The sequence below is a fragment of the Salvia miltiorrhiza genome, chromosome 2 (assembly GCF_028751815.1).
Source record: "Salvia miltiorrhiza cultivar Shanhuang (shh) chromosome 2, IMPLAD_Smil_shh, whole genome shotgun sequence".
NCBI classification, from domain to species: Eukaryota; Viridiplantae; Streptophyta; class Magnoliopsida; order Lamiales; family Lamiaceae; genus Salvia; species Salvia miltiorrhiza.
Window position 1 is genome coordinate 55,579,716 of NC_080388.1, and position 57,887 is coordinate 55,637,602.

Below are 57,887 nucleotides of genomic sequence, written 5' to 3' on the forward strand. Positions count from 1 at the left end.
ACTTATATATGAGATGAGCTAGGGTTGATCAAGTTGGACACAATGCTCTTAGGTGGTTTCAATTCGGGTGTAGTTTGTTGTTTCCTTCATATTCAATCTTATTGTTTTTGGTGATTTTGAGTTTACTTTGAATTGCTTGAGAAATACTAATGTTTTTTGCTTGATCTCTAATTGTTTTGGTAACTGACCATATCTTGATTTCCTTCTCCAAAATCCAAATGTAGATTAACAAAGATCATCTTATTGAAATCTGCATCTCTATGCATTTGATTCTTCTCGACTCCGAACTTCTTTGCTTACATCACTTGTTGGTATATGATATCACTTGATGGTGATGTTGATGAACTTGATACCATTTGATGATGAATTGATATGCTTTATAGCTCGGTAGCTATGTTGCATAGGTACGGGGGTGCGGATGCGGGGACGATACGATACGAGTACGGGGATACGGGTTTTTAAAAATTATAGGGTGCGATTCGGCAATAATACATTTAATTATTAAAATTTTATGATATTTAATGCTTATAAAATATATACAATTTAAATTTTCTTAAATTAATTATATGTAATTTACATTTTATTTTACCCAAAAGTTAAGCATTTTCAATTATATAAGTTAATTGAGCAACAATATAACAATTCAAATATTAGAGCACCCGCATCGCGGGTGCTCGAGTGAGTACTCGAACTCACTCGAGGAGATGAGTGGCTTCGAGGAGTGCAATGCGGGGGGAGGTCCTCGAGGAGTACCCGAGTTATCGGGTATCCTCGAGTGATTTTCTTTTTTTTTTTTTCTTTTTTTTTTAATTTTCTTCTTCTCTTTAAAAATTTCTCTCTCCTCTTTAAAAACTAAAAAAATCAAGTAGGCTATCAAGGAACCCCAATGCAGCACTACCTACTCAATAACACAACCACTATCAAATAGGCTATCAAGTAGGCTATCAAGGAACCCCCAATGCGGATGCTCTTATTAGTCCAATTTATAAGTCATAATTGAAAATAAAATTATCAAAATAACCTTGTGTAGGCCTTTCGTGTACGAGATACGTGAATTTCACCTATGGAATTTGCGAATCCGATTTATTTTTATAAATTGTTTTAAAAGATACGCCACGTGGCGAATCGGGTGTGAATCCGACGAGAATCCGAGAGAATCGCACCCTAAAAGAATCCGATTCGCCGTACATGCTAATTTTTGAAGAATTCGTGCATTATAGCTCGGTAGTGATACTTATCTCTTATATCAAGAATTAACCTAATCTATTGAAGTTCATAGCATAAGTGGGCCAAGCTGGGCCAGCCCGAGCTTAGGCTCGCTAGGGTTGAGGCCAAGTCTGCCCATGCACATGACTAGAGTGAAATGGGTTGGATCGGACTTTTTGGCATAAATTTGAGTTCAGGCCAGGCCCTTTTTTTTTAATGGGTCAGGTCACGTTGGGCTTCCAATAGCTAACATGCGATTTTTTAGTAATTTCATTTCAATTCAAACAATGTACTTATATTATGTAATTTCATTTATCAATGATTACTTAATTTTGTATTATAAGATTTGCGATGCATGTAATTTGTAAACTAAGCTTGTGTCATTTTTTCCTTATAACTTATAAGTTAAGCTTCGAGTTTGGAATTGGGCAGTGGACTTTAGTTTCCACTTGATCCTTAATCTATATATATATATATATACAAAGAGAAAAAAATTGGGTTAATGACATGTAGCAAATTTCGTACCCACAGAGATTAATTCCTAATGAATATTACTCTAACTATTATTCTCTATTTGAATGACAAAAAATAAAGGTTGTTTTGAATAATTAAAATAAATAAAAATAGAAATAAAATACACACAAGCAGAAAAGAGAAAACTATGAAGAATAAATATCTCAGAGCTATGGTTTCAACAAATTCAGGAAATTAGGTAAATTCAATTCAATAATCAATCATAAATTCTTTTTAAGACAATCTCAAAATTAGTCTATACTCGCTTTCGTGGCATACAAACCGTGGATTACATGCAAGACTATCGTTCCCGGATCACACTTAAACATATAACTCCTAAAAGTTCCAATGATTAAAGTCCCCACACAAGTCACAAGTTCCTTCAACTAATATTGACAAATATGTGTCGTGTTCTTAGCTTAGGCAATAATAATCATCTCATGATATCGAATTAATGGCAATAATCATGCAAAATTGGTGGTCATTCAATAAAGCAAACAATAAGCACAAGAACACAAAAAGGATAAAACAAGTCTTGATTTATTGAATTAAATAAAGTCAGAAAACCATCATCTATTTACTATAAAAATGCTAGGATAAAAGTATACTAGCCACACATAGACATATGAGCTAGCATTGAAAAATCAAGAGTAGAATAAATCACCCAACAATAAAAACTCATAAAAATTGTGATAAATCTTCAGTTTTTGCTTCCAATATTCAAGTATGTCGTATCTTCAAGTTATCCAAGTGTAAATATGAGCAAATGTCTCTTCAATTGTTTCTTGGGAGTATTTTATATGCCATATGTCTTAACATGTAGGTTACAACTGTGTAGGATCGAAAAATAGGTGGAAAGCTCAAAAAGTGCACGAAAATTGCAGCTTGAGGTGCGGCCGCGCGACCAGCCCACGTTCGGCGCCGAATTGCCCATGGTCAGGATCGCGGGGTGCTCTCAACGTTGCACAATAATTTTGTTTTGGCCCATTCTTTCTCGTCTGATGTCCGATTTTTGATCCGTTAGCGCTCACGAACTCGTATTGAGATGAACATTCAACTTCCATTAAGATTATTTTGCCAAAATAAGCTTCAATATTCTTTAAAATTCGCTCAAACAAAAAGAAAGTAATAAATTCTCGACAATAAACTAATATACGCTCAAATAAACTATCAAACACACAAAATCCTCACAACTAAGCATCAAATATAACACACACCAAGAGACAAAAATGCATGTTTATAAAAAAATCACCAATTTTGGGCATATTCTAATGTTAACTTCTAACAAAGATTATGGCTGTAAAATCACAAACTTTAGACATATTCTATATTTAACCTCTAAAAATGATTATGTGTATAAATATTTTAACTTTTAATTATTTTTTATTTCAACTACGGAAACAGTATCAGGCCACATACATATATTTAATTAGGGTACATTCTACATGATTGTAATGAGGGTAGATTTAATTTATTCATTTTTTAAGTATGAAACAACATCGTTTAATATTTATTAGCCACATCAGCTAGTTATAAGTAGGGTGTAATCGAGCTGAGCCGAGCCGAGCCGAATAGTATCTTGCTCAAACTTTGGCTTGTTTAGCTAATCGAGTTGCTTGCTTAATTATCGATCGAGCTTTAATGAAGTCGAATACAATGCAGAGCCTAATTGAGCTTTTTAAATTTAAATTTTTATTTTAAATTTTAGTTATTTTCCTAATACATAAGTTATTTTTCAAATATATAAGTTATTTTATTCACAACAATGTAATATATTTACTATTTTCTTGTAAATAAATTATGTTAATTAGATACTTGATCCAAATATTACTAATTTTATAGTATAAAATATAAGACATTTAATTAATAATCTTATATTTTTAAGATAAATCACTTAACGAGCTTGTTCACGAGCTAACGAGTCGAATATCGTCATGCTCAAGCTTGACTCATTTAGCTAAACGAGCTGCTCATTAAATTACCGATCGAGCTTTTATCGAATCGAACGTTGAATAGCTCATGAGAGTAGCTTGGCTTGTTTACAGCCCTAGTTATAAGTCACGTAAGATTAAAATGTCACATATGTGGCCAAATACTCTACCCAAGCTAAAATTAGAAACAAAGATGGATGCGCGAGAATTGGCAGTGCACAATTCACTACTCGAGGTAGTCATAGGCCCAGCACTGGGCGTAGGTTTAACAAAATGCCCAATTGGAGCGCGCTTCGATTGAGTGCTCAGCCCTAACCCGCCCAACAAGAGAATTAGTAACATTAGAGTCAAGATTATAATAGTCATAATTAGATATACATGCATGAGTGAAAATGAATTTTCAATAAAAGACAAAAGGGTATGCTCTTAGAAATTCTACTTGTTGATATTAGACGAAGAAAGATGATATCTTTTTCTTAAGATTCAGTGAAACTATGGATTAATTCATGTTGGCTGTCAAAGATTTTAAATCTTAGACAATCAAAGTTATTGTTCTAATTCAAAATCTCTTTTGCTATCAAAGAGTGATAACTAGGACTAATCAATTCGAACAACCACTTGTTGATATCAACATATCCCTTGTTCTTAAATAAATATCCGTGAAGCTATTGAAGTAGAAGCGAAAAAAGGTAAGTGATCTTTTTAATCACTACTCTAATATCAGTAGTTGATCCTGAAAGGAATCTCGTCAAGTGAGTGAACAAACATACAACTTTTCATTCAACATACATTTATATTAAGTTCAAACTTAGTCAATGGGAAGTTGGCCATACCTAAGTATGCTCCTTGGACTTGAGCATCTGCATATTCAATTTGTTAACAGAGTATGTGACTTGGCAAAGTCTTATGCGAAATTGTGTGACCTCATTTTATTAATACTCATGATTTGTTTTCACCGATCTAGTTAAAATCATTAATTTCTGTGCTCGTGTGGTCGAGTGCATGTTGTTACAGTGACCAAATCAGATAAAGTTAAGTAAACAAGTTGAAAATGGAGTGGGCTGAAAAATAAACACTTCAATCGACGATGATGTCGGTGCCACAGTAATGATCGAATGAGTCGGATACGGAAAGTGGAAGAGAATGGTATGAGGTATTCAGTTTGCTTTCTTTGTTCGTGTTGCATACTTCATAAACGCAACAACTTTGCTTTAATTTTATAATCAGTCTAGATTTGATTAATTTCGAGTTGGACTTAATATAAGAAAAAATTGGGACTTGCATCTACATAAATATGCCCCCAGTTGGGAGACAATTGTCCTATATCTACTTGGACCATGTCTTTCAGGTCACTAATTCAAAATGAGGTCCACTTGAATATAGTGTCAAGTGCACTGTTTTGTCTGAATTCTCAACTTAGAATTACACTGGACCTAGACCCTCTTCGACGATGACGACTAATATTTCCTCAAACATTACTACTCTAGTTAAGGGAGGCTTCCAAATAGGATCGACTGAACCTGTACAATGAAGATCATGTAGATGGCTAGCTTCACTCGTCTAAGCTAGGATTTCAAATTTAATCTCTTTTGTTATAGAAGATTAGATCTTTGTTGACATTAACAACAAGCTCGGAGATCTGGGTTCATGTTTTCGAGTAGAGTCATAACTAACAATCAACCTCTTCTAGTCATCTCTCTTATTAAAAAATAACACGCACAAATAATCACAATAATAATAATAAAATAAAATACACAAGAATTATTTATCAAATTCATTACAATGTGTAGCTACATCTGAGGATGACATCTAATCAAAATTTTCACTATGATATTTTAACCACAAAACATGATTAATCTTAAATTTTTAGCTCGTCAAACATGGTCTAATTAGGCTGGAAATTATTTGCACGCACTCATCAATACATCTTTTTAATAGAAAGTTGATATTCGTTGTGTGCGTCTTGATTTAACAGCAATGCAATTAATATTTGAAGTTAAATGTGTTGATTAAATTCAAATTCATGATTATACAATTTTTTAAAATATAGTAGTATGTTTTTTTATAAAAAAGTGTTAATATTCGAATGAATAAATATTTGGCATGCCAATGAATGTTTCAAAGATTCGTTAACAGATGAAAGGATTATGTCGGAGATCTGTGACAGGTTGGTCCAAATCATAATCCGCCCGGACCCAGTCAAAGGTTTTTATTTTTCCGTCTCATTAGTGCCACGTAAATCCATATTTAGCGGAAGCATTCGAAAAGTGTTTGTTTGTCTTTTCGTTAATTAGCTCTTTATTATTTCTTCAAATTCGTGAAGTCCAATTCAAAGCTCAAGAAAATTTGAAGATAATAGAGCAAACACAAACACATCATGTGTTAGAAGGTTCTTGATCTATAATGATAAGCATTCATTGATTTATTCGTTAATTTTAAAGTAAGTCTATGACGGTCAGATGTGATCCACTAAGGCTATGTTTATTAGCAACCATCCAACCACCTTTAATATTTAATTAATTTATCTCTCTTTCACATCACTAATATTCATTTCAATACAACCACCTCTATTTTTGTTCATTTATCAATGACCACCACAATCATACAACCACCCAACCACAACATAATTTTATAATATTTTATTATTATTTTTAATCATAATAATTTTAATAATATTAAATATAAATTAAAATGAAAAAAAACAAACTAATAAAAATTAAAATTACGACAAACTAAAAATATAATAATTTGAAGGTGTGTTGAAATATAGCAAGAGTGGTCTCTATTTAAAGAGAACGAAAAAATATAAATTTTGGTATAATTTTTTATTTTTTTAATATTTTATATAAAAGATATAATATTTTTTTATCAATTATCTAAATAAAATCTACTGAACTTATTATATATTAACAAGTGTCACCACCTCAATGGATGAGATAAGAGGAGAGAGAGAGACCGAGAGTGGTCGGTTTTTTGAAGTGGTCCACCACTTCTATTCTCTCTATTTTCAATTGTTATTTTTTTTTCATAGTAATGAGGTGACGGCGACCTGGTCTCATGAATTGAGACCGATAAAGATGGTCTAAACGATCTTCATATCTAAATCTATCAATTTCATTAAATTTGGCACCCATTACCTAAAATCTACATAGGAGTTACGATTTGGTTGACAAGTATGAATATAATGCACTAATTACGAAAAAAGTAGTCTGATTTTGGTAATATATACATGCATATAAGCATTCTATATTTGAGGAAGCCTAATGTTTTTTGGTTGCAATGAGTATGTAATTTCAATTTGTCTTCGAGAATTTTATCATAGTTTGTGTTATTCATCCCATCATATTAAATAATTACTCGTCGTGTGTTACTACAAACTTGATATTATAACTAAATTCACAAATTCTAATTCTATGTTTAATTAGCCGTAAGGAGCACTTTTGACTATAACGAGAAATGATAGTACTTATAAAGTTACAGAAAAACCAACATCACTTTGTTCTTTTATTCATTTATGTTAAATTATAGATAAAATGAACAGATCATGCTTTAATTGTTATTTAATTGGTAAATAGTATGTAGCATATAATTCATTTGACTATAAATAACATACTTTAGTTGTTGAACAACTGAGCTTCTGGAAATACTTGATTCACGGGCATCTGATGCTTTACCAAAGTAATTTAATAATTAATGTTGGACATTAAAATTCCCGTCCAAAAGGAAAACGACATTAGAGACAGCCATGTTTTATTTATTCCATCACCCTCGAATTGTGCCATTTTGTATGAGAATTTTGTCTGAGCTTAATTGATTATCTTGTGTGAGTTCTTCATCCTTGTCACTTTTAGTCAATTATGTTTATCTCATGGATGATTTTTATAATAATCGACGCGCTTATTCCTGTTGCAAAGCAATTAACTTAAATTCCAAAACATTCCCTCAAACCTAGATTCCCTTAAACCTTAGAAACCCACCCTTCACCACCATGAAATTGCTCTTACCTCTCATTTTCCTTCCTCTATGCATCATGGCTCAGCAGAACTATTCAGGGGCTGCCATTTACCGGTGCAACCGCAACGAAGCAACAACGCCGTTTGAGTACCTCTACGCATGCAACGGCCAACGCTCCTCTTGCAGGGCTTTCCTGATCTTCACAGCCAAGTCTCCATATGCTACAGCTGCTGCCATTGCGAACCTGAGCTCGTCGGACCAAGCTGAAGTTTCACGAATCAACAACGTCACGACATTCAAAGTCCTCCCAGAAGGACAAGAGGTCATCATCCCAGTTGAGTGCTCGTGTTCAGGTCAAAAATATCAAGCCACCACCACTTACCGGATCCGATCCTACGAGACCTACTTCATAATTGCAGACAAGACCTTCAAGGGATTGTCCACCTGCGACGCGCTTAAGCATGCAAATACATACCAGGATACGAGTTTGTTACCTGGGCAAGTATTGCGAGTTCCACTCAGGTGTGCATGTCCAACAGCAGAACAAGCTGATGCCGGGACAAAACTTTTGCTGACTTACCCGGTCGGCCATGGTGATACTCTTCTTGGCTTAAGCAAAAGATTCAATGTAAGTGTAGTGAGTATATATGAGGCCAACCGTTTACTGGATGAGTTTGCCAAGATCCAGCCTTTCACAACCATCCTCATCCCTTTGCCAAGTGAACCGTCACATTCCCAAGCTATAAGCCGGAGGTATAATGCGACTACTTCACCACCTATGCCTCCTCCCGTTGCTCTGAATAGCCGATCAAACAGGGCTCCTTTGATTGTTGGCATTGCTGCAGGATCTTTTTTTCTGCTAATATTGCTGCTTCTAGTCCTTTTGTTTCTATCTCATAAGAAAAGAGCACAGGTTGTAGAGGGTAGAGGAGGAAATGCAACTTCTCCACAAGACTTGATTCTTGAAATTGCAAGATTTGATCGAGCCCTCAAAGCATACAAATTCTCAGAAATAAGGAAGGCTACAAGAAATTTCAGGTCCAGGAGCAGGATCAAAGACCACGAGTACCGGGGAACTTTCAAAAGAGAAGTTTTGGCTGTTAAAAAGAGTAGTGCGAATGCAGAGCACGAGGTAAAGATGCTGTATAAGATAAATCACTTCAATATAGTAAGACTTTGTGGCTTCTGCCAAGATAAAGATGACTTGTACCTCGTGTACGAGTACATGGCAAATGGCTCCCTTCGGGAATGGCTGAGCAGAAGAGGACCCCAGCATATGAAGAGCTGGAACCAACGCATTCGTATTGCACTTGATGTTGCCAATGGACTTCTCTATCTCCACAACTTCGCAAACCCAGCTTACGTGCACAATGATGTAACAAGCAGCAATGTTCTTCTTGACGGCAACCTGCGAGCAAAAATTGCAAATTTCAGTCTTGCAAGAGAAGCAAACTGCAGTGATACAAAAAGGGTCATGGGGACTAAAGGATACATGGCACCTGAGTGTCTTGATGCCGGTCCAGTCACTTCCAAGGTCGATGTATACGCCTTTGGAGTAGTACTGCTGGAGCTGATAACGGATGAACTCCCAGTTTTTGAGCAGGATGGCAGAGGAAGGCTTCTTTCAACAACAATAACTGCTCTTATGGAGACATCGAATGCAGAAACCGACCTATGCCGTTTTGTTGCCTCTGGTCTCACTGAAAATGGTGGGACAAAATATGCCATCCAGGTGGTGAAGCTAAGCTTAAGCTGTTTGATACAAGACCCTTCAGATCGACCAGACATGGTCGAGGTTGTCTCGATTCTTCTGAAAATGCAATCTATTATACATAAGCCACTCTAAGGAGTTAGCAATAAGAGGCATTTGTTCATCCTCTGTCATATATAAACTAGCCAGCAAAATAATACATAGAAAGAAACAATTGAGTCCCCTCCAATGATGTTCATTAATAATCACTCATCACTCCTACATACATGGTTTCAGACAGTTAAGCCAGAACTTCAGAGTTTTGGTCACTGAGAAGCCACACCGTCACAGCAAAAAGAAAAATGAATATGAATTTCGATGTACTTGTAGTAAATGTAAGGACTTTAAGATATACAAGGTTTAAGAATGACACTCTAACCTATTCCAAAAACTTCTGTACTGACATGTATGTCCTACGGGAAGGCCTTACAGCTAAAACATGGAAAGGCCAAGCAATAATTTCACAGGGAAAAAACGAAAGAAAGATGAATATTTTTTCCATGTTAGGGACCAAACTCAGTAAGGAAAGTTTCCAGTCTCTCGCATATGATCCAGGGTCCTCTGTAAGCCATATTTGAGCACTGCCTGGTTACCAGCTCTAAAGCCATTTCCGTATATCACAGATGAATCTGTTGCAATCTGATGTTTAAAGAACACACTGAGTTTCTTCTCGAATGGAGATCTTGCTCCCTGGCTTGATGAGGAAGATGATGATGTTGATGCGTTATTACTATCAGGCATGGATAAAATCTGGGACTCCAACCACATACTAGCAAGGACCTGACAGATACCTTCTTCAACATCTTGTCTGAGAGTTCGATAGCCTTACACAAAACAAAGACATTATTAAACTTGATAGCTTGTTGTATTCCTCTAACGACTCCGTAACTCCTTTCAAGTTACCAAGTAAACACTTTCTAGAAAAACTATGAGATAAAAGTGAATTAAGAGGTGAGAGAAAGCACCATTAAGTCGCAGCCAGGCATGCATCATCTCATGAGCCAATATTGATCCAGTGAGTAACCTGAACACATTTTGAAGTTCAAATACAAATATCACATTCAAAAACTAGAACAGATCGGTGGTGGCTCAAAATCCAAAATAATCAAAACCTTGGGAGGCCATATAAAATAAGGATAGCTGTTACTTCACAATGGCGTGTTAATTTATAAGGCTCAGTAAGCATGCGGTTTCCTCCTGTCCTTGGGCGTCTCAGTACCTGGGGATCCATATCCAGAAGAAGCAATTATAACTAAACCTAAAGCATATAGATTACAAAGTTGCATCTTCCACAAGGGAAAATAAAAAATTAAATATGGTAATAGAAGAACTTACAGTGCTGACTGTCTGTTCCTCAGAAAGACAGAGACCTCGAGTTTCAGGCATGTGATGATGCCCCTGGCAAGAGAAGAGAGAATACTGAGATAACTAAGCATGGTAACAAAATTAGTATCTTCCATAGTTGAACCAGAAACATTACTTACATGCCTCTCCCCATCCATTGCTTCATTTAGTGCCTGCCTTTCAACCAAAAGCAATGGCACTTGTTGTGTCACTCTCATATTTAATCCTTCGTAAAACTCTAGTATATCAAGAAAAAGAGGCTGGCACTCATCAGTATCCATTATTGCAGAGTCCAGGCACTCCAAGCAGAGTTTTCGACCATCATTAAGGGGAGCAAATTTAGCATCCCATGACTTGAAATCAAGGAAACATTGGATAATCAGACAAAACTCTTCAAGCCCCATCAACAAATGAAGGTTATGGAAGATTGGAGCTTTGCTCCAGCATACCTCCATTCGCTCACAACTACAACATCGAGTAGTCCCATCAAGCTCATGACTCGGACAGTATTTTTGGGACCAAAAAGGATGTGCCCTATATTCAATAAGACCAGTTGCATTTGTAGGAATCTGTCGACAGAAACATCAGCTAAGCATTCTCAAACAAAGAAAATGTAGAAACATATATTTTCAATCACAGATTGATGGATAAGGATGATACTGAGTGCCTGAAAATCTGTTCAATCTATTATTTTTTGTTATTCAATCACAAAGAACACTTTCTTTTATCAAACTTGCAATAAGTATTCGGTAACTGAATAACAAAAAATAATAAATTGAACAGATAGAATCAATATCAGCCCCAACCCCCCCCCCCCCCCCTCTCCGGACAGGAAATGCTTTTTTAAGATTCAATTCCAAGAAGGAGATCCTAAGAGACTTACCTCCTAAAGGAATTCCTAACTATGTAGTACTCTACCACCGCACAATCTGCCAAAGTTCTAACTTTGCTTACTTCCGCATTCATACCAAATTGTGCTAATGTCATTTGTCAATTGTCAATGTTAATCTTTATGCTTGACATACTACTAAAAGACTCTCAAAGTCTTTAGATAACGAACCCTGTAAATTATTATCTCTTCAAATAAGAAGTTATGTTTTTTTTTAGCTATATGTCAGAAGAAATGATTTATCCTTTCCTTTCTATTGCTGGTTTGACTCTTTTTTGTTTCTCATGTTAAACAATTTCCACATCCATTTACATCTTTTGAGCCACCAGATGTCTCAATCCCTGGAAATACACTGAATAAGGAACAAAACTTTAGCCTTCCAATGAAACAAGGATCAAAAGATCTTTTGCAGGATAAATTTTAGAGACAACAAACTAATGGGACACTTACAAAGTGGTTGCAGATATCGCATTTCGGATGATAAGACTCCTTATAGCAAGCTTTGTGATATGGGTAGCTCCCGGACATGGAAAACTGCAGCAATCAAATGGAGCTTTAAAATGTAGAGCTATTTAAATTAACCTAAATCCAGAAAACACTACCCTGAACAACAACCCTCCAATAAAAAAGTCAAACTAACTACAAAATCACTCCCTCCCAGTGTTATCCAAATTAGTAAATACCGCTCCTTAAAATGGACTCGTGAATTCACAAGGAATGGGAGGATCTTAATATCAGCCTTTAATCAATATAAATCACATCCAGCACAGTATAATCTTCACTCAAAAGCTTTTTACCAGAAAAGGCAACAGCACAAGATTTGTGTATCATCATTTTGATCATGTTCAAGTGCAGCATCTAGAATGATCCTCTTTTTGATTTCTACCAGTGGACTATATCTTTTACTAGCTAGTTATGTAAGACAAAGGAGCTATCTAAGGTTTAAACTAGCATATCAGTTACTATTATTGAGAATGTGAGAATAACAATGTTGAGTTTTAGAAAGAGCTACAGCACAGAGCAGATCTTCATAATAAGCAACAACAATAACCCTTTAAAATGGCATTTAGAAATTGACATGCAGGTTACCATGATAATAAGTTTGTGAAGGCAGACCAGATGAAGATATACCAAGTTAATATATCAATATTGACAGCAGAAAAGTCTTTAGGGTCACCACATTCAAGCCTTTTACTTAAGACTTAGAAACGAATGATAATATCTATTTTTTTCTTTCAATGGAGGATTGCACTGTGCTTGATCCATCTTGACAATAAGTCTGGGGAAGGTTAGAGTAAAAATTATTGTGCTATACAAGAAAAATGCCGGGACAAACATACCTGAAAATTTTCAGATATGTAGTTAAGACTTATACATAAAGCATATGGGAACAATAGCATGAATGCCAGGACAAGATAATATTTCATAAGTTTGTACACAAGAGTAAAAAGTTTGTACCTCATAATCAGATATTGGTTGGCTGCATCCATTGCATCTAAAACATTCAGGATGCCAAACAGCACTCATGCAACTCAAAAATCTTCCATGGCCAATCTCTGTGTTGCATCCAGCACAAATCCTACCACAGCAGATGCAAATAAGATTATTAACCACAACCTTTTCAACTTGGGTAATTTTCATATCTGTAGTCATGGCTCTCATGGAATGGTTCAACAGGATCTGATCAGAAAATAGGGAAATTTTGTATATTTTGTAGTGCATAAATGCATTTAAATGGAATGATGTGTATTCTCGGGAAATGGAAAATTATGTCTACACAGGAATGGTCAATTTCAAAGAAATACCTAGGATAAATGACAAAATGCATAAAAAGATATACAATAAATCACAGTTAATCTATATGCAAACTGTTATTGAGAAAAGAAAAGAAAAAACTAACAAAATGCATGTGTCCTCGACTCCTTGTGATTCAAAAAATGATCGAGATGATTAGCAACACCAGAAAATAGAAACACAATGGAATATTGATAGGATTAAGCTCTGCAAAATGTTGAAGTACTGGAAAGTCAAAGTCAATAATGAAGATCAAAACATTTTTGCCTCTTGAAAGATATCATCAGTGGAACTCGTTTATATAGTAGACTAGTAGTATGAAAAGATTTTTTACCTGAGACTTATAGAATAAGGAAAAGATATAGGTTGGTAAAGGCTATCATTTCCATGTCCACTTCCATGTCCATTTCCATGTCCATGTCCTTGCCCGTACCCACTTCCATGTCCATATCCATTTCCCATGCCATTGTCATTTGGGGTCCCTGGCTGTGCTGGAGACTCGACATTCAAGCTCTCCTGGATAGCCCTAGCAAGTAGTTCATCTTCTTCCAATTGCGGTTCACTATCTATCCATCCAGAAATTTACTTAAATAAACTGGTACAAATAAATGGTATAATGAGAAAACTTTATAGTAAGGAAAAAGCTAATGCACATGCCAAGACTGAGATGCAAACTGCAATTAGGTATTATGTACACATATATTTTTTACTAACAACACCCAATAGAGAAGTCAATTGTGAGTAACAGGAAACATGAAGCATTAATACAATTAACTACATACCAGGCCAAGAAAGTGAAATTCTCTAAAGACAATTAAATACAATCAAAAAGATGTGTCATAGTACAACTAAAGATTATTGATTGTACACAATCAGAGGTAGGAGTTCCAGAGATGGGGTTCCAGGCCTAATAGTTATGTAAAAGGTATAATGCAATAGCACATCTATGATCGGTGTAAGAGATAAAATATAGTCAATGCACTCACCAATAGAGAAGCCAATTGTGAGTAACAGGAAACATGAAGCACCAATACAATTAACTACATACCAGGCCAAGAAAGTGAAATTCTCTAAAGACAATTAAATACAATCAAAAAGTTGTGTCATAGTACAACTAAAGATTATTGATTGTACACAATCAGAGGTAGGTGTTCCAGAGATGGGGTTCCAGACCTAATAGTTATGTAAAAGGTATAATGCAATAGCACATCTATGATCGGTGTAAGAGATAAAATATAGTCAAAGCACTCACCAATGATAGTAGTTCCTCTTTGATCTTCTTCTGAAAGCGATAAAGCAATTGCACGGTCTATGTCTTCCATCTCTGACCATGAGTCCTACACCATTTTTCCTTTATAAATAAGTTTCCTCTAAGAGAATTAATGTGTAAGAGAATGAAATGATTTGTTTTTTCTTTTTCTTTTTGTAGACGTAATTCATGCCACCACCAAGGACAAATTAGTATTCTCAAAAGATATAAGTGATTGGTGACAAAACACTTAAACTTGCAGCCTGATTAAATTGGGACATACGTGTTCTGTGAAATAAAATTTCAAATCGCTCAGCACACAAATTGGTGCATATCCTTAAGGTGAACAGCATTGCAGTTGAACTAGAGACTTTGAGATTATATGCTCAGGTATGACGCCCTAATTCAGTTAGTTTAGACAACCTAACTCCTTTTGTTGGTGCATAATTGAACTATAGAGCATATCAAAGCATGAATAATGCCCAAAAAAATGGAGACATGACATTCTCATACATGATAGCTGACAAACATATTCCAGGTCTTTCTAAAAAGTATAGATAACTTGAGAATCAACAGTCAATAAATACCGGAAAGGCAAAAGAAAGAAAATCTGGAAACATCAAACATCTAATGAAATTATAAGCTTCATGTAAAAGTGATAGAAAGAGTATGTAATATTGTTTACCCATGAAGTAGATGGATTATTATCCACTGGTTCAGCTCCATATCTCCAATCACACTGCCCCTCTGAAACTTTATGCTCTGAACCTTTGAAAATTTTGCTAAACCAGCCCATTAGGTTAAATGCAATGTCCACATAGTCAACAACACCTTAACCTGCCACCAAAACAATTGGATAAAGTTATAGAATAATACAAAGCAATGAAATATGCCACCAGGAAGCACAGAAGGAAGAGAGGGCATATACAAACATAGAAGAAAGAAATACTACTATCAATGCTGGCTATTACAATTCTGACTGGACCCTCTACTTAATTGTTTGCTTTCCATTTAAGAATAATGAACTTCCTTGTCAGCATCATCGTAGCCCATTATCACAACTTGGGGGTTGGTCGCACTAATGTTTGCTCTCCATGTTACCTCATCTTTATACATAATCACTTAACCCAGGATAGCTTGTATGAATTTAATTTTTAGGGAACTTCTCTTTACTACACTTAAATCTTCATTGCGGGAAAAAAAAATCCTGCAACCTAGCAAAAGATTTCTTCTGGACTTGGTAATAATTTACTGAAATATAAATACTTATATATGTATACATATATCTGATGATGGGGGGGAGGGGGGTGATTCTGTTGCTATGGCTGGTTTTATGAGCTTTAACACGATATAAATTTATAGGACAAAATGACAAATGCTGAGCCCATTCTCTTCTAGAATATCATTTGGTATTGTTATACATCTAAAAGAGATACATTTGCAGGAGCAAACAATTTCTATAACCCATGTTAAGCAGCCAGATTTAAGAAATATAATTTACAGGCAAGAAAACCCAAATAAAAATTGAGGAAAACAGAGAAAGCTGCGAAGCTTTGATGAAACAATATTTCCCCAGAAATCATTATTCTAGGTGCCCAAATGCTTTAAGTAGCAAAGTTAGAATCCCTATAAACCAGTAACAAATTTACTTCTAATTTGCAGCTAAAATGTGTGCAGCAATAAATCCAAAGCAAATGATCCCTCCATTTTTTGTAATTCATAACTTAAAACAATCAGGGAAGCCATGTACCAGGAATGCATGTACAATGAAATTAGAAATTGGAGCAGTGGCTTACCTCAATACAATAGACTACAAAATCTGCAGGAATGGCGGAAGTAAAATGCCTCAGATCAAAAATGGGGGAATAGAAGTATTTGCAAAAAGCAACAACGTAATGAAGAACAGCTTAAAGATGCCGAAAGAAACTTTTCAATGTTTTATATCCAAGAAAAGAAGAATCTTTCGACACTAATAAGAAACCCGACTTAAATGTATTTCTTGTCCTCAATCTCCGGCAATACGTTGAGTTTTCAACAAAATTGCTGAACAAAATGATGAATGCCCAGAAATTTCTATTGTTCGGGCAGCCCACCAAGATACAAAAAACAAAATCTTTGGGGAAAATTATTAAATAGTGTGATCACATGAAAGAATTGTTCCATGATTTTTGAAGTCAAAATGGACGAAAATGTTCTGACTAAAATAGGCTAAATTAAAACCCCAAAAACAACGTTTGACTAAGAAATATCAAACGCAGTTGGAATGGTTGGAAATGGAGGACAACAACTCCCAGTATATATATTTACGTACAATACATACCTTATTTTCTTTATAATTTCAAATATATAAATGAAAGAATAAAATCAACTTTCATATTTACCCTTACAAAAATATATTTTCAAGTTTATATTTGTGTCACAAGCCACTTGTATTTCTTTCACAAAATAACAAGACAAAGTTGTCAAGGAAAAAAGTTAATGGAAGAAAATAAATTATTAATCATAAACAAAAACGAAAATTTAATATATTAGAAAAGGGGAAAACAAACTTGAATATTAATATTGTTGTGTAGTTTTTCCTAAATGACCCAACCTAAGAACGAGCAACAAAATAAATTGTTTTTTATAAACTCTCCAACCACTTTATATGTGTCTTATGTGCATGTGTTGGTCTAATGGTAGATGGTTAATGATTAATACACAAGTTTTGAGATCTTGGATTTAAGTTTACTATCGTACAATCTTTAAATTTCTTTATTTATTTATGTAATTTATCAAACAAAAAAAAATATGAGTGGACTCCCTCAACAAAAATTAATTGGACTTGCTGGTCACATGCATGAATCTAAACACAAAATATAAACGAATTAAGTAGAAGATTTTGGCTTCAAACTAAAATGACGTCGTTTTTAATTGTGTCTGGTGGGTCAGAATAAAGGAAGTCTTTAGCAAATGGTTCCTTGCTGCCAAGTTCGATCAGAAGAAGGACTGCTTTGACACTTGGAAATACTTCATGCGTAACCGGAATGATCAAGCTCAGTTCAAGCGGATTGAACAAGCAAGGAAAGCTGCAAAGATGGCGTTTGTTTCTCCTCCCCTGCTCAACACCATCACACCCCCAAGGCGAAAAGGACGAACGAACAAAGACGTCATAGAACGAGAAGTGCAGAGCATCAGTGAAATTTAGAGAATCATTGATCCAGACCTCTTTGCTCAAAGAAGGAACGCTCTATACCAACTCTACCAGGTCAAACCAGAGAGATTATAGGTTTGTTGTACAATAGCCTTAGGCAGAGAATATGCTCATCTGCTAAGTGCAATGTACTTTGTACTCATCACTTTCGCTCTTAATCCTGTTTAAAGACTATTTCTCTCTCAATTATAATTTCTTCTTGTCTGAATTTAAATGTGCTTCTTACTGTGTTCTGAGGATTAACTCTTGTTGAGCATTTACTTTCGACTGTTGACTGATTACATTATTTAGGAGGAACTCTGTTATTATGTTCCCTGTTCCCAGTCATTATCTGTGTTGTGACCATGAATGTATCATGTAAGGTTTTGGCATCATCAAAAAGGGGGAAATTGTTGAAAATGAAAGAATATCCAATCTCATGTTTTGATGATACCAAAACCACTTAAAGGCACATTCTACCTAATGGTGGCTTGAGTTTCTTGGAGTGCTAGACTGGACAGTGAATACAAAATGACTGAAGATGCCAGTTCAACTGAAGAGTTGCTCAACTGAAGGACGCAAACAAGTCCAGAACACACCCAGAGATGCAGACTCAACTAAAAACTCTCAACTGAAGGAAACTGCATCAGAAGCAACTAAGGAACCCAAAAGTCATGACATTCGGTCACGTGGATAGCCTCCAAGACATGCTGCAACACTTAAGAAAGTCAGAAGCATTGACCTTGAAGGAGGGAGCTTCTTCTTTTGTATAAAAGCTTGCAGCATCTGTACCAAAAGACAAGATGGTCATCTCTACATTCATCAAAAAGAAATAAAGACAAGTGTACCTGAGCCAGAAAAGAGACGTTATCTCCCAATGGCATGATTTGAAGAAGAAGATCTCCGCCAACGGATCTATTCCTCAGAGACGCCTATAAATAGCTCAGAAGATTTCTCAAGAGAGAGATAGAGAAGAGAAGAAAAGAAAAGATTCTGATTCAATCCTCAATGCCGAAGCTGCATCAGAAAATCAAATAGAGCTTAATATTCCTTAAGCATTGAATCGATGAAGAGAGGATTTAAATGTTGTAAAATCAGTTTCACTGATTACCTAAACTCTCTTATTGTAACTAGGAATTTCACTTCGATAAATCATTAGCCTAGCTACTGATTACTTGAGATTCTGTACTCAGTAATCCTAGTTGGTATATTACAATACCCATTTTCAAAAGAGCGAGAAGAGTGTTTGTAATCGAGCTTGAGACATAGACCAAGCTCAGCGGTTGTTTAGTACTAGTAAACTAAACAGTTAGGTTGCTTAGCACCCGCAAACTAAGTGTGTAAATCCAACCTAGTGAGTTGGTTGCTGAAAGGTATTTCCTTATCAGTATAGATCGCTTTGCACCCGTAAGCATTGCAGATAGGTTTGCATTGCACCCGTAAGCATCATGGTTAGGTTTGTTGTGCACCCGTAAGCACATGCCCAGAGTGTTCGTCAGATTGATTATTTTCTGGCTGTGGATGTAGGAATGTTGTTTTCCGAACCACGTAAAAATCCCTTGTGTTCTCACTTGCTTTTATATTCAGTATTTGCGCATATCTTTATTTCTATATAATACTGACTAACTGAAAAGAGTAACTAAGGGATTCTCTGTGAAGAAAATCTTTCAAGGCTATTTCACTAAAGTTTAATATTCCGCTGCTAGAGTTATAAGTTTAAATGATCAATCTTTCGATAGTCAGTTAAATAAGTAACTCTACTCTGTTTTACTTACGACTGAAGCCTTAATTGGACTTAAGTTAATTGACCAGCTCGATTAACTGAAGTCACCCACTGAACCTTTGTTTCAGTATCAGTCGCCACCTCTTGTCAACTGAAGCTCGTCTTTCAAATCAGTAAAACTGTCTTTCAGTACAAAGGTGTTTGTTTTAAGTAACATTCTTGTAAAAATAGCCGACAGGTGTATTCCCCCCATACACATGTCCTTTCAACCCTCAGTGGACCCAACAATCCTCTCCCGATTCAAATTACAAATGAGACATGCATAGAAAGTGGCCAACCATCCATACAAGAAATAAAGCTAGCTAGGGCTTCAAAAGATACTAATAAGCACAATCAAGATATATATTGACCAAAGAATTCAATCTATTACATAATCCATCTAGCCTAATCCCCAAATCAAAGGGGATTTTAGCCTAACATGCTTAAAAACAACTTACTTAAATCAAAAGAAAACATAAACAAAGGAAAGAGATGACAAATCCTATTTAATTAGTGTTGCTTTCTTCATGATTCTCTCCTCTTCAATGCCTTCAATCTTGGATAGATGGGAGCATTAATGGAGGCTAGGGTTAGGTTTTGGAGAATTGGGGATGAATTGATTAAGTGTAGGTAGTGAATGGTGTGTAGAAATGAAGGTGAAAGGGGGGGTTTTGGGCTGAAATTCGCGTTTAGGACCCACAATTAGAAGTTAACCGCCTTTTTTCCGCGGTCACGGTAGTGCCGCGGCATGAAACGTGGGGAAAAGGGGCAGAGATGCACTGACTCGCTATTTCATTAATCGCAGTCCCACCCACGGCCCCAGGTACGGACCGCGGGTCTTAGTCTTCCCACGACCGTTGCGCCGCGGTCGTGGGGTCCTATGTGCAGCCGTTGGCTCCATTCTCCCTCGTCCGAGCTCCGATTCCGTCACCGTTTGCGCTCACAGATTCCTCTCAAGATGTACTTCAACCTCATGTTTTCATAATTCTCCAATTGATCTTTGATTTTCCCTGAAATCACTCCAAAACTACATCAAGACATCAAATCTATATAAAGCACAATAATTGATACAAACAATCATTCACAAGCAAAACATAATTAATATATTTATTATTTTGAATGAAATAGTCTATTTCAAAAGAAAATAATCAATATTTTGAATATTAATATAAATTTAGAAAGTTCGTATATGCTCGATTAAGCTCATGAGCCTCAAAGTATTCGGTAAACAAAGTTTGGAATTCGACTCCATACTAAACAAACTAAACTTGAGTACACCACTATTCGATTTGGCTCAGTTCACTTACACCCTAGTTTTAACCCATTCTCTAATTGTGCGTTGTCGACCTTTGTGTCTATTGTCATTGTCATCTATAACCTATTATCCATATTGCACAATCGATCTATTATCCATATTGCACAATCGATATTAATATTGTTGCAGCTACCGCCGCTGTCATTATTGGAATGCATTTTAAAGCTACTATTTATCTTTACAAGAAATGTGTGAACGACGCACGCTTACTGGACAGTGTCGTGCGAGCGTATATTTGTTAAAAATGACTTAATATACTCTTACATGCTAGGTCGAGCACGTGTAAGGGTTCATTAATTAGCCAAAACTAGCCTAAATGCCTAATGCATTCCTACAAGTTGAAGCGTAAAGTGATAACGGTGAGTATAATTTGTCTTTATCTCAAAACGCGTATATATTATTTAATATATTAAATTTCAATATTACCCTTATATAAAATATATAAGAGAAATATAATGGACAAATTAATTTTTATATATAATTTATTTTGCCTAATAAAATCTCCTAAAAAAAGAGATCAATTTCAAATTAATTATATATTCTACGATGCATAATATCTAGAGCATCCGCAGCCGAGACCCCATAGGGAGCTCTTAAATGATCCCCACCATTTCTGAGCCTCTTTCCCACAGTGGGGTTCTCTGCATCCGGCCCCTCGGATCTTAAAATTTTCATCTTCATTCAACCATGGATTTTTAATGTACTTTTAATTAAATTAAATATTAAATTTAACAATATAAAATTCATTAAAATTTAAATTAAACATCTTTATATATATAAAAAAGCAAAGTAAATGTAAATAAAATCAATTAGAAGGATATAATTGGAATTTGTGGAAAAATTTGTAAAACTCTTCGGCAGTTTTTAATGTATGCAAGATGCAACTATGCATTCCAATTTCCCACTATCAAAATCTTTCCTTAAAATGAGGAACGTATTTTAACTTTTACAGTATAATTTTTTTTTGTTATTAATATTTAATTTTAAATTATGTAGTTATGTTTATTTTGCATTAAAAATAAATTATTAATACTCCCTCCGTCCCACGAATCTTGACACGTTTTCCTTTTTGGGCCGTCCCACGAGTCTTGACACGTTTCATTTTTGGGTAATAATTATTACATTCTATCTCCTACTTTATCACCTTTATTATATTCTCTCTCCTACTTTATCACTTTTATTACCTTCTCTCTCATACTTTATCAATTTTATATTTTATTAATTACACACTTAAAACACTAATCTACATCTCCTTAATTCCCGTGCCGAACTCAAACGTGTCAAGACTCGCGGGACAGACGGAGTATTACATTATGTCATTGTTTGTTATAAAATGATATCATATTATATATTATAATTTATATTAAGAAACACTAATTCAATAATCTCATCAAACTAATTGAATACTATTAATTTATTTTTAAAATAAATTATAATTCATGTACATGTACTTTCTCAAATTCTTATCCAATTATTATTTTGTTTTTAAAACATAACATGGATGATATAGTAAATATCTACTAATACTCCTTCCGTCCCTGAAATAAGTTTCTCTTTTTCCTTTTTGGGACGTCCCCCAAATAAGTTTATCTTTCTTTCTTTCTATTTTTGGACAACTACCCCACCACTAATAATACTTTATTTATTCTTACTTTTCACTTTTTCACTACTCTCAATACTAATATAACACTTTTTCACTTTTTCACCATTCCCAATACTAATTATAATACATTTTTCTCCACTATCAATACACTTTACCACTTTTCCTTAAAACCTGTGCCGTCCCCAAAGAGAAACTTATTTTAGGGACGGATGGCGTATATATTATTTAAAAAAATATATACTGCCAATTATTACGTAATGGGTAGATGTATTTTGAAAAAGACGAAGAGTGTGTAATATTTTAATTTCTATCATACTATTTTATTTCTTACACAAAAAATAACTTTACTATTTCTATGTGGTTTCATCTTAAATAAAAGATAATGGAAAGTCATTTAATTTGGTATATGATGAATTTGAAATAAATAAATAGCTTATAGTATTTATTAGTATTTATTTAAACCAATATTTAAAAAAAAATTATATATATATATATATATATATATATATATATATATATATATATATATATATATATATATTAAAGATCAAACATGTTTAAACTTTTCTTCAATTTTACTTCTTATTTTCTCCTTTTTTTTTTCTTTTTCTTTTTTATTTATGATATTTTGATTTTTATATTATGCATTTCTATATATTTTATGTATAAAAATAACTAATAGTAGTAGAATAAAATAACATTACTATCAAAAGACATCAAACTATATATTATAGTTTATTTTATGATGGAAATTACAAAATGGCTTTAATAATAATAATAATAATAATAATAATAATAATAATAATAATAATAATAATAATAATAATAATAATAGTGTATCTATTTTTATTGAATTCATTAAGTATTTTTTTTAAATTAAATAATATTAAAATAATTATAAATTAAAATCTAGCAACAAAAAAAATTCCTGAAGTTAACTAACCAAAATAGGCAAGGTTAGTGATTAATTAGTCCCTCCGTCCCACTGTAAGTGAGACCTTTTTTTTGGCACGAGAAATAAGAAATGTGTATTTTGTGTGTAGGTGAAAAATTGAAAATGTGTTTAAAGGGTAAAAAAATTACTCAAAAAGGAAAGAGTCTCACTTACAGTGGGACGCCCAAAATAGAAAGAGTCTCAGATATAGTGGGACGGAGGGAGTATTATGCAGTTAAAATTTTTAAATACATTGAAACTGAATTTAATTAAAAGTCAGATACGGAATATTATACATAAATACAATGCAAAATTTTAAAAATTCAAATTAAAATAAATTGTTGTTTTTAAGTAGGGATTAGAATCAACTGTTCTAAAAACTTTATCTATATACGTACGTAAAATGAATTCAAATTAAATTCAAGATTAAATAATCCATTTTTATTGAATTAAAAGTTGTAAGTGATAAAGAAAATTATATATGATCGAATTTGTTCAAAACTATTGTAGCTTTCTAAATATAATAATTTTTTATTCTGTATTAATGTATGTTTTTTTTTGTATACATACAATTATCTTTGATATGTATTAAATTAAGTTTGGATATCTTTATGTGTCTGTCAATATTTAAAAAATATGTGTTGAGATAGGTTTAGGATTTGAATCTCATAATTTGCACAAACTCATTTTTTTTAATTCATTATTTTTCATAACAAATTAATAGACAACTTATTTTATACAATAAATCTGATTTATATAATTATAGCTACTCCTTATACAAGTGATATTATATCTATATCTAGACATATGTTATATTAAAAAATTAGACCACTTTATAAATAATAAATTTGATATCAAATTTTAATTTTATTAGCTAATTTTAATAATTATAAAACATGTACATAATTTACACGAGTCTAAAACTATAATCCCCGCGCATCGCGCGGGAGATACACTAGCTACATTAATAAAAAAAATGAAAACTAAAACAACATTACAATAATTAAAAAAATAAAACATACCAACTATGGCTCGAGAGGACCAAATCGTGCTCAAATATGTTCCATTAAATTTAACAACATAAAATTGATTAATTTTTTTTTCTTTTTTCTATTGCCGCATGAAATACACGTATGTCTTTCTCTTTCCTCCCGAGCCTGCCTTCCCCATCCACGCACAGCTCGCACCCAGGGAGCTTGATCGGCAATAGCAGGGGGCTCGTCGAGCCTCGCTAGATGCTCATAAGCTAATTAAGGGATATGATTTGTTCTCTCCGTTACGCCAGGCTCACACGAGCCCCGCTCATAAGCTAATTAAGGGATATACTATGATTTGTTCACCAGCCGCGTATATATCACAACTATAACAATTAAAGTGTATGCGCATATACTTTCTTGCCCAATAATATTCAAATACAATTAACTTATTTAAGCATTTAATTACTCTTAGATGAACAAATAATCAATATATATGGAGAGAGTAAGAGGATTTTTTAGGACAGTAACTTATATTGATTTGGAAATTAGGACAAAAACTTTCGAATTTGTAAAAATAGGACACTATTTTTGACACTAATTAATAAGCGTCATAAAAATAGGACATTTCTCGGTCGATAATTGGCCGAAAAATATCTTGCTGATGCAACACTTATTAATTAGTGTCCTGTTTTACTCTAAAAAAAATTAGTGTCCTATTTTTACAAGTCCGAAAGTTTTTGTCCTAATTTCCAAATCAATCTAAGTTACTGTCCTAAAAAACACTCGAACTATATATATATATAGATATAAAATATCAATTAATCGTTGATATTAAGCCCGATCGACTCAAGTTGCAGTACAAATATATTAATACAATATTGTAATTAATGATCAATAAACCAGGTTATGGTACTTTCACTACCCTCAACTTTATGCTTAACTAAACAAAGACGACATACATAGAGAGCTAAGATGATATATATATTATAGAAAGTTCTTTGAAAGTGAAGTGAGGTAGTGAAGGGAGCAAGAGGGCGACCCCTTTTTTTTCTCTATCCTCTCCTTTCATTTTCTTTCCTCTCTCACTGCTTTTTTCTCTTGTCTGATCGAAAACTGCTTGTAAGATTCCATGAGCAAGCTGATTTCAAGCACAAACATCAACAGGTAGACTACTCCATCTCTCCCTCAGAAGAAAGCGATGTTTCTCGGATTAGATTCAATCATATCCGAAGCTTGCTTTTCTTTAACAGCTTATACGTACAAACAAACTACTGAAATTAATTATTTGATTAAGTCAAGAAATCTCGAGTGTCAAAATGAAAATATTGGGTTTATTTTGTTTATGAAATTTGCTGCTGTTTTTCATAACTACTGACTGTTTGGCTGGTTTAAGTTGAGAGGGAGAGAGAGAAAGACAGCCAACCCCCAACCCAATTAGGCCAAATCTTAACTCACTTAGAAACTCTTGTGTGATGTGCAAATGAAAGATCTGTGACAGGTAAAAATTAAAGCACGGCGATTTGATGTTACGAGTGCAAGGTTTCGAGTTCGAGGCGCTATCGTCGCCGCAGCCAGACTCGGCCGGGCAGCCGCCGCCATACGACGCGGCCAGAGGGATGCTGACGGCGGAGATGATGAACCTGCAGCCGTGGCGAAAAGCAAGCACCGATTTTTTGGATGATCGGATCCAATCAAGTTACCACTTGCCTGCAGTAAATGAAGTGAGATCTAAGGCTAAGCAATAAATTACAGTGATTAATTCGGCATTAATGATGAAATATATATCATGTAATGGAACAGTACCAAATCATGAATTCTTCCTCATGCAGATGAATCCCGAGATAAGAGGTTCAGACCCTCATCGTCAAGGGTTTCATTTTCCGGTTCCGGCGGCGGAGCTGGCCTGGATCCCCAAGAGCGGCGGCGACTATGAAATGGGGAGAGCTGAGGCGCAAGCTGGACTTTCTTTGTCTCTACGAAGCTTGGATGCAGTGAAATTGGGTAAAATAGGTCTTGGAAATGGGGAATTGTACTACCAAAATGATCAAGGGCTTGAATCTTCAAACAAGTTGAATTGGTCTGAGCCGCAGCCTTTTTACTCTTCAATGGAGTCCGCCGGTAGAATCAACATCCTCGGGAATTCACCATACTTGAAGCCTGCACAAGAATTGCTGGAAGAGTTCTGCTGTGTTGGAAGAGGCCAGATCACAAACCCTAATAATTCATCAATCTTCGACTACGGCGGTGGCGGTGGCGGTGGCTCGTCGTCCTCCAAAACTCATCATCCTCCCATTATTTCGCATGTCGAAAGGTCAGAATACCAAAGGAGAAAGATCAAGTTATTGTCTATGCTGGAAGAGGTTTGTATCCATTTTCTCCACTTAATAATTTCGTACAAAGATCTCGCAAGGGAATTTCGAGAAATTTGTTTTAACAACACCCAATTCATCCACAATTCAGTATCACATTAACCAGTTATCTACTTGATCTTTTTCAAACATACAACTATGTATTACTATATAATAAGAAATTAATAATGTTCCTTAGCATGACAGACGTCTACAATTTGGGGTACATGTCTTAGGATTCATGGACATAATTATAAAAATCTAAGCTGGGAATCTTTTATATTCTGATTATAAAATGGTATATGAGTTATATGCTAGCTGCTGCTAGCTCAAGAAAATCTGATCTCAATCTTTCTCTCATTGGGGACCATTTCCAAATGATTCTTTCTTAATTAACCTTGAAAAATGTATTATTGTTATTAATTAATTTATTAATGCATAATGGTGAATTATTGGAACGAGACATCTGTTCTTCTTGTAGTGCTGGTTTATACATGTCAGCTTTAAACCAAATTTGGTACTATAAAAGAAGAAATTAAAAAGGGCGTAGTCAGTAGGATTAATTCTTTGAGCATTTAATTATTCTGCACTCATCTGTGCAGATTCTTCAAGATTAATTAGTTAATTCGCTTTTGTGTGTTGACACGCAATAATTGCATGTAAAGCACAAATGTGTTAACTTTGTTTCTACATTCCCTCTGCCGGGAAAAGGCTCCACACCTCGTAGGTTTCGACGCGCTTGGCTTTGTTATAATTTAGTAGCTAGTGGGATCATGCTATGGCACATGCTGATGAAATGAATTCAAAACCAACTTTATCTTTTGAGAGCAATATTAATTAAGTGCAGGTTGAGAGAAGATATGCGAGCTACTGCGAGCAAATGCAGGCGGTGGTGAAGTCGTTCGACGCGGTGGTGGGGCAAGGGGCGGCGCAGGCGTACACGGGGCTGGCGCGGAAGGCGATGTCGAAGCATTTCCGGTACATAAAGGATAGCATAGTTGGGCAGCTGAAGCAGGCGTGTGAAGCCCTTGGTGAGAGAGATCAGGCGATGGGGCTGACGAAAGGGGAGACGCCGCGGCTGAAGATGCTTGAGAAGAAATTTAGGCAGCAGAAGGCCCTCTACCATATGGGAATGGCGGATTCCGATTCGTGGAGGCCGCAGCGGGGCTTGCCTGACCGCTCTGTGCACATACTCAGAGCCTGGCTTTTTGAGCATTTCCTCCATCCGTACTCTCTCTCTCTCTCTCTCTCACACACACACACACAAACACACCATCACAATGAAAAGGTTAGGAGAAGCATGAACAGTGCTAATTAAGAATGGTTTTAGTAATACTAAGAGAATGGTAGATTGAAATAGGAGTAATAAACAAATATAGACAAATAGACGATTATTACAATTTTGAAGAATTTTAGATGTATAATAGGGTATTAGGATACTTAATTTTATAAAGCTTATATGTATTAATTACTAAATTATTCTTAAAATTTAAAATAACTAGTAAGCATATAAAAGATATATACTCAAAATTTGTTACAATAGTGATACACACTATTTCTCTTAGATTAAATATGTAATGGGAATATGATACACACTATTCCTCTTAGATTAAATATGTAATGGGAATATAGTAAGCAAGTACTTTTAGCAGTGTTTACTTTGCATGATTAAATATTTTTATCATAAAAAATAGAATTTTTCTAATCCAATCCTTTTCATGGGATAAGAATCAAACAAAATTAATTTGGATGATAAAAATAATTAAGGATCTTTTGATATCTCAAAATTTCAATCTATCAAAGTAAATAAGGAATTAATCTTATTATTTTTATCTATTAATGCTAATCCTTCAAAGTAAACGTCCCCTTAATCGGGTAGTAACTGAGTGAGATTAATTAATTTGCTTTATAGCTTCCATTAGTTACATAGAAGGTGCCGAAATTTCATATTGCGTAAGAATCCCATTTGGTTGTGAATTTGTGATGATCGTGAAAGGACGTACAGTGTATATATATTTGTTGCGTCTGAAATTTATATGTGATAGATTTTTTGTCAGGAGAGTTACTGGACAGACCTGGCTGGCTATTCGTGTATTTGTGTTACTGTGTGTGCATTCATTTAATTTTATTATGATATATATACGTCTAATTAATTAATGCTAACAAATTGAAATAAAAAATATCTCGCATATATAACATTGTTTGAAATCAGGTACCCGAGTGAAGCTGACAAACACGTGCTATCTCGACAGACTGGTTTATCAAAGAATCAGGTACGTATCATTACATATTTGGCATTTATAATCAATGTATTGCAAAGAAATTCTCATTTCGTCAATATATAGGTGTCTGAATAATTCGATTATTTGCATGTAAATTTGTCTGTGTTATCATGCAAATTTTAGGGGCATATGTAGTTTGACTTTATTCCTGGTGAAATTCAATTTCCTACAATTTTATATTTATTATTTTAATAGTATTTTTTAATAGTATTTTTTCATAAAAATAATTTAATAGTGTGTCATCGAGTCTCACTATTATATATTTATTATTTTAATAGTATTTTTTTCATAAAAATAATTTTTATTATAAGATGACTTATAATTAATTTTTATTTTCAATTTTAATAAAATATAATTAATTCCGATTTGTCAACCCTAGTAATGAATTTTGAACTAATAAAAGTAGAAATAAATGATAAAATAAACTATATGCCCTGACTAGCTAGATGTAACCCTAAGTTAATAATAACAAAATTAAACTAAAATACTAGTATAAAATGGAAATTGAAGAAAAAAAATATGAGAGAAAATCAAAAAATTCAAAGCGGAACATCAAATGAGGTAATACTGAATTAAGTGATTTTATGCTAACTGGTCATATCACATATGGCATAATTAAGAAATCAGCTGACTTGAGCAGGTTAATTATTAATTAGCTCTATACATTATGCTATACATATATATTTTGGCCACTGGAAATAGCTAGATCCCATAAAAGTCCAACTTCCATATCACTAATTTGTAGTTTTACCATATAACAGTGCTCGAGGGTTTTGTTAATAGTCAGTTTTCTAGAATTGTCTAATTAATGCATAGAAGTAAGATTGTTCGTTTGTTACACTCATATATAATTGAATGGCACGTGTCATTTAAGAAGAAAAATAATTTGGATTGATTCATATTTTTGACGAAGAAAAAATAAATTAAAAAATAATTTCCAGTAAGCTTCAGATTTCGTGTAGGGTTTCAGTAATACAACGTTAAAAAAATTATTTCCATATCTCAACAAGAATACAAAAACATAAGAGGCATGCTTGTGTGCTCCATGACACTAACACTTGCATTAAATGACATTAACACTATTTTGTTTTACAAATGACACTATTGCATTAAATGACACTAACACTAACACTATCTTGAAATGACACTAATAGTACTATTTTGTTTTACAAATGACACTACCATGTTATATAAATAACATTGTCGCGAAATGACACTAACACTATAACATGATAGTGTCATTTGTAAAACAAAATAATATTAATGTCATTTTAAGATAGTGTTAGTGTTAGTGTTATTTAATGCAAGTGTTAGTGTTAATGAGCACGATGCTCCAAGTAGCACATAAGAATTTGCGAAAACATAATTTTTGTACGCATCATCATCATTCATTTTGGTGCAATCATTTTATCCTGTTCCAGTCCACCGCAGATATAGGCGAAACATAAAGATGGTTAATTATTTGTAGATCATTTATGTCTATTTTGCATTGGAGATGCTATAATTAGTGGTCACATATAGTATTTATTTTGAATATAACTACGGGGAAAAGTACAGTAAACACATGATGACATTGATACATTATCTTTCTAGTAACTTACCTGTCATTACAACTAATATATAAATTGGTGATATAGAGAATTATGAATATATATACATATATATATAGAGAGAGAGGGTGCGTTTCAAATAAATTTTTTATTGTGTGAATTTTTCCACTCAATTTATAAAGTAATTGTACAATAAATTCCTAACTAAAATAATTTGTGATTTTTTTTATGGGACAGAGAATCCGACGAAACATATCTTGAGTATTTTTTTTGTTTTGTTTTTTGTTGTCTTTTTAAGTATATATTTGAGTATATATACTTAAAGGGGAAATGAGGGATAACAAAATTTTATGCCTTTAAATGTTTTATTTTTCATCCCACATTTTACATAAAAGAGAAGTTCATCATTTTTTCTTCTTTATTTTCACTTCAAGAAGGGATAATATTATGCTTCCATTTTAGTGTGGTAATATTATCCCTCTTTGAAGTGAAAATAAGAAAGGAAAAATGGCGAACTTCTCTTTTATGTAAAATGTGGGATAAGAAATGAAACATTTAAAGGCATAAATTTTTATTATCCCTCCATTTAGAGGAATAAAAAGCAAACACACCCAAAAAGTGGGAAAAATATGTTGTTTTATATAGCGCGATAAATATAATTTTAGGACGAATATGTAGCGTGACAAGTGTGGTAATATTTCTGGGCTGGAAGAAGTAAATGCAGATTATTGTAGGACTTTCCCTTTAACCAGAGAAAGATAGCTAAAAAAAACATTCTCACTGTGCATTAGATTTAAACATGTAAATGAGGTTTGAATTGGATGCTGCAAAAAAATTATTACTTGCGACAGTGTGCGTACTAACTCCCATAAATTTCAGGTTTCGAATTGGTTCATAAATGCTAGGGTTCGGCTGTGGAAGCCCATGGTGGAGGAAATGTACCAGCATGAGCTGCAAGATGAGGTACAACACGCCGAAGCAGCACAACCCAAGCTCACTCGTGGCCCGATGCAACCATTAATATCTTTGTCAACAGAAAACGACCATTCACCAAACAACATCAATTATAGGCAGGTGGCTCAACCGGGCGGCGAAGCTGCTAACTTTGGCGCACAAGCGGGGGATGTGTCTCTTACATTGGCACTTAAGCATTCCGAGAATTTACCAAGAATGAAACGCCTCTCTATTAAAGACTTCGAGGCCTACTAAAATTATTATAGTTATTAGCTAGTTTCGTGTGCGACACTGATTTGGAGTTACTTGTATATAAAGGAGTGAATATAAACTAGTACACTCGCCCGTGCGATGCACGACGAATATAGCTTTGCATCAAAATTAAACGATATAGTGTGTGTATCGGCTAAGTGATTAGAAATTAATGTTTAAAACCGAATGTCTTGAGTTCGAGCCCTCTGTGGCGCGACCTTTAAATTTTTTTATTTAATCATATTAATTTATAAAAAAAATTAAATGATGTATCAAATGAATAAAAAAATAAATATTAAATATAGTTAGAATATAAGTAAATGTAAATTATTTTTTCTTAAAAAATTAAAATAATCTACATCAATTACTCAGTAAAGATCCTTAATTTTATTTTATAATTTTCAAAAGTATCATTTTTAATTTTCCACCTATTTGATGGAAAACTTTGTTTTTCTTCCCTAAAATTATAGAATAAACACATCATTCAAATTAAAAGAAACGAAGAAATAATAATAAAAAAAAAGTATTCACATCACAATATATATTTTTTAAACATGAACTAATCATGCAATGTCATCTTATTAGAAAAGCTTCAATTGATCAGTAGGAAAATAAATTATATTATTAGAATTTTTTAGAATAGTAATAAAAGAATTGAATAATTATTTGATGCCAAAAAACAAATCCCAATAAAAATGAAATATATGATTTTGCTTTAGCTTTCTCCTTCAAACATACTTATTTAAATATATTTCTAAAATATTTTTTTTGCTAAAAAGGTATTATTTCAAAGTTTATAAAATTTTATTGATTATAATTTTGAACATGGTATATAAACGTATATTTATAATTATTTGTAAACTATTTAAAATACTTATAATGGCAATTGACATCACACATTATTATTATATAGTAATTAAATATCTTCATTCACAATCATAAAATAAAATTATTTTTGAAATTCTATTTTTCATATATTAATCCCAGCTGGACATAAATATGATTGTGTGTAAAATAGATATAACGTCAGCTGGATGGAAACAACGTCGTTTCAAGCTGTTAGACAATTAAAAACCCTAAAATTATTTTAATTCCTATTTTCGTTTTCTCCTAATCCTTATCTAATCATATTTTTTGCAGCAAAAAGAGTTTCTATCTATTACTTTGATTTCTTGGATTACTTCTTGTCATTTTCTCTCATTAGCTTCCTTCATCTCACTTTCTTTCAATTTAATACTTCTATTCTTAATTTATTTAGTTAGATGCTAATTTTAAACGTAAATGACATCATTTTAATATGCCCAAATTAACATTGTATTAGTAATCGACAAATATGGTACGTAGAATTTCATATAGTATTTCAGCACAAAATTTGACCAAAAAATAAGTGAGTATGCAAAATAAAAAATATATAATAATTGGATAATTTTAATATATATTTCAAAATTGATGTGCAAAGGCCACTAAATTTATATACAATAGTAAACCAAAGAGAAAAAGTAAACGTTTGTTTATTATTAAGGAGATGTGATATTTCCACAAAAGAATCAAAGGTATCTTTATGTTATGCTTAATAAAATAATTCAACATATAAATATAATGTTTCAATTATATTTATTTTTTTTTATCAAAAGAGAAGAGAGTAGAAACAAAATTTTGTAGTAGAGAAGGAAAGAGAAAAAATATTAATAATAACGACAACCTTAAAACAACCATATAAATAAGAAAAGACAAAAAAATATGAAAATTTGATTAAAAAAAGAGGAGAGAGAAAAAATAAACATCTTAAAATTTTAAAATATAATAATTTATTTATCTTAAATTCATATTTGATAATTTTTATACCAAATTAAAGATCTTGCATTTACCTTTAATTTAAGATATATACAATGAATATTTTTTTAAAATAAAATTTGATGTTTTTTTAAAAAAATCACAAAAATATGAAAAAGAGAATAAGAGAGAGAGAGAGAGAGAGAGAGAAAAAGTATGTATGGAAAATTGAAAGAAATCGTGTGATGAAAAGGAGAGAGGAGAGAGAAATTATATACTCCATAAAATTAGAATTTGTTGAATTTTATAAATACCCTTAACATGATTCATTAATTATCATTTTGCCACAAACTTTGTTTTCATATAATAAATAGATTATATTTTGGTGGTTAAATATAGAAATATGTAAGACTTGATTGTGAAGGGAAAGGAATTAGACTAAACCATGTACGTATTTTTTAAAATGAGTACTATTTCTGTATTTTAAATATTAAGATTTTCTTCAGTCAAGTTTTTTTTTTTTTTTTTTTTATATCAGAAAAAGAAGTATTCATAGAACCCATGGTAGGCATCAGAAATGCCCAAAGTTAATTACACAGGAGATGTGCCAAATTGCAGGAGCACCAAGAAGGAAAAGAATCCTTCCACTCAAAAATATCAAAAATAAAATTCCAACTCCACATTCTTGCTTTAATTTCTAAACAAGTACTCTTGATATCCCAAGCCTTTCCTTCGAATCGACCCTCGTTCCTTCTCCTTCACATATCCCAGATCAAGCAACTCCATACAGCCTTCAAGAATCGGTGCCATTTCTTTCCTTTTCCCAGATGAATAAAAGAAAGGAAGTGGTCCGAGATACTTGTCGGACGAGCTGTGGGCACGCCGAGCCATCTGTAGATGTTATCCCACACGGCCTCTGTTTTTGGACACAGAAGGAGAGTATGACTAACCGATTCAACGGCGTGGAAACACGCAGCACAACTCCGTTCAACGAGTCCAAGTTCAACGTTTCTCTTAATTAAATTATCGTAGGTTGATAACATGTTCTTCAAAGCTCTCCACGCCGTCATCCTTGCCTTCTGAGTTGTCGGGGCTTTCCACAACTTCTGGAACTGCATCGATGCGTTATCCAGCGACTGGTTCGTCTGGTTCTGATCCTTTATTGCGTGATATGCGGAATTTGTGGAATAAACTCCACCCTTGTCAGCCCTCCACTCCCAAGTATTTTTTTTACCTGCACAAGGAGAAGACCCAGAAAGCGTCTCCAGAAAGGAGTTAACTGACTCCACTTCTCTCTCCCTTAGTTCGCGTCTCCACTTTACCTCCCAAACCCATCTCCCGTCACACCATTTCCCCATATCCCTCACAGATGCCTTTCTATCTTCAGTCCAGTACTTTTCAATTGAATATAAATCAAACAAATTAATTCAAATTTGAAATTATAAAAAACTTTAGAATATTCTAAAATTCTAATCCATCTTAATAAAAATTAATTTATATACTAAGTTACATATTTAAATAAATCATTTATAGTAATTGAATGGCTCTCCCCTAAGAGATAATTGCAATGTATAATTAAATTTACATATATTAATTGTTAATTATTCTTAACTTCTACTTTTTATTTTATTTTAAAAAAAATGAATGTCGATTCTTAACTTAATTAATTTAAGTGAAAAGTTTGACATGTAAACAATGTAATAGCCAGGTACAATTGCTTGGTACAATTGTCATTAATCATGCATGTCCGCTCTGAATATATAGAGTGAGATTAATAATCATGAGTCATGACCTTTCCCTTGAGCAAAATGTATGAATGTAGGTGTTGGGTACACCGCACGATCGAATTGCACTTCATCTAGATTTTGATCCGCATCTTAATTCGAATTTGTATTTTAACTCGAATCTTATAAATAACACTATATTGAATTCAGATCAATTTAATTGTACGATACACCCGATTATATCCAAATTTTTGTGATGCAACATAGTTGAATCTATGTAGACGTCTACATATTTGACTCCATATATATGAAGGTCTTTGCTTGATCTCTTGGTTTTCCGACGCCGCTGACCCGACTTTGGATTTCTCCGGGGTTTGGCGGCATGGCCTCCGTTCCTTTAGGCCCCGTTTCCCCGACTTCTGTTCTCGGTTCTCACAATCTTGCCCTCGTCGTGCATGGCGACATGGGGCTACCTTCCATGAATCAGCAAGATCCTTCTGCTCGAGAGGGATTATCTGTTATGCCTGATTCTTCCAGTTTGCCTGCACAGCCCTCGGCGGAGGGTCTTGAAAACACTAAACCCAATCGTTCCTATGCAGCAGCAACTAGGGTTTCGATGCCCAAGCCACCTGACGTGCTTGCCCAGGATTTCTGTGCTTTACATCCACACTCCACGGGGGAGAAGTTGATCCTGGATATCCCAGACTCTCTGTATCAAAAGCAGCTTAAGGATTTTCAGTTTGCTCTTCATTCGCAGCTCTTGATGAATAAGGGGGGCACGCCTCGTAACGCTATGGAGATTCATTCTGATTTGGCCAAACTTTGGCAACCAGACATCCCTTTTAGGGTCGTCCCTTTGGGCAAAGCTTTCTTCACACTCCAATTCAGTACGGAGGTCAATATGCTCAAAGCCAAGGCTAGAACTACTTGGAAATTGCCTTTTGGGATTTTCCGTATCAGGGAATGGACTCCGTATTTCGACCCCTACAAGGAAGCTTCCACACTCTCTCATGTCTGGATGAGGATTTACTATTTACCTCATGAATTTTGGCATCCGGATGTTATTGCAGGTATTGGTCGCTCGGTTGGCACCCCGATTAAGATGGATGGTTTGACCTATTCTGCAGCGGTGGGGAGTTTTGCAAGGGTCATCGTGGAGATGGATGTCTCCAAAATTGTGCTAAATGGTTTAACGTTGACGCGTGGTGGGAATACGTTTGATGTGGAATTTGATTATGAAAATCTTCCTTATTACTGTGGCATATGTAGAAAGGTGGGACATTCAGTTGAAAGATGCTTCAAAAGACCTACTGATGATAAAGGTAAGGAGAAGGTTTTTACTAATGATTTGGCCCCCGTCAAGTCTGTGGCTCCGGAAAAGGTCGGAAATGTGTTAAAGGAGAAAGCACCGCTGGGAGATGATGCTTTTCATCCAGCTCGCAAAAGAAATCGTGGGAGAAAGAGGCAGCAGTGGAAAACGAAAGTTCCGGAAGCTCGTTACAATAATTCGTTTCAACCTTTAGAAGTGGATTCGGATACGGAGGTGGTTTACGAGGAGGCTGACCCTAAACATGGGGATGCTATTAACATTGAGAATCCTGATCTCAACGAGAATGCTGATGAAGGCAACTCTCAGCCTGAAACCGCACAGAAGGAAAATTTGATTGCCTCACAGGAATTTCAACAAACAGCTGGTGACTATGGAGACAAACATGGGACTGTTCCAGTCAGTTCTGTTGATCAGCATGCCGAACCGGATTCGGTCATCATCACTTCGGCCAAAAGGATTATTGATGATGATACTACAACAAAGGTCCCTTTGCAGGGTGAGAAGCAGATCTCCCCCTCCTCTCAGGCTTTTCAGCATACAGGTGGTGGGGTTGGAGATGGGATATTAGACACTCCTCGCTCGGCGCTAGAAGATACTCAGCAGCGTCTCTCTTCTTCACTCGCTTTGGCGAAGTCTCATGCCGTGGGACTTTTTGGAGGCACGAGCGTTGGTTCGGCTGGTTCGGACGGGGTTTTCAGATCAGGGGATGGGATAAACTCGGAGACGCCTAATGCTCGTACGAAAGCTTTCCTGGCTCGTGTGAAGGAAGCAAATGCTAATGGTCTTCCTCTTAATGTTTTTTCCACGACTTCCAGAACTTCGACGCCTTTATTTGCAATGGACGCGGTAAGCACTAAAAGATGGGGCGATGTTATGACTGAAGAGTTAGCTAAAGCTGTTATTCCTTACTCTGAGGAAGAGCAATTAATCAATTTTCAATGAATATTCTTTCTTGGAATATTCGGGGCGTGAATTCCATCGCCCACAATATTTTACACAGTTATTGTGTGTCTCACTCTCCTTCTCTGATTGGTCTCTATGAGCATAAAGCTAATTTCAGTAATGTTCCTGCCTCTTTCTGGCATTCTTTGAACGTGCAGCCGGTGCATCAAAACTGCCGTGAGGAACATGCTTCAAATATTTGGGTTTTCGCCTCCCCAGACTTTATCACGGATGTGGTCTTTTCCTCGGAGCAAGTGGTTGTGATTAGGATTCATGCTTCAGCCCCGTTCCTTGTTGCTTTTGTGCATGCTAGTTGCAACTATATAACTCGTCGTATCCTCTGGGAGGAGTTGTCGACTTACTTGACTGATGAGATCATTGTCATTGGTGATTTTAATGCCATTCTTGGGTCTCATGAAAGACAGGGCAGACGTCACCCCAGTTCGATTGCTTGCCGGGATTTTAGATCTTTCATAGACGACAACTCGCTTATTCAACCGGTCTCCTCGGGCCCTTATTACACTTGGACTGATAGGCGACGTTTTCCATGCACCACGGAGTCGGTGCTGGATCGGGTCCTTATTTCTCCCTCGATGGATGACGCTTGGGACTCTATTAGCTATAGAGTGCTTCCGCGTTTAGGCTCTGACCATTCTCCTATCCTTCTCAGCTGTGCTTTGGCTACGCCGGCAGTACATAAGCATTTTCGGTTTTTAAACATGTGGTGCTCCCATCCCGGATTCATGGATTTTGTGCGTCACTCTTGGTCTCAAGAGACTAATTTTCTTTGCCCTATTGTGAGAGTAATGAGAAAGCTTAAACGCTTACGTAAGGAACTGAAAATTTGGAACCGAGATATCTTTGGCAACTTCAACATTTCTCTGGCTGATCTTTATACTCAGCTGAGTTCTTTGCAGGAAGAGATTGATAGTTCGGGCTATACTGATGATTTGTTTGACCAGGAGATTCAAATTCAGGCTTCCATTAGCACCATGCTTACGAGGCAGTCTTCTTTGCTGCGGCAACAAAGTCGCATTACTTGGCTCTCGGATGGTGATCGTAACACGAAATTTTATCAGAAGATGGTTAAGTATAGACGATCTCGCCTTAACATAAAGCAGCTCATTGTTGATGATGTGGTGATCGAAAATCATGATGCCATGGCTGGGCATGTGGTTCAATTCTATGTTGATCTGTTTGCTGCTCAACCTACGGTGGTGGATAGGTCCTGGATCCACCAACATGTTCCTTCCCTTGTCACCGCGGATCAGGGGACTGCACTCGTTGCTTGCCCGGTTGAAGAAGAGATTCGGGCGGCGGTTTTCTCGATGAACAGTAACAGTGCCCCAGGTCCAGACGGTTTTAATGGCAAGTTTTTTCAGGTGACTTGGGAGATTATAAAAATGGATATCACAGCGGCCGTGCAACGTTTCTTTACTCGAAATTATCTGCCGGTGGGTCTTAATTCCAATTTTCTCACTCTTCTTCCTAAGAAGAAGGATGCTTTGTCTATTTCGGATTATCGACCTATTGTTCTTGGGAATTTTCTGTTCAAGATCATTACTAAAGTCTTAACTACTAGACTTAATGAGATTGCTTCCTCTATTATTTCGCCAAACCAGTTTGGGTTTGTTAATGGGCGTTCGATTCATGAGGCTATTCTTCTTGCTTCAGAAGGAGTTAATTGCATGAATCGTTCTCTTAAGGGGAAGAATTTGGCTCTGAAGGTGGATATCAAAAAAGCTTTTGATACTTTGGACTGGGATTTTGTGGATGTGGTGTTACAGGCGTTTGGTTTTCCTGCTACCTTCAGAAATTGGATCCAAATTATTTTTGATTCTGCCCGGATTTCCATTATGTTCAATGGCACGATCCACAGATTTTTTTCGTGCGGTCGAGGAGTTAGGCAGGGAGATCCGTTATCCCCTATCATTTTCGGTTTAGCTGAAGATGTCTTGAGCAGACTGCTCCTTCATGCGGCTGACAATAGCTTTATTTCTTAGATGCGTATGTCGCGACAGTTGCTTTTTCCTTCACACTTATTGTATGCAGATGACATTCTTCTCTTTTGTAGAGCGTCAAGGAGATCTTGTGTGATGATTAATTCTATTTTAAAGATATATGCTGGCGTGTCGGGGCAACATTGTAATATTGCTAAATCGACCATTTATTTTGGGAAAGGGGTTTCTACCCCGAGGAAGTGAAGAATTCAGCGTGCCCTTGGGTTTGCAGCTGCCTCGCTTCCGTTTACCTACCTAGGGGTGCCGGTGTTCACGGGACGGGCCTCTATCTCAAAACTTCGTAAGACAAAGGACTTTATTCTCTCAAAGTTCTCTCGTTGGAAAGGTCTTCATCTATCTATGGCTGGACGTGTTTGTTTGGTCTCTTCGATTATTCAACGTACGGCGGTGCATAGTATGCTAATTTATAAATGGCCAATGGGATTTTTGAATGAGTTGGATAAGGCATGCAGGTCGTTTATTTGGACTGGTTGCAGCACGACCACTGCTCGATCTTCGGTGGCGTGGCATCGGGTTTGTGCGCCTAAGGTTATGGGCGGGCTGGGTGTTAGAAGCTTCAGAGATATAAACCGTAGCTTCATGTTTCGCTTATGCTGGCAGATTCTGAAGGGGCAATCTTTGGGGTTTGAGCTTTTCCGCCAACGATATCTCTCTCCAGTCCTTCGCGCGAAATCTCGCTGGTTTTCATCTACTATTTGGCTTGGTGTTCGAGAGCCAATGCAACAGATTGTGGACGATACTTTCTGTATCTTGGGAAACGGTGACTCCATTTTATTTTGGCTCGACAATTGGTTAGGCTATAAATTGGTGGATAAGCTGCATATTCCGCATTACATGTTCCCGTTTCTTTCTCAACGGGTGTCGGATTATTACTTTGAGGATACTTGGCACTTCACCGACTCTTTTATTGAAGCCTTCCCGGAAGTGGCCTTTGATATCATCTTCGTTCCCCTTGCTAATAATATCGATGATAGGGCTTGGACTCACTCACGTTTCAGCGAGATTACGGCTTCTCTGGCGTTTGATTATCTTGCTCCCTCTTACCCGGTTGTTGATTGGGGTAAATGGATTTGGGCTGCTTTTATTCCGATTCGTCGTTCGATCACGTGCTGGAGAGTGATCTTGGGGCGCCTGCCTACTACTGATGCTCTTCGACGTTGTGGGTTCGTTGGGCCCAGCTTCTGCCCGCTTTGTCGCCAAGCGCCAGAAAGCATTGACCACATTTTTTGGGAATGTAGTTTTGCGAAGGAAATTTGGAGCATCTTCTTTTCTTGGTTTGGGGTCGAAGTGCCTTTGATTTATGATGTGGGGAGCTTGATTATTCAGGCCATGAGATTCGAAGCTAGCGCGCAGGTGACCAACCTTTGGAGGCTTGGAGTTGTCACGATGATTTGGGGACTGTGGTCTGCTCGCAACAAGATGGTGTTCCATGATATACAACCGACGCGGCAGGCGATGATCAGCCTGCTCTTCCTCTCTTTCAAAGAGACTTCGAGCAACTTTCGACTGGGCTGTAGGGCGAATTCTGTTAGTGAGTTGCAGGTGCTCCGCCGTGTGAAAGTCGCGGGCAATCCAAGGCCACCTCCGACAACTATTGATGTTTGTTGGAAGCTTCCGCCGCCGCTTTGGCTCAAAGCTAATATTGATGGTTCCATCAGGGTAGAACCGACTACCATGCATGCGGGAGGGGTGATTCGGAATGCTTTTAATTCGGTGATTGCATGCTATCATTTCTCAGCGGGTCCTGGATTCCCCTTCGAAGCAGAACTCTTGGCGCTTTTGATTATTCTGGAAAGAGCTGCTGTCAATAATTGGTATAATCTTTGGATAGAGTCGGATTCTACTTACGTCGTCAACATTTTTAACAACCGCTCTTCCCCTGTGCCGTGGCATTTCCGTGGACGTTGGCTTGCTGCTCTTAAGGGCGTCGTCAGCTTTACTATCATTTGTTCTCACATCTTTCGGGAAGGTAATAAAGTTGCGGATTTCATGGCGTCTTCGGTCTCTCATGAAGGTTTCTGGTATCATTCGCTGCCGGAGATCTCACAGCTGGTGCATGAGGACGTTCACTCCACTTTTGTTAGAATGGGGCGCTAGTGTGCTGGTGCGTCGTTGGCGATATTGTTGTTTGGTTTTCCCTGTGTCGTTGGATTGGGCCGAGAAACTTGGAGGTGATGGTTCGGCCGGAACTTCTGAAGTCTTCTCTTCCGCTCATCCAATGTGGTTTTTTGTTTTCTGTTTCCCTCGTTTTTGAGGTTTTGACGCTGCTTGTCCCCGGCGTTTGGGGTTTTTTGTTTTTTCCTTTTCTCTAATAAATTTCCTAATTCAGCAGACTCCATATATAAAAGTATTATCGATTAAAAGTGGCAGTATATTTTTAATAAGAGTAATAACTTTTATTTTTAAAAGAAATACTGTTTTAAATAAAAGTGATAATTTTTGTAATTACAAATGATAATATCAAAAAGTAATAATTACTTTTAATAAATCGAATTTGAGTACGATCATGATCGGGTTTGGGTCGAGTTCGACCCGCGTGCATTGTGAGCGAGCGGGCACCCAAGTGTGCCACTGCTATATAACCTTGAGTGTGTGCGTGTGTTGACCAATCGGTATGAGGTTAATGCGGCTAAAGGTCTTGGGTGCGAGTTCTCTGTGGCGCGGCCTTTACATTTCTTTATTGAATACTGTTAATTTATCAATATATATATATAGAGGGCGGTTATTCAATAAACCACCCTTATTTTAAGAATTACGAACCAGCAAAAATGCATGAATTTTATGTATAACATGCATGCATAAACTGTATAAAGGTATGAATTGCGAAAAATAATTTTTTGCTACCTTTGAGATTCGAACTCATGACCATGAATTTATCCAACAAGATGATGAATCAACCGTAGATCTTGATGATCTAAGGGCTGAAAATGGTACCTAATTTATATTTTAAGAAGCGTTCTTATTTTAGCCTTCCCCTATATATATATATATATATATATATATATGATGGGCTATCGTGAGAGCACATATTAAAATAAGAAATAAGAGCAATTTTTAATGTATGAATTTTATGTAGAACACGTATGAATTCGCTGTATAAAGGTATGGATTGTGAAAAATAAATTTTTGCTACCTTTGGGATTCGAACTCAGGACTATAAATCCATCTAACAGGATTACGAATCAACCGTAGATCTTGATGATCTAAGGACTGAAAATTATTCTTATTTTATATATTAAGAAATGCTCTTATTTTAGCCCTTCCCTATATATATCTTAATTTTCCTCGCAAACCCCAAATTCAAAATGTAAAAGTTTCGATTTGAAATATGTGTGTAAACCTGAAAAAAGAGATAAGGTCGGGTATTCTAAGTCAAGTTTAAAAGTTCATATGCAAAATTAATAAAACGAATATATAATTTGTGTATTTTGAAACAAATTTTAAAGTTCAAATACAAATAAAAACCGACAAAAGTTTGTACTCCCTCCGTCCACGAAAAAGAGTCCCATTTGCCCTCTTTTTTTTGTCCATGAAAAAGAGTCCCATTTCACTTTTTGTACCATTTTACCCTCTTTTAACATCTCTATTTATTTTATTTGCCCTTATGGACCCACCACAATTAAATCTTAATCTATTTTTTTAATTAAATCCTTCCCATTATTAAATTCGGTCAAATGAATCATCACCTAATTAAATCCTTCCCTAATTGGCAAAACCCTACTTTCTGAAAATCTCGCCGCGTCGCCTTCTTTCTTCTTCTTCTTCTTCTTCTTCTTCATCGGGAAAGAGAGACAGGGGATGCAAAGGGGTTCACGCCCTCTCTCTCTTCTCAAACTCTCACGCACCCTTGAACCCAGACGCCGCGCCGCCTTCATCTCTCTCTCCGGCGAAGGTGACAGCAGCGAGGGCTGCGGCCGCCGCGGTTCCCTCTCCGGCGAAGCCGCGCCTGAGCGCCGCTCCCCTGGCTTCATCTCTCTCTCTTACCACTCAGCCCTAAATCCCCAAAATCCCAAATCTACCCTAAATCCCCTAGCTTCATCTCTCTCTCTCTCACCGCTTCCCTGAGCGCCACGACCGGAAGGCCACTTCTCCGTTCCCGGCCGAACAGCCGCCGCCGAGCCCATTGTCTGAAAGCACCGCCTCACTGATCTCGTTGCCTCGCTCCCTCTGAGCTCGAAACCCTAAGGCGCCGCCTCCTCTGCTCTACCTGCGCGAGTAGCTTCAAAGCGAAGCTACCGCTACTCGATTTGGTCTGTAATTTCTTAAATTTGTTGCTGGAATTGATTTGTTGAATTTGTTCAAATTTGTTGTTGGAATTTCCTGAATTTGTTGCTGAAATTTCTTAAATTTGTTGTTGGAATCGATTTGTTGAATTAGTTGCTGAAATTTATTTTTGGAATTTCTTGAATTTGTTGGTGAATTGAGAATTGATTTACTTCTTGAATTTGTTGAATCGATTTGTTGAATTTACTTCTTGAATCGATTTGTTGAATTGAGAATTGATTTACTTCTTGAATTGGAATTTCAATTGAGAATTTATTGAATCGATCTGTTCTTGAATTTGTTTGGAATCGATTTAAAGTTAAATTATTGACATCAAAAGTTAATTGAGAATTAAGGACTTTAAAAGTCATATTAACACTACCCCTATAAATTTACTTCTCTCTCCACTTACACCTACTTTAACAACTTTCTTAAAACCCGTGCCGAGTCCCAAATGGGACTCTTTTTCATGGACGGAGGGAGTACTATTTTATTACAATTATCCCTATAAATAATGAAAAGCTAAAAAAGTAATATATTCAAAAGGGTAGTGATTTTCAGACACCAAGATGTCTAGACACCTTGGTTTTAACCGGTTATGTTAGGTCCGGGGGGTCTCGAATAGGTGTATGGGGGGGGGAATACACCTATAGGCTATTTTTATGGCTATCTACAAACCTCAATCAGAGGGATCTCAGTCAGAGATAGAAGCGAAACTTTACACGCAAACAAGACACCTGTTTAACCGAAATAAGTGTTGACCAACAGGGTTGACGACTGATACTGAAAGCTCTTCAGTAAAGAGTTATCAGTTAAGTCACTGGAACTTAACTGATCCACGTAAGGGCTTCAGTCGTGTTTGCAAAGATGAAGATGATATCTCTCTTCCTTACTATCAGAGGATAGTGAGTCAGATTGATATCATACGCAGCGGAAATTAAACTTAGTTTCGAATAGCCTCGGTGGAGCAGATAGTTGGATTAAGGTTTCTCTTTTCAGTTAGTCAGCATTCAGTTTTATCAATTGAAATAACACAATTATGAATGTAAAACTGAAAGCTGTAAATAACACAGAGACTTTTACGTGGTTCGGAAAAACTCTTTCCTACATCCACGGCTGGTTGATCAGACCAACAATCCACTCCGCAAGTGCTTCCCTGGTGCACTGCAAACCGTGAACTGAAGATAAACTCTCTCTTCAGCACCTACACACCTCGCGTAGGGTTTCCCTACCTACACACCTCGCGCAGGATTTCAGCACCTACACAGCTCGCACAGGATTTCCTTGCTAAGCACACCTCGTGCTCAGACTTCCCTATCAGAGTTCAGAACACCTTCTGAAACTCCGAGTCACTCAAACACTCTTATGGGGGAGAGGTTTAAACGAGTGCCAACTATACTTACAAAGAACGAGTTCTTTGAAGCAAGTTTGACCTTTGGCTTCTGGGTACACAGAATATATGCCTAGGGTCTAAGAGAATGTATGTAATCAGCAGTGACTGATTTTGGCTTTGGAATTCTCTTCTTCGATTCAAGCTTTGGGCGGTTTAAGCTTTAGGCTGAGTAGCTATTTCGGCAGAGCTTCAGCTTATGTCGTTGAATCGGTGAAGATTGAAGTGATCCTCGAGCGCTATTTGTAGGAGAACTCTTGAATAGATCCGTTGGCGTAAATCGTCCTCAAGATTTCTTCCGTTGGAGAGCAATTCGAATTTGGGCTGAGGCTTCAATCTTCGAGGTTCCTTGTCTGTGTGGAAACGGCTCTCTTTGATGGACAGGAGATGTGACATCTCTGAAAAGTAACCACCAGATAGGAATGACCTCTGCAGAGATAAGATATTGAGATATCTCTGCATTTAATGCGGCTGTACTTGAGCGTACGTGGCTTCCTCTGAACGTTGGAAGATCAGTCCTAGGAGGAATGTTCAACTGATACTTGACTTTAGTATCAGTCCATGGCGCGCATTAAATAATCAGTCTTCAACTGATACTTCAGTTGGTAACTGCAGTCTTCAGTCTTCAGTCTTCGTTCTTCAGTCTTCAGTCTTCAGTCTTTGACACCGCAACTAAACTAGAAACAAACTCTAACACTTGAGTTCAAAAACGATTCTAGTCTATTACATTTAAGTCCTATGAATTTTGGTATCATCAAAACAAGGGTTAGGATATTCCACAAGGTTCCCAACAATTTCCCCCTTTTTGATGATGCCAAAACCACACAGCAGTTCTAGACAGCAAAAAGACTGAGCTCACAGTACAAGTTCTAGACAAGGGGTGAAAGTTGTTCCCCTTAACAACAGAACCTAAATAACTTGTACTCAGAGCAAGAACGAAAACAGTTCTAAACACAGAACAGCAAGAAGACAGAAAAATAACCATAAATCAGAGCCTGGACAAAGAGTCATTGTCTTCAGGGTGAGATCAATAAGAAGTTCATTTCATTAAACGGACTGATAAGCCATCAGTCTAGGTACAGAGCAAGACTTACATTGGAGTAAAAAGTAAAACAAAAACATCGTGGATAAACCATGGACTCCAGCAGTCTGCTTGGCTGCGCCTTGAACTTCTTGATCTTCATCTTCTGTCTTCGTGTCTTCAATGTTCCTAAGCTTGTTCCACTCTCACTTGTTTTCCGTTGAATTGAGGTCTCTTCCTCTTGGTGTATCTTCCTCATGATCATCCTGATGAAATAGGACGATCATTTTGCTTGATCGTCTTCAGTCTTTTGAGAATAAGTCTCTTAAGAATTTCCCCCTTTTTGGCAACATCAAAAAGGTGGGATTTTGACTGAAGGATGAAGCTAAGACCACTGCGTGGAAACTGAATCGCAGAATGGTCCAGAGAAAGATGCTGAGGGTCAGAGGTATACGGAGAAGGCGGAGGGTTTAGAAAAGAAAAATGAAAGATGGGTGAGGAGACAGGGAAGGAGACGAAGAAAGGGGTGGGTTTAGGTTTGCATGGCTCTCGAAACTGGGAAGAAAAGAGCAGCAATCATGCAAACCAAAGGAGGTTGAGAGGAGGGTTAATGGTGAAGAGAAAGAAGCAAATGAGGAGAGTTGTGTGGGGAAGGAAAATCGAATCAGCGGCTATCGTGAGGATATACGCTGTCGATCTTGCACCGGTTGACAACGAGCTCCTGCTCATTGTTGTTGCTTGGCATCGAAGCTTCACAGTGGGCAAGAGGCCTCCATGTGAAGACGATGAAGTCTGTCCTATTTCAGACAGGTACTTCAAACCGATGCACCGGGCATGAGGATGGAAGACGCTCGCTTCGCTGGATACAAGTGAGGGTAGAGCAAACTTTGACGCCGGAGAGACGTTGTGATCCAGTGGAAGGGTCCGGTGAAGACCAAGACTATGAGTGTCATTCTTCCACTCCATGACTTTGCAGTCATAGATTTCTCCGTTAGTCGGAATAATTTTTCTGCAACTTTGAAAACAATTGAAACTTTTTCTCACAGTGAAAGCTGTGGAGAGTTGTTAGTTGATGCAGAAATACTATGAAGACAACATGGTATAAATAGACAAGATGTGAACCATGTAGAAGATGAAAAGGTTTTTCGAAAACTGTGCCTTAAATGCAATTGAAGAAAAAATTTCGCGTCCGCCGTCACTGCGAGGGACTTCAAAAGGCATCATTACATATGTCATGTCAATGAGCGTTTCAAGAAATTTTATTGCAGAGGCAAAAAGGTTGGAAGGATTTTTGGCAAAAAGATCAGGACAAGTTCAATCAAAACAGATTTTCACTTTATAAAAATCTTGTCCTATTTCGGATATTCCAATTCCAACAATTCCAATAATCAGTTAAAGTTTTTGAAAGAAACTGATCAGTTAGAGAAAAGATTTTGAACTAAAAACTTAAAGCTCTAAACTGAAATAACTGATTTTGAAAAGGTAAGCATTTTAAAATACTTACTGATCAACTGAACATAGTAGTCAGTTGATACCACGTGATCCTGGATGATTCATCAGGATGACTTCCTCTTCAGATGAGCACTTGGACTTCATTGCTTTTTACGTCGACGATCGTAGAAGCAGCAGTTGGTTGACCACCAGCCAGCATGACTGTTTGAGAAAATCTTCAAACACAGCATCACTCTTCAGGGTTGATGAGGCCAATCTTTGCACAAAGATCGTTGAACCTCTCTTCTGGAAGAGCCTTGGTCAGCAGGTCCGCTCTCTGAATAGCAGTGGGAATCCATTCCACAGAGACATTCTTCTTTTCGACATGATCACGAATGAAGTGATGTCGAATCTCAATATGTTTGACTCTGGTGTGATGAACTGGATTCTGGGAGATTGCAATAGCACTGGAGCTGTCGCAATAGATAGGAACTTCCTTTTCCTCGATCCCATAGTCCTTTAGTTGATGGACTAACCACAGGATTTGTGAGCAGCAGCTTCCGGCAGCAACATATTCAGCTTCAGTTGTAGAGGTGGAGACTGAAGTCTGTTTCTTAGAAAACCAAGAGATGAGCTTGTTGCCTAGGAATTGACATGTTCCGGAGGTTGATTTGCGATCAAGCTTGCATCCACCGAAGTCGGAGTCTGAAAATCCGGTGAGCTTGATGTCGTCCTCTGCTGGGTACCACAATCCTAAATTGGGTGTGCCCTTGAGATATCTCAGAATCCGCTTAGCTGCATCTAAATGAGCTTCCTTAGGATCTGATTGATATCTTGCACAAACCCCGACTGCAAATGCGATATCTGGTCTGCTCGCAGTCAAATACAGCAAAGATCCAATGATTTCTCTGTACTTCTTCGAAGAGACAGAGCTTCCTTCTGAACCTGGATCAACTTTCCAGTTTGTGTTCATTGGGATCTTGACTGACTTCATGTGCTGAATACCGAACTTAGCTATCAGCTCCTTGGCATACTTGGACTGGCTGATCAGTATTCCTTCTTTGGTCTGCTTGACTTGCAATCCGAGAAAGAAATTCATTTCTCCCATCATGGACATTTGGAATTTGTTCTTCATGATGTCAGCAAACTTATTGCACATGTGTTCGGATTTGGATCCGAAGATTATGTCATCGACATAAATTTGAACAAGCAAGAGATCTTCTCCTTCTTTGAGAGTGAACAACGTTCTGTCCACAGATCCCTTTTTGAAGCCTTGTTCAACTAGATACTCCGAGAGAGTATCATACCACGCTCTTGGTGCTTGCTTCAACCCATAGAGCGCTTTCTTCAGCTTGTACACCTTTTCTGGTCCAGCAGCCTCAAATCCTGGAGGTTGTTCTACATAGACTTCATCTGTGAGCACTCCATTGAGAAATGCACACTTGACATCCATTTGGTGTACCTTGAAACCTTTGTGAGCTGCAAAAGCTAAGAAGAGTCTGACTGCTTCCAATCTGGCAACTGGGGCAAATGTCTCGTCGTAGTCGATTCCTTCTTCTTGACTGTATCCTTTAGCCACAAGCCTTGCTTTGTTTCTCACAACGTTTCCTTCTTCGTCTTTCTTGTTCTCGAAAATCCATTTCAAGCCAATCACCTTTGCATCGTCTGGTCGATCCACAAGCTCCCAAACAGAATTCCGGTTGAATTCATTGAGTTCTTCTAGCATTGCGATGACCCATTCTGTGGACTTCAGAGCTTCTTCAATATCCTTCAGCTCTGTAGTTGATAAGAAACAGCTGAAATTCTTATCTTCGTTGATGCAGTTCTGATTGATGTCGAAGACGAGGTTGCACATAGATCTCCGAGTCTTGACGCCATCTGATGGTTCTCCAATGATGTTCTCCTTAGAGTGGAGTTCAAACCATCTTCGATATTTCTTGATTTCTTCAGGAGATGGTGGAGCTTCTTCAGTTAGAATAGCTCTGGGATGTTGAGCACTTTCTGGAGCAGGGGAGAGTTGAGCTGGGGCGGCTTCTGCGCGTTCAACTTGAACTTCAGCAACTGGAGTTCCCCCTTGACTATTGCCATCTGTATTGGCTCCAGTTTGAACTTTAGACCGTTGGTTGATCTTCTGATACTGAATCATCTCAGTATCTTCATCCTTGCCAGGTCCCCATATCAAGACAGTAGAGGGCTCGTCAGGTTGGATTTCAGCTTTGGAACCTTCAGTGATCTGAACATTCTTTTCAGCATCTTGTTCCCTGAAACCATCTGTAGACTCATCAAAGATCACATGAGGTGTTTCTTCTACATATAGAGTTTGAGTATTGAACACTCGATAGGCTTTGCTTGAACGTTCTGTTCCGGAGTATCCAAGGAAGACTCCTGGATCAGCCTTGCAATCGAAGGTGTTCAACCTCTTCTTATCGTTGTTGTGTATGAAACACTTAGAACCGAAAGCATGAAAGTGGGCAATCGATGGCTTTCTGTTCTTCCATAACTCATATGGAGTTCTTCCATGTCTCTGAGTGAGGAAGGAGCGATTCTGCGTGTAGCATGCGTTGTTGACTGCTTCGGCCCAAAACTTCAAGGGGAGTTTTGACTCGGCTAGCATCGTCCTTGCTGCTTCCTTTAGAGACCGGTTTCTTCTCTCTGCAACTCCATTCTGCTGTGGAGTTCTTGCTGCAGAAGTTTGATGACTGATTCCTTGTTCATCACAATACTCACGAATGACAGTATTGAGGAACTCAGTCCCACGATCTGATCTGATGCTGATGATGTTGACTTCCTTTTCAACGCTCAGTCTCTTCAACATCTTTGGCAGTTCCTCCAGTGTCTCCTTCTTTTTGAAAAGAAAGATAACCCAGGTATATCGTGAATAATCATCCATAACTACCAAGGTGTACTTCCTACCGTTGTAGCTTCTTGGAGTGATCGGGCCAAACAGATCCATGTGAAGTAGATGCAGAATCCTTTCAGAGGAGTGTCCTGTCTTTGACTTGAATGATGTCCGCGTCTGCTTTCCTCTGAGGCATGCTTCACATTCTTGCTTCTTCTGGAATACAATAGAAGGGAGTCCTTCTACCAGTTGATGTTTAGCAAGTTTGTTGATCGTCTTGAAGTTGAGATGGTTGAGTCTCTTATGCCATAGCCAATTGAGCTCTGAGCTGCTTTTACTGATGAGGCACGTTTCTGGTGGGCTGTCTTCCCAAGAAACGACGTAGAGACTTCCTTGTCTGAATCCCTTCAGAACCACCTTCTTCTGATTGTTTCTAACAGTGAATTCATCCTTTTTGATTTTCACTGTGAAACCACTGTCACAAAATTGACTCACAGACAACAGATTATGTTTAAGACCAGAAACAAAGCTAACATTACTGATACTGGCGTTACCCATGTTGAGCACACCATAGCCTTTTGTTTCTCCAATCGAGTTGTCTCCGAATGCAACTTTGGATCCAGCTTTCTCAACATACTGGGATAGATATTCTTTGTAGCCCGTCATATGCTTCGAGCAGCCACTGTCCAGATACCACGTTCTGATTGAAGCTTTGGCCTCTTCCTTCTTTTTATGTTTCCTGACATTGACCTGCAAGAAAGAGTTGCTTCAGGCACCCAATCAAGCTTTGGGTCCTTCAATGTTAGTTCGAGTTCTCTTTGGAACCCAAATCTGCTTCATAATTGGTCTGGCTGATTTCTTGCGCATTGTTGGATGTCTGATCGGTGTCGTTGGCGCTTCAGGTGGCATATGAGCATTTTTCCGTTGAGAAATCCTTTTGAAGGCCTCACTCTTGTAGCAGTTCTGTCTGGTGAGTGATTGAGGTCTTCTTTGCTCGCCGAAGTATCTTCCGTGAGATACTTTAGTCTTTGCAGACTTATGGAGATTTGTCTGACGTCCAGTGGCTTGTCGTCGAGGAAGTGGCATGGCTCGACTGGACTCAGCATTGTTTGATCTCCATGGATGTTGTTCTTTCTGAAACTGAACTGAGGATGTCAGTTTCTGACTGATGTGGCCTTTCTTCCCCCTGGGTTGATGAGAAAGATTCTTCTTGGCTCCTGATGTTCCTTCCCGGATCTTTGACTGAAATCTGCTTTCCAGCCTTTTCAATATGATGATCTGGTTGGGAGCCTCCTTAGCTCGTCTGTAGCTTCGTGGAGGTGGAACATTTGATCTGGCCATCAGTCTGCGCTTGTGAACTTCATCCATATCATGATCTCTTGATTCTTCTGAGGTTGTGATTTCAGAAGGATCATTCTTAGAGATGATCATGATATCCTTTCCTTTGGCAGCTGCAACCTTTCCTCCGATGCTGTTGACCAGTCCTTTCGATGGAAAGTTGCTCATCATGGGAGACTGCATCATGCAGTTCTTGACTGTTTCTTCCAGCTTGTGATTAAGCCTTTTGATTTCATGAGAAGCTCTTTCACATTCTGAGTTGGAGATTCTGAGCTCTTCTTCCAGTCGGCTATTCTCCATGATTAGCTTATCAAGACATGTTTCATCCGGAAAGTAGATGATTGTCTGATGTTTAGCTCGTTCATCATCGATCTCCTTGTCCTTTTTATGATTCTGCTTGAGGAGATCTTCGAATATTTTCCTCAGCTGACAGTGATCAGTCAGGAGCTGATCAAACTCGTCAGTTTCAACGGATGAGCTATCTCCAGATTCTGAGTGGTCTCCTGAAAGCATCAGGAAGTTATCAGTATATGGAGTTTTTCGTGAGAGATTTTACCTCTGGGCCATTCATTCCATTGTCGTAGCTGTTGTCAGCTACACTTTCTGATTCGTTGGCCATCAGGGCTCGGCTCTCATCATCTGAGCTGGAACTGTCGAAGTCTGATGATTCTGATGTGTCGTTGGAAGAGTCAGCATCATCAGCAACCATCGCTTTCTTCTTTAAAGATCTGCGATCTTTCTTTGCTTTCAGTTCCCTGCGCTCAGCTGGAGTCAGATCAGGACATTCATGCTTAAAGTGTCCTTTCTTTCTACATCCATAACATTCCAATTCTTTGATGTCGTAAGCGGCTGACTTCCTTTCTCCGCTTCGATCTGTGGAATGTCTGGAGTCCCTTTCTCTTTCTTTTCCCTTGTAGTGCTGCTTGTGGAACCTTCTGTACTTCCGGAACTTGGACTCCATCTTGTTGAATCTGTCAGTCAACAAGGCATATTGACTGAAGAAGTCCTCAGGTTGAGTTCCGTTGGCTCCTTGATCTGCTTCTTGCCTTCTCTGGTTGAGGCCTTCAGTGCAACTCCTCTTGAGGTTGATGGACCATCTTCGTCTGATCCTCCAGCCTTCTTGTTACCAAGATTTCTCAGAAGATCGAACTCATTTGCCATGAGATCGGAGAAAAGCTTGTTTGTCGGGAGCTGACTGAATCATGGCTTATGCTGATGAGCGACTGAGTAGATCTGCCATTCTCCTCGTGGCAGTGCTCGAAGAATCTTCAAGTTGATTTCTCGTTGAGTGTATTTGTCTTTGGAAATGGATTGAACTTCATTCAATATGAGATTGAATCTTTGTTCCATTTCCTCGACAGATTCATTCTTGAGCATGAGGAAGGAGTCGAATTTCTGACAAGCTATGGAAAGCTTATTCTCCTTGATCTCCTCAGAACCTACGCACATTCTTTCCAGAATATCCCACATCTCCTTTGCTGTCCTGCACTTGATGATCTTCATGACATACTTGTCAGGAACGGTGCTGGAGATGATGCTTTTGGCGAGGTTGTCTAGCTCATCTTGCTTCCTTTCTTCTGTGGTGAAGTCTGCCTTTGACTTGGGCTGGTCCTCATCGTAAGGTTCCTGACGGATGTCAGTAGGAACCCTTTTTACAGTTTCGGTGATAATGATTGGACCGCTGGTGATGACTTCCCATATTCTACAATGTTGGGCAATGAGGAAGCTTTCAAGCCGAAACTTCCATGTGTCGTATTTTTCAATACAAAACATAGGTAGAGAAGATAATCTGCTGTGGTTAGTCTCCATCAAAAAAGAGAGAACAGGTAACAGCAGATAAAGCAAGTAGCAAGCACAAAACAATAAGAAAGAGTAAAACTTTTTCGAGACCTTTAATAAGGATCTAGTTCAAGTAGAACTAGTCAGAGACAGATAGTTCTTGCGAACAACCTGCTCTGATACCAATTGTTAGGTCCGGGGGGTCTCGAATAGGTGTATGGGGGGGGAATACACCTATAGGCTATTTTTATGACTATCTACAAACCTCAATCAGAGGGATCTCAGTCAGAGATAGAAGCGAAACTTTACACGCAAACAAGACACCTGTTTAACCGAAATAAGTGTTGACCAACAGGGTTGACGACTGATACTGAAAGCTCTTCAGTAAAGAGTTATCAGTTAAGTCACTGGAACTTAACTGATCCACGTAAGGGCTTCAGTCGTGTTTGCAAAGATGAAGATGATATCTCTCTTCCTTACTATCAGAGGATAGTGAGTCAGATTGATATCATACGCAGCGGAAATTAAACTTAGTTTCGAATAGCCTCGGTGGAGCAGATAGTTGGATTAAGGTTTCTCTTTTCAGTTAGTCAGCATTCAGTTTTATCAATTGAAATAACACAATTATGAATGTAAAACTGAAAGCTGTAAATAACACAGAGACTTTTACGTGGTTCGGAAAAACTCTTTCCTACATCCACGGCTGGTTGATCAGACCAACAATCCACTCCGCAAGTGCTTCCCTGGTGCACTGCAAACCGTGAACTGAAGATAAACTCTCTCTTCAGCACCTACACACCTCGCGTAGGGTTTCCCTACCTACACACCTCGCGCAGGATTTCAGCACCTACACAGCTCGCACAGGATTTCCTTGCTAAGCACACCTCGTGCTCAGACTTCCCTATCAGAGTTCAGAACACCTTCTGAAACTCCGAGTCACTCAAACACTCTTATGGGGGAGAGGTTTAAACGAGTGCCAACTATACTTACAAAGAACGAGTTCTTTGAAGCAAGTTTGACCTTTGGCTTCTGGGTACACAGAATATATGCCTAGGGTCTAAGAGAATGTATGTAATCAGCAGTGACTGATTTTGGCTTTGGAATTCTCTTCTTCGATTCAAGCTTTGGGCGGTTTAAGCTTTAGGCTGAGTAGCTATTTCGGCAGAGCTTCAGCTTATGTCGTTGAATCGGTGAAGATTGAAGTGATCCTCGAGCGCTATTTGTAGGAGAACTCTTGAATAGATCCGTTGGCGTAAATCGTCCTCAAGATTTCTTCCGTTGGAGAGCAATTCGAATTTGGGCTGAGGCTTCAATCTTCGAGGTTCCTTGTCTGTGTGGAAACGGCTCTCTTTGATGGACAGGAGATGTGACATCTCTGAAAAGTAACCACCAGATAGGAATGACCTCTGCAGAGATAAGATATTGAGATATCTCTGCATTTAATGCGGCTGTACTTGAGCGTACGTGGCTTCCTCTGAACGTTGGAAGATCAGTCCTAGGAGGAATGTTCAACTGATACTTGACTTTAGTATCAGTCCATGGCGCGCATTAAATAATCAGTCTTCAACTGATTCTTCAACTGATACTTCAGTTGGTAACTGCAGTCTTCAGTCTTCAGTCTTCGTTCTTCAGTCTTCAGTCTTCAGTCTTTGACACCGCAACTAAACTATAAACGAACTCTAACACTTGAGTTCAAAAACGATTCTAGTCTATTACATTTAAGTCCTATGAATTTTGGTATCATCAAAACAAGGGTTAGGATATTCCACAAGGTTCCCAACAGGTTATTATATGGATTTTTGATTGAACCGATTTTTTGTTAATTTATGGTTTTACTAAAATATCATTTCCTTATATTTCTCAATTACTTTTAATCTTATCTTATTTTTTGTTTGTATTTCGTTTCTTCCATAATGTTTGCCGTTTTTTGCCTTTTTTTTTTCGAAAATTATATACTATATTTTTTTAATTATTTTTTTTTTCGAAATTTTTTATTTTTCTTTTAAATTTTCCTTTCTTAAATTCCTCAACTACTTTTAATCTTATCCTATTTATCTTGTATTTTAGTTTTTTTTCCCTATTTTTCGGTTTATTCGAAAATTGTTTTTTTTCTTCTGAAAAGTGAAAATTTTATGATTTTTTTTGAATTGTTATTTTTTTTTTCTGAGATTTTATTATTTTTTTCCGACGAATTTATGAATTGTTGTAAACATAATCCTATAGTAATTATTTTTGCATATATTATTTTTTTATTGTTCCGAATTTATTTTTTTTTTTAAATAATTTTTTTTTAATTTATCTCATTTGTTTTTCGAATTTTATTTTATTTTTTTCAAAAATTTATGAATTGACTATGTTTTCTTTTAAATTTGTTCGATTATTGAGGGTTCTATTTTCAGCCAATATTTTTTTTTACGAAAATTGTATTAATTTTTTTTGATTTATTTTCATTAGAATATCCTTTCCAAAATTATCTCATCCGTTTTTTAGTATTATATTCGATTTTAATTGTTTCTGTTATTTTTTCCCTCTTCAATGAATTTATACTTTTACTGAACAAAAAAAAAAAGTTATATGGACTTCGTTACATACACTATAGCCACCAAATAGTGCCCACCAAATAATTTATTAACTTTATTTCATTGAGTACAATTATTTCAACTTCGTTAATAACGCAATGGTGGGTCGATTAGTTATTATCATATCAATTACAATACTTTATTATAATATATTCAAACAAAGTATATGTTACATACTTTTACAAGCAAAATCCAATTGTTTGATTCACTATTTTTAATTTTCTTATCATTACTTACACTGTAGTAGTTCATTTTATAATTATTATATCACGTTTAATAAAGTATATGTTATTTATTCTTTCGAACAATGCCCCTTCGTATGATTCAGTTTATTATTATTTCTAACGGTTTACTAATGCGGTTGCCACTACCGGACAAGGTGGCAAAGTATCACTCGCATATTATTTAGGTCTCAGGTTCAAATCCCCCAAGCACATTTTTCTTGTTATTTATATTTTTTTATAAATATTCGAAAAAATTATATAAATGAAAACGATTTTTTTTTTAAAATATTCGAAATAAAAATTTAAATGAAACACCTTTTTCTTGATATTTTAGTTCTTTGTTTTTTAAATCATTTTTTTTTTAAATATTCGAAAAAATTATATAAATGAAAACGATTTATTTTTTTAAATATTCGAAAAAAATTTGTAAATGAAACACCTTTTTCTTGTCATTTTGGTTCTTTGTTTTTTAAATCATTTTCGAAATGTTTTTTTTAAATATTCGAAAAATATATATAAATGAAAAAAAATCTAGGATTATTTTAGAAGAATACCTAAATTAATGGAAACAAATCAAATTAACATAAAATTTGAAAATTAAATTAAATGTGGAAATAAATCTACTATTATTTTAGGGGAATCCCTAAATTAGTGGACTCAAATCTGTATTAAAATTCGAAAAATAAATTATCTATGTAAACAAATCTAGGATTATTTTAGGAGAATCCCTAAATTAGTGGAATCAAATATGAGATTATTATTTGGAGAAATTTAAACCTCTAAATTATTGGAATCAAATATAAGATTATTTTAGTATAATCGTGGAAATAAATAAAAATAACATAATTTTCGAAAAATAATAAAAATAAATATTAATTTCGAAACAAAAATCCAAATAATAAATAATAAAAATTTGAAACGAATAGAAATTAATTTCGAAAAACAAAATTAATTTCAAAAACTAAATAATAAAATCTTGAAACAAATAAATAAAAAAATTCTGCAATTAAAACTCATATAAATTCCAATTATTATATGATTTATAAATTTTTTGAAAATAAATTAGTGGAATCAAATCTAAGATTATTTTAGGATAATCTCTAAATTGGTGGAAATAAATAAAAATAACATAATTTTCGAAAAATAATAAAAATAAATATTAATTTCGAAAAAAAATCAAAATAATAAATAATAAAAATTTGAAACGAATAAATATTAATTTCGAAAACTAAATAATAAAATCTTGAAACAAATAAAAAAAATCTGCAATTAAAACTCATATAAATTCCAATTATTATATTATTTATAATTTTTTTGGAAAATAAATAACCTTGTGAGGGACAAACCCCAACCAGCAATTAAAGTTGGAAAACAATTAACTGCAAAAAACGAAAAAGCTGCAAAAAAAACGGGAAACATTATGGAAGAAACGAAAATACAAACAAAAAATAAGA

The 57,887-nt window shown here is 36.3% G+C and overlaps 3 protein-coding genes across 5 annotated transcripts; 2 read left to right on the plus strand and 1 right to left on the minus strand.

The window, feature by feature from the left end:
* Positions 1-7,680: 7,680 nt before the first annotated feature.
* Positions 7,681-9,450, plus strand: LOC131009763 (lysM domain receptor-like kinase 4). Its single transcript, XM_057937171.1, has one exon. The coding sequence runs from the start codon at positions 7,681-7,683 to the stop codon at positions 9,448-9,450; it is 1,770 nt and encodes a 589-aa protein (XP_057793154.1).
* A 79-nt stretch (positions 9,451-9,529) lies between these two features.
* On the minus strand, positions 9,530-16,900 carry LOC131010410 (protein DA1-like). Of its 2 annotated transcripts, none has more exons than XM_057937920.1 (12): positions 16,427-16,900; positions 15,316-15,467; positions 14,634-14,718; positions 13,716-13,943; positions 13,046-13,166; positions 12,038-12,121; positions 11,148-11,267; positions 10,839-11,051; positions 10,690-10,752; positions 10,467-10,573; positions 10,320-10,378; positions 9,530-10,178 (listed from the first exon to the last, which is right to left on the minus strand). In XM_057937920.1, the coding sequence occupies exons 2-12, from the start codon at positions 15,317-15,319 to the stop codon at positions 9,871-9,873; spliced, it is 1,392 nt and encodes a 463-aa protein (XP_057793903.1). In that variant the 5' UTR covers positions 15,320-15,467; positions 16,427-16,900; the 3' UTR covers positions 9,530-9,870. The 2 variants fall into 2 exon arrangements, with proteins under 2 accessions (XP_057793903.1, XP_057793902.1); XM_057937919.1 differs by having other exon boundaries at positions 13,716-13,947; positions 16,427-16,899.
* An 8,386-nt stretch (positions 16,901-25,286) lies between these two features.
* On the plus strand, positions 25,287-34,016 carry LOC131010411 (BEL1-like homeodomain protein 4). Of its 2 annotated transcripts, none has more exons than XM_057937922.1 (7): positions 25,287-25,557; positions 25,892-26,114; positions 26,223-26,753; positions 27,589-27,968; positions 28,954-29,014; positions 31,453-31,861; positions 33,927-34,016. In XM_057937922.1, exons 2-6 carry the CDS (start codon positions 25,917-25,919, stop codon positions 31,780-31,782), a joined length of 1,500 nt encoding a protein of 499 aa, XP_057793905.1. In that variant the 5' UTR covers positions 25,287-25,557; positions 25,892-25,916; the 3' UTR covers positions 31,783-31,861; positions 33,927-34,016. The 2 variants fall into 2 exon arrangements, with proteins under 2 accessions (XP_057793905.1, XP_057793904.1); XM_057937921.1 differs by having other exon boundaries at positions 25,392-25,557; positions 25,881-26,114.
* The last annotated feature ends 23,871 nt before the right edge of the window (positions 34,017-57,887 follow it).

Bases quoted from the DNA above. Each gene is read 5' to 3' on its own strand.
- LOC131009763 (XM_057937171.1), top strand. From the start codon at position 7,681: ATGGCTCAGCAGAACTATTCAGGGGCTGCCATTTACCGGTGCAACCGC.
- LOC131010410 (XM_057937919.1), bottom strand. From the start codon at position 15,426: ATGGGCTGGTTTAGCAAAATTTTCAAAGGTTCAGAGCATAAAGTTTCA. The intron at 11,052-11,147 runs GTATGCTGGAGC...CTTGATTTCAAG, and splicing joins GTAGTTGTGAGCGAATGGAG to TCATGGGATGCTAAATTTGC. The intron at 10,753-10,838 runs GTAAGTAATGTT...TTCTCTTGCCAG, and splicing joins CAATGGATGGGGAGAGGCAT to GGGCATCATCACATGCCTGA.
- LOC131010411 (XM_057937922.1), top strand. From the start codon at position 25,917: ATGTTACGAGTGCAAGGTTTCGAGTTCGAGGCGCTATCGTCGCCGCAG. The intron at 26,754-27,588 runs GTTTGTATCCAT...AATTAAGTGCAG, and splicing joins TATTGTCTATGCTGGAAGAG to GTTGAGAGAAGATATGCGAG. The intron at 29,015-31,452 runs GTACGTATCATT...CATAAATTTCAG, and splicing joins CTGGTTTATCAAAGAATCAG to GTTTCGAATTGGTTCATAAA.